The sequence below is a fragment of the Artibeus jamaicensis genome, unplaced genomic scaffold (assembly GCF_021234435.1).
Source record: "Artibeus jamaicensis isolate MK-2021 breed Jamaican fruit bat unplaced genomic scaffold, CSHL_Jam_final contig_2566, whole genome shotgun sequence".
Lineage (NCBI taxonomy): Eukaryota > Metazoa > Chordata > Mammalia > Chiroptera > Phyllostomidae > Artibeus > Artibeus jamaicensis.
In genome coordinates this window covers 493,162-554,109 of record NW_026521552.1, presented here as the reverse complement: position 1 = coordinate 554,109, position 60,948 = coordinate 493,162, and the positions used below count along the sequence as shown (strand labels likewise).

The 60,948-nt window shown below is 39.3% G+C and overlaps 3 protein-coding genes and 1 pseudogene across 3 annotated transcripts in view; all 4 read right to left on the bottom strand.

Moving 5' to 3' along the window:
* Positions 1 to 5,310: 5,310 nt before the first annotated feature.
* Positions 5,311 to 25,655, bottom strand: LOC119041657 (zinc finger protein 420-like). The gene is made up of 6 exons (XM_053662578.1): positions 25,387 to 25,655; positions 23,641 to 23,793; positions 21,216 to 21,342; positions 18,834 to 18,929; positions 10,590 to 10,663; positions 5,311 to 9,742 (listed from the first exon to the last, which is right to left on the bottom strand). Exons 2-6 carry the CDS (start codon positions 23,653 to 23,655, stop codon positions 8,300 to 8,302), a joined length of 1,755 nt encoding a protein of 584 aa, XP_053518553.1. The 5' UTR covers positions 23,656 to 23,793; positions 25,387 to 25,655; the 3' UTR covers positions 5,311 to 8,299.
* On the bottom strand, positions 21,823 to 21,902 carry LOC119041672 (uncharacterized; annotated as a pseudogene).
* Positions 25,656 to 31,532: 5,877 nt separating the features above from the next.
* On the bottom strand, positions 31,533 to 47,463 carry LOC128626970 (zinc finger protein 883-like). The gene is given in 4 exon segments (XM_053662575.1): positions 31,533 to 33,698; positions 33,701 to 35,312; positions 36,162 to 36,235; positions 47,373 to 47,463. Coding segments are annotated over 4 exon segments (2,001 nt in total). The 5' UTR covers positions 47,431 to 47,463; the 3' UTR covers positions 31,533 to 33,441.
* A 12,774-nt stretch (positions 47,464 to 60,237) lies between these two features.
* Positions 60,238 to 60,948, bottom strand: part of LOC119058915 (putative zinc finger protein 66) — a 16,195-nt gene continuing 15,484 nt past the window's right edge. The window contains 3 exon segments of the mRNA XM_053662574.1: positions 60,238 to 60,594; positions 60,596 to 60,816; positions 60,819 to 60,948. The exon segment at positions 60,819 to 60,948 is cut by the window's right edge and continues 1,560 nt beyond it. Of these exon segments, the coding sequence (XP_053518549.1) occupies positions 60,556 to 60,594; positions 60,596 to 60,816; positions 60,819 to 60,948 (390 nt within the window). The 3' untranslated portion in view covers positions 60,238 to 60,555.

Here is a 60,948-nt window from a genome sequence, read left to right as displayed (position 1 = left end):
CCTAGTCAATTAACCTCTGTTTCACAAAAGACTTTTCATTTTTTAAATAAACATTTATTTTACTTATTTTTAAAGAGAAGTGAAGAGAGGAGGAAAGAGGAGAGAAATGTGGATCTGTGTCTGGGTACCTGGACCACACCCAGGCATGTGCCCTGACTGGGAATTGAACTGTGATCCTCTGGTTCGCAGGCCTGTGCTCAATCCACTGAGCTACACCAGTCAGGGCAAAATGTCTTAAATTTTTTTTTAAATTCAAGTCATACAAAATATGTTTATGACCACAGTGAATTTAAAATGAAAATCAATAATAGAAAAATCTCTGGGAAATGCTGAAATATTTGGAAAATAACATGCTTGTCGTTAACAGTGGAGAAAGAAGAAACTGAAGTGAAAATTAAAATATAACTAAATTCAATGAAACAAAAAACCAGAACATATCAACATTTACAATTTGCCCCTATGGCATGAAACACACTCTAAAAACACACACAATTGAAACACTCACTAAAAAACTATAGAAATTAACAAAACACCTATAAGCCTAATGGTTCTTTTCTTTTCATTCTCTTTGCTTTGGTTTTCTGTACATCGTATTGAAGGGTCATGAGTTGGAAACAGCTCACCCAGGTCGAAGGATTCCTGAGTGCAGGCAGCCTGGTGAAAGAGGTCTAGGTGCTTGAGGTTATTTACAAATACTCCATCATGATAAACCAGTTGAAAATGCTGTAAATGGCAATATGTAGTCCACTGAGGAAGGTAGAAAATGAGGCAGTGGATTTCTAGATTAATTAGAAATAAAGAGACTGCTGGCCAAGATGTATAGGTAGACACACTATGCCTCCTTGCACAACCAAAATAGGGACAACAACAATTCAGAAACAAAATAACAACCAGAACTGACAGAAAATGGAACTGTATGGAAGTCGGACAACCAAGGAGATAAAATAGACACATTCATACAGACCGATAAGCCGGGTGGAATTGGGCAGCTGGATGGAGAAGGGTCGCAGCACAAAAAGCGGTGGCACCAGGCACGAAAGACACCTCAGGAGTGCAAGATGGCAGCAGGCAGACCCTGGGCATACAGGCTGCGGCTGGCAAAACCCGGGTGCGGGGTAGCAATGGGCAGACCCAGCAAGGCGGTGATTGTGAAGCAAGACACTGTGCACAAGCTGGCTGACCGGGTGGTTCCACATTTGCATGCAGATAAACCAGGCGAAACTGGGGAGTGGGAAAGACTACGTAACCCAGGGTCCCAATGTGTGGAAATAAAGCCTCAAATCACCAATTGAAAACACCTGTGGGGCTTGAGGCCCAGGGACAGACTTCCAGCCTCACAGGAGAGTTGGCTGGCGAGACCTACTGGATCCCAGGATGTACACAAGACCATCCACATGGGAATCAGCACCAGAAAGGCCGTTTGCTTGGGGGAAGCAGCAGAGTGGAGTGAGATCCGACAGAGAGTGGTGCAAGCACCATTGTTCCCTCTCAGACCTTGCCCCCACACAGAGCATCACAACCCAGTGACAGGGGTTGCACTGCCCTGGTGAACACCTAGGGTTGCGCCCCTCATACATAACAGGTGCGACAAGACAAAAAAAGTGGCCCAAAACAAAAGAACAGATCAAAGCTCCACAGCAAACACAACTAAGCGATGAACATATAGCCAACCTATTACACGCACAGTTCAAAGCACTGGTGGTCAGGATGCTCACAGAACTGGTTGATTCTGGTGACATATTAGATGAAAAAATGAAGGCCATGCTAACTGAAATGAAGGAAAATGCACAGGGAACTAATAGTGATGGAAAGAAAACTGGAACTCAAATCAATGGAGTGGACTAAAAGGAGGAAAAAAATGACCAAACAGAAAAGGATGAAGAAACAAGAATTCAAAAACATGAGGAGAGGCTTAGGAACCTCCAGGACATCTTTAAACATTCCAACATCCTAATTATAGGGTACCAGGAGGGGAAGAGGAAGAGCAACAAGTGGAAAACTTATTTGAACAAATAAGTTTGTTCAAAAAAACCTTATTTAAACAAATAATAAAGGAGAACTCCCCTAATCTGGCAAAGAAAATAGACTTCCAGGAAGTCCAGGAAGCTCAGAGAGTCCCAAAGAAGTTGGACCCAAGAAGGAACGCACCAAGGCACATCATCATTACATTAGCCAAGATTGAAATGAAGGAGAGAATCCTAGAAGCAGCAAGAGGTAAAGAGCAGTCACCTACAAAGGAGTTCCCATCAGACTGTCAGCAGATTTCTCAAAAGAGATCTTGCAAGCAAGTAGGATCTGGAAAGAAGTACTCCAAGTCATGAAAGGCAAGGACCTACATCCAAGATTGCTCTATCCAGCAAAGCTTTCATTTAGAATGGAAGGGCAGAACAAGTGCTTCTCAGATAAGGTCAAATTCATCATCACCAAGCCCTTATTATATGAAATGTTAAAGGGACTTATCTAAGAAAAAGAAAATAAAAAATAAGAACAGTGAAAGGACAGCAAACTCACAGTTATTAACAACCACACCTAAAACAAAAACAAAAACTAAGCAAACAACTAGAACAGGAATAGAACCACAGAAATGGAGATCCCATGGAAGGTTTAGCAACAGGGAGCGGGAGGAGAGAGGGGGAAAAGGTATAGAGAATAAGTAGCATAGATGGTAGGTAGAAAATAGGGGGAAGACAAGAATAGTATGGGAAATGTAGAAGCTAAATAACTTATGACACATGGACATGAACTAAAGGGAGAAATGTGGGTGGGAGGGGGTGTACAGGGTGGAGGGGAATGAAGAGGGGGAAATGGGACAAGTGTAATAGCATAATCAATAAAATATATTTAAAGAGAAATAAAGGGCTATTTTAATGGAATAGAAAGTATGGAATAGAAGAAATGAGGGTAATAATATAGGAAAGGTATTATTGAAATCAAGATTTTGAAGGTGGTACAATTATGAGACATGATGTGCTCCCATCTGTATAACCTTGCCTTTGCGGGGTTTAGGTAGAAAAGAAAAAAAGAAACTGTCATTGAAAAACACAAACAAAGTAATTAAAAAAAAAAACAAACCCCCTTGGCTGGTGGGATCAGTGGATTGAGCACAGCCTTATGAACCAAAGGGTCACCGGTTCAATTCCCAGTCAGGGCACATGCTTGGGTCTCCAGTAGGGGGTGCACAAGAGGCAACCATTGATGTTTCTCTCCCTCTCTCCCTTCCCCTCTCTCTAAAAATAGATAAATAAAATCTTTAAAAAAAAAAACCCTCACTGAAATGATGTCAGTCACATTTCTCAATTCTCTTTGGCTTACCACAACAAACCTCTATTTTTTAAGTGACATTTTAAATAGATTTTATATATTTATTTTTAGAGACAGGGGAAAAAGGGAGAGGGAGAAAAATATCAATGCATGAGAGACACATCTATCAGTTCCATCTCGCACACCACCAACTGAGGACCTGGCCTGAGACTCAGGCTTGTGAAATGAGCAAGAATTGAACTGGCAGCCTTTCAGTTCGCAAGCCCACGCTAAATCCACTAAGCCATACCAACCAGGACACAAACCTCTGTTTTCTCCTCATTTTATTTTCATACATCTCACGACTTATACCTAAGGCAAGCTTAATATCAATAGGCAGAGATATGTAACTTTCCAGGAGAGTGATGACTGGACGTACCAGAAATGATTTGTCCCTCCTTTATTCACAGAAAATAATACTACCCTTCCTAATAAATTTTAACAAGACAAATCTACATGTTTTAAGTCACAAACCAGTATGTTAAAAGCATCTTGAGTTTTTCTGATTCACTGCCTGTGTGCAGTCCTCACTTGACACATTATGGTAGAACACAGAGCTAACACCTTAATAAACCCTGCCATCCTTTCCTTAATTCCAGTTTTCTTGAGAACATACAGCTCTCTGTTTCCTTGTTCCTGACTTCACCTAGTCATATCTAATAAATACCAGAAATAATGCCTTTCTTGTGAAATTAGCACCTTTCCTCATTCAGTTCCTTCTTATACTTACACTCCCAAAGATTATTGTAGGCCTACCAGGTCACAATGATTGTATGGTACAAGTTTGTAGATCTCTCAACAATAGAGCATTGTATTAAAAGAACAGCAATTTATGTGATACACAAGAGCTCCACCCACAACTATTAGCAAGGCATTTTTAGCTCTATAAATTTACTGCAAGGTCTTTATGCTCCCCAAGCTAAATGTGTTTATTCTGTTCTATAAATCTCCTTTTGGAGATTCTGTTTTCTCCAAAAGCAAGAAATTCACAGGACCCACTTAATTCAACTGACAGCTTACTTCAAAGTACATTGGGGCCACGTCTTTCATCTGGACTTTGCCACAGTTTTAACATACTGTTGATCGTAAAAATACTTTTCCTTTTTTTATTTTTATTTTTAGAAAGAGAAGGGAAAGAGAAAAATGTCAATGTGTGACAGATACACCAACCGGCTGCCTCTGATATACACCCAGACAGGGGATCTAACTTGCAACCCAGGTGACCACAAATCGAACCTACAACCCTCTGGCTATGGAACAACACTCCAAGCAAGCCACACCACCCAAGGCTTGAAAAAATATATATATAAATTTATATTTATTATATATATTTATAATATATAGAATAGATAATATCTTTATTATATATAAATATATAAATATATATAAATATAAATTTTTATGTATGTATGTATGTGGGGAAGAGGTAAAAAGGGAGAAAAGCAAGTGTGTGGGGAGAAACATTGACCAGCAGCCTCTTTCTCATCCCCAAATGGGGACCTGGCCTGCAACCCAGGCATGTGCCCTGACCTGGAATCAAACTGGTGACCTTTTGGTTCACTGTCTGATGCTCAACCCACTGAGCAACACCAGCCAGGGCAATTAACTAAAAGTCTGAATATGTCGAATGTGCTAGGCATTACTTTAAATAGTTTACGTTTAACTTCTTATCAACATAATAGCTCACTAGAAACAGAGCTGTTCTCATCTTACAGAGAAGAAAACATGTTACAGACATATAAAATACTTGCCTAAGGTCTAAAGTTGTTAGTTAACTTGCCAAACACCATGGCCTTTAGAATTGAACCTAAAGAATAAAATAGTTATGTAACTGATATAACCCTTAAAGTACAAGGACAAAGAATTCTCTGAAATTGTAAAAAATGTGGTACTTTAACATGGAACTACATAGTTATTAAATTTGTGCTAATCTATATACACAATATGTTACTACCTTCTAATTACAACTATGGAATATACTCAAGATATAATTTTTTTTAAGTTTTATTTATTTATTTTTAGAGAGAGGGGAAGAGGAAGAGAGGGAAACATCAACGTGTGGTTGCCTGTCATGTGCCCCTACTGAGTGAGGGAGACCTGGTCCACAACCCAAGCATATGCCCTGACTGGGAATTACACCAGTGAACCTTTGGTTCACACGCTGGCACTCAGTCCACTGAGCCACACCAACCAGAGCTCAAGATATCATTACAATTATTAAATTAAAAACTTATTTATGAAATGATGACATTTGCAAAAACCATTGATACATTCATGCACACAAATATAAATCAATTCAATCCACTGAGCACACCAGCCAGGGCTACATGAATTTTATTCCAACAAGTTATTACAAAATTAAAAAATTCTTAATATTTTTCTTTTCAAAAAAATTATTGATTTTACAGAGAGGAAGACATAGAGAGAAGCATCCATTTGTTATTCCACTTATTTGTGCATTCATTGATGCTTCTTGTATGTGCTCTAACCAGGGATCAAACGTACATACAATCCTGCTGAATCAGGACAATGGTTTAACAAACTGAGCTACCCGGCTGGGGCTTAATGTTTCTCTTTCTTATGCAAAAATATGCCCTCGTGATGACATGCAAAGTTCAGAGTCAACCACACAGTATCTCCATTCAGATTTTGTTCATATATTGTGGATTACGATGCCCTCAGTCTTCTACGGAAAAGTACATGACTGAAACCCAATTTGTAAGAGTTCACAGACCTTTAAGATTTTCATCTTGTATGAATTCTCATGTGTCAAATAAGCTATTAATGTGCAAAGAAGTCTTAAACATTCTTTTCATTAATATTTTTTCTCTTTAGAATGAATTCTGATGTTGAGTAGGGTCTGAGTACTTGCTAAAGCTTTTCCACATTTTTTCTTTTTGGCTTTTCTCCAGTATGAATAGGTTGTTAAGTAGGTATGAATGAGGATTAAGGACTTGATACATCTATAGCACTTCTCTTCAAAATAAATTCTCTGACGTTGAATGAGGCTTGACCAATGGTGAAAGTTATTTTTAAATTGTTTGTATTTTTATTGTGTCTTTTTAAGGGACACAGGAATTCTCCGATACAGAGTAAGTTTTGAATCATGGTTAAACCTTATCCAAATTCTCTGTATTTGTATGGTTTTTCTTCAGTATGACTTCTATCATGTTAAGAGATCCATGATAATTAACACTTTTGTCACCTACACTACATTTGTAAGGTTTCACTCCAGTATGAATACTCTAATTTCAAGTAATTTTTGAGGAGCAATTAAAGTCATTGCACACAGTCAGGCCATAATTATACAGCTTTCCTTCAGTATATTGCTCATGGTCACTAGAACTTGAGGACTGGATATAAGATTTGCCAAATTATCTATTTATATGTTTTCCTAAACAATATAAATCCTGTGATGGTGCTTACTAATCCAAAGGATTTGTTACATTCTCTATACTTGCAAGAGTTCACCCCAGTATGAATTCATCTATCACATAAAGACATGAATTTCATTTTAAAGCTTTGCCTCATGTTTTACATTTGTAAGCCTTCTCTCCACTGTGATTGGTCTCATTTTGTGTGGGATAGACAACAGTAGTGAGAAAATTTGCCACATTTTCTGTGTTTTTTTGTCAATGTTTTATCTGATGTTTAGTACTGTACAAATTCCAATAAAAATGCTTTCCCATACTTTTTATATCTCCAAGTGTACAGGGTGCAGCCAGGTGGGGGACCCCAAATAGGTATTTGTAATGGATGTAACTGGGAAGCAGCTCCCCTTGGTTGCAGTGCCTGTGTGAGAGCTTGGAGTAAGAGGGGACCATGGAACTTTGGCTTTGGGAACTCCCTTTGCCACACAGCTTAGAAAGCTGGAAAGCAAGATGTAGCAGCAATGCAGAGCTCTCCTTAGTAGTTTGGAAGAATGCAGGAGGCATGCTATGGGAAGAAAAGAGGTGAAAGGACTCTTGCTGGTGGACCATGAGAAGGTACCACATGGTTTTGGATTAACTGGAGATCCTGGCAACACAGCTGATGGTGCTGGGAACCACAGGAGGCCTGCCAGCTGAGTACAGATTACTGAGAAGAATCAGGGGCTACCAGAGCCATTGACTTCTTCTTTTTTCCTGAGATACAGTACCCTGGACTGGACAAAGGGGGAAGGAAGGATTCTGTGTGTTTGTTGGTGTTTTAAGGGGCTTTGGGATTTTAACAAAGACAGTAAGTCACTACTCTAAGTCTATATAACTTTTGAATAAATAATTCATTTCACCAATCTTTGACATTGAGAGTCATAACTCCTTGGAAGGGGGAAAGGTGAACATAAAACAGGGGGAAGAAGGTGGGTCCATTCAGTAATAATATTTTGTCTCCCCACCATGGGTCTATTTGGTAATGCAAGCTCTCTCCATGATCTGATCAGTACGTTTTGAGAAGCAAGTAATGGCTTTGCCATATTATCTACATATTTAACATTTACCTCTTCTGTAAATTCTGATATTTGCTAATTAAGTGGCAGATAATGGATTTTCCACATTTGTAAAACTTCTTGAGAATGAATTATACAAAAATCTAGTAAGAATCCACTGCAAACAAAAGTCTTTACCACATTCCTGGTATCTGTAGGTCTCTTTTTGTATTTCTTGCACTCTACATATTCCTAAGGCTTCTCTCCAGTTTTGTGAATTCTGTGATGCTGAGTGAATTTTGAGAGTTGTTAAAAACTTTACAATTGTTACATTTGAAAAATTTTTGTCCAGTGTAAACTTTCCAAAATCCAATTAAGTTAAAACCCTGGTTAAAGGCCCTGCCACATTTCTTACACATATAAGACTTTAAACCACTATGAATTTTCTAATCTTCAGTAAGGTTTGAGGGCTGGCAAAATGATTTACACATTCTGTACATGAATAAGGGTTTTCTACATCATGACTTCTTTATGTTCACTAACAGTGGTCCACTGCCTAAAGGAATTGCCACATTCTCTTCATTTATAAGACTTCTACAAGGTATGAATTTTCTGATGTTGAATGAGGGTTGAGGACACCCTAAAAGCTTTACCACATTCTCCACATTCATGAGGCTTCTCTCCAGTATGAATTCTTTGATGTTTGGTAAGGGTTGAGGACACCCTAAAAGCTTTGCCACATTCTTTACATTCATGAGGCTTCTCTCCAGTATGAATTCTTTGATGTTTGGTAAGGGTTGAGGACACCCGAAAAGTTTTACCACATTCTCTACATTCATGAGGCTTCTCTCCAGTATGAATTCTCTGATGATTAGTAAGTGTTGAGGACTCCGTAAAGGCTTTACCACATTCTCTACATTTATAAGGCTTCTCACCAGTATGAATTCTCTGATGTTTAGTAAGGATTGAGGACTCTGTAAAGGCTTTACCACATTCTCTACATTGATAAGGCTTCTCTCCAGTATGAACTTTCTGATGGTGAATAAACGCTGAGGGCTGGCGAAAGGATTTATCACATTCTTTACATTTATATGGCTTCTCTCCAGTATGAATTCTGTGATGACATTTAAGTTTTGAGGATTGGTTAAAAGCTTTACCACACACTCTACATTGAAAAAGCTTCTCACCAGTATGAACTCTCTCATGTCGTGTAAGGTTTGACAACCACACAAAGGCTTTATCACATTCTCTACATTTATATGGCCTTTCTCCTGTATGAATTTTCTCATGACGTGTAAGGTATGATGCCTTGCTAAAGACTTTACCACACTCTCTACATTTATAAGGCTTTTCCCCAGTATGAGTTTTCTGATGTTGAATAAGCCCTGAGGACTGGCTAAAGGCTTTACCACATTCTCCACATTTATAAGGCTTTTCTCCTGTATGAATTCTCTCATGCCGTGTAAGGTATGACAACTTGCTAAAGGCTTTACCACATTCTCTGCACTGGTAACGTCTCTCCCCAGTATGAATTCTTTTCTCATGTGAAGTACAGCATGAATGCCCTTTAAACACTTTGCCACATGCTTTACATTTGGAAAACTTCTTTCCAGTATCAATTTTCTCATGTACAGTAAGACCTGAAGTTTGACTGAATGTTTTTCCACATTCTTTATATTCAGAATGGTTTTCTCCAGTCTGGCATTTCTTAAGATGTCTATTTTGATTGAGTATAAGACTGAAGACTTTGCTACACGGTTCACATTTGTAAGTGACTTCACTGGTACCAATATTCCCTTGTTTAATGTGACTGGAGGATTGCTTCAAAGACTGGACACATTCACCTTGTTTGTTTGTTTTCTCCACAATAGGAATAACCTCATGTGTACTGTAACTTGACATTTTCTCAAAGAGTTTCTGGCCTTTATAATGGTTGTCTGGCAGCTGGAGATTCTCATGTTTGTAAGGATTAAACCCACAGTCAAAATTTTTCCAATGTTCATTACCTTGATAACTTCTGCCTTCATTACATGTACTCTGGTAATTAATGAAGACAGAAAGGCCATTAATTACAGCTTTAATTTCATTATACATGTACACGTATTCCCAAATAACTATTCTGTGGCATCTACTAAACAATATGGGTTGTATGTATTTAAAAATGTGCCCAGCTATGTAAGGTGTGACTATTCAGTTGAGCACCGTTTCACGAAGTGAACACTTTCCAGTTCTAGTTCCAATCGGGGAGCTGGCCTGGATTGTAGGATTCGTTTACTGTAATGGTGTGTGCAAATGGCAACCATTTGAGGTTTCCCTCCCAAAACAATGTTTAGCTTTCTTTTTAACCCTCCCTTCCTTCTCTCTAAATATGAATCAAATTTTTCAAAAAATCACTCCCAAGTATACATGATACATACTTAAATATGAAAACAATCCTTATTTCTCAACAAAGAATAATCATTCTTCAAAAAAAAAGATTGTGAAAATGATCATATTTACATTGTCCATGTGTGTTATATATCAGTAAATTTTAGAAAGCACTGACAAAAAATTAATCTAAATCTACAATTTAATCAATTCTAATGATTATTCACACCATGGATTATGTGAGTTCCTAGATGTCCTGACTGCCTTTGCAAGAATATATACACACAGGAAATGAGTTTCTAGTCTTCACATTTAGACATTTATCTGCATTGTCACTAACTTAAAGTAGGATATTTCCCTAATGTGTACTATTTTTGACCTATAGAGATAACAAGAATTTTCTCAAGGAATAATTGTCCTACATTGGTTAAGTTCCTTTTAACATCTCTTTTTCTCATCACACACTTTCTTATCAGGCTCTCATTACATGATCACAGGCACACCTTCCATATCTTACCAGTATTACTGTAGAGAATAAATCTTCCATCCCCAGCTTTCTCAACAAGGCCTGACTGCCTTCAGATGAAACAGCTGAAAGATACAAAATAAATTTTCACAGCTTTGACACTCTGGGGAGCATATATTGAACTTACCAGCAAGTTCTGACTGCATTCCATTTTTGAGTACTCCTAAAGAAAGTTAAAGCAAGAAAAGGTATAATAAGAAAAAGTCACATCAAAAAGTTCATATTTAAGAAAAAAACAATTAATGAAAAATTCAGTTTTCTTTCCTTTCTTTCTTGAAGACTGGTCACCATCATAAATGACACAGTAATTCATGTGTGAATACAAAAATGTGTAGTATTTAAATTAATGAAGTAAATATGTTTATTTTTACAAAGAAACTGGTCTTTGTAGCTTGATTTTCTGCCTGCTAATCACATTGTGGCCTAGATCCCTGTGATTACAGAGAAAGGCCTGTAAAAAAGTGTAAGAATTGTCTGTTTCATTAAGGATGTAGCATGTATTGATACAATTTCCTTTCCTTCCAGGAATATGGAACTGCTGATGAATTACTTCTTAGCTGAAATGTTTTGACTTGGAGCTCTGGTCTCCATTCTTTTCACTGATTTCCTGGCCACTCTATGTCTCTGGATAATGACTCTTGTGGTTTATGTTGCCTTTCATCATAATATATTAGATTGAAATGAAATTCTGATTCTTGATAGATTGCACCATAAAACCAAGAAACCACAAGCAGAGATAGAGGTAATATTTTCATTTATGAAAGGTCATAGTTATATGGTCTACTTTGTGAAATAGTACTTGGTCATAGCATACTTGTTCCTCTTCAATGAATTTAAAAAAAAACAAAAACTAGTCAAAAGGTGTAGGACCAGCCCAGATGTCACCTTTGTATTGGGATTCAAAACCCATTTTAGACGTGGCAAGACAACTGGCTTTGTCTTGATTTATGATCCAATAAATTACACACAAAAAAAAATCCTAAACATACACTTGTACAAAATAGCCTGTATAAGAAGAAGAAAACAGAGATAGGTACACAAGAATAGTACGAAAAAAGTCAGGGGGACTGCCATGGCCAATATAGGTGCTAACAAATGAGAAAAGATTCTTCAGTGACTTTATCGGTGGGAACTATGCAGATTTTTCATAAGAGGATTAATAAACTGAACATTAAAAAAATTTATCCCATGATCATACACTGGAATGATAACAGTGTGAGCCATCAATAGTAACCCAGGTGATCTAAACATTTAAAGCGATACTTATCAAAATCCCAGTGACACTTTTGGCAAAAATAGAATAGTTCATTCTGAAATTAAGTTGGGGCCTTGGCTGGTGTAGCTCAGTGAATTGAGTGTGGGCTGAGAGGGTCACCAAAGAGTCACCAGTTCGATTCCAAGTCAGGGCATATGCCTGCCTTGCAGGTCGGGTCCCTAATGGAGGCCACATGAGAGGCAAGCACACACTGATGTTTCTCTTCTCTTTCTCCTTCCCTTCTCCTCTCTCTAAAAATGCATAAATAAAATATTTAAAAAATTAAGATGGGTGCTGACTGGTGTAACTCATTGGGGTTAGCATCATTTGCCAAAAAAGGTGGCTGGTTCAATTCCAAGTCAGAGCAGATGCCTGGGTTGCAGGTCATCTCCCTTTGGAAGCAGAACAGATGCAACCAACTGATTTGTCTCTCCCATATCAATGTTTCTCTCCGTTTTTTCCTCCCTCAATCCCCTCTCCGTAAAACTACATAAAATATTTTCAAAAACATTTTTCAAAGCTTCTCTTACCAATAAAGTATACAAAAACCATTAAGGCAGACATAAATAATTAAGCACAGTAGATGAAAGAGCCTACATACAACTTCTTCTATATAAGTTCAGAGGAGCTTCAACAAGGAGGCTAAATACAACCAAGTATGGAAAGGATATTCACATAATCAAAGACTGCTGAAAAAGACTGGTGGTCCATGTGTAAAATAATGAGTAAAGTTGGACCCCTACATGAAATATACAAATAGTGAATAAGAGTGGAGGAAAACTTAACATAAAACCAGTAACTGTTAATCTACAAAAAAAAAAAAATTTTTTTTTTTTTTTTTTTTAAAAAAAAAAAAAAAAAAAAAAAAAGGCAAACAAAGTAAAGAGAGACAAATGGCGTTATACCAAATAGAAAAACTTCTGCACATTAAGAATAATCATCAGTGGGTGAAAAATACAACCTGTGGAATGGAAGAAAATTAGTGCAAAGCATATATTTTCTAAATCTTTAGCATTCTGAATATATAAAGTTATCTTTAAAAAATACCATGATAAAATAAGTAACACAATTTTAGAAATTACCAAAGACATATGGTTAACTAATCTATAAGAAAAAAGTTAGGGACACAAAATGAGAACAGACAGATACTTTCTTAAGTTGTGCGAGAGAGGCTGGTCTGATGGTAGTGGGTTTTCAGGACTCAACTCAAGTTAGTGTCAATAAGTTGTGAAAGAGAAACTGAACTAATACACACAGAATAACATAACTAGACCACTTTCTTATGCCATGTACCAAAATGGATTAAAAACCAGAATGGAAGACCTGGAAATATGAAAACACTGGAATAAAGGATAGTCGATGATATGTGCTGTAGATCTTACAAATGTGTTTTTGTACATATGTAGGTATGTATGTACATACAGCAATCAAGAATAAACAAATGACATGACAACAATATAAGTTTTTGCACAGCAAAGGAAACCATCAACAAAACAAAGAAACAAATAACCAATCTACCAAACAGGGAAAGTTATCCACCAATGATGCTAAATATCCAAAATATATAAAGAATTTAAACAACATCGAAAAAAATCAAACAATCTGATTAAAAAATGGTACATGTCCTGAATAGATCTTTCTTCAAACAAGACAGGAAGATGGCCAATACACATATGAAAAGATGTTCAACATCATTCATCATCAGTGAAATGCAACTTGGACCCATGATGAAATACCATCACACATGTAACAGGATGGAAATTACCAATAAATCAACAAATGAGCATCAGCAATGATACAAAGAAATGAGAACTCTCATGCAGCCACTACACAAAACAAGATGAAGGTTCCTCAGAGATTGACAAACAAGTACCACAGGGCACAGCAATTCCATTTCTGGGGAGTTACTTGAAGAATATGAGAATACAAATTCAAAGGAGTATATGCACACCCATATCAACTGCAGCATTCTTTACAACAGTGAAGATACAGAACTGAAAAAAAACCCACCATTGCTCTATTGGTAGTGTACCATTTGGAAGAATTAAAAATGTTATTTGAGTTGACATTTAATGTCAGAAAGTGATGACCTCATCACGTCCCCCTGTAGGATGTGACTCTATATGCTTATATTGTATATTCAAAGAATACAGCTGAAGCCCTGGCTGGTGTAACTCAGTGGATTGAGCGCGGGCCTGCAAACCAAACAACTGTGGTTTGATTACCAGTCAGGGCACATGCATGGTTTGCAGGCCAGTTCCCGGCAGGATACCCACAAGAGGCAACCATAGATTGATATTTCTCTTCCTCTCTCCTTCCCTTCCCATCTAAAGATAATTAAATCTTTTAAAAAATACAACTGCAAACATAATCTGCAAGTTACTGAATATGAAACAATATTAATGGTATACACATCACATTTTTTTTTCTTTTTTTAAAAGCATATATATTTATTTTGAGAGAGGAGAAGGTAAGGAGAAATGGGACAGAGGAAGAGAAACATCAATGCATGGCTGCCTCCCACAGGTACCCTACTGGGGGCCTAGCCCCCAACCCAGGCATGTGCCCTTACTGGTAATCAACCCAGTGACCCTTGGGTTCACAGGCCAGTGCTCAATCCACTGAGCCACACCAGCCAGGGATACATCACACTTTCTCAAGACACATTCTTCATCATATTGTTTTTGACTCTGTATTATTTTTTAATATATATTTTATTGATTATGCTATTACAGTTGTCCCATTTCCCCCCTTCATTCCCCTCCATCCATATAAATACCCCCTACCATGCACATTCCCCTTTAGTTCATGTCAATGTGTCGTAAGTTCTTTACCTTCTACATTTCCCACACTATTCTTGCCCTCCCCTCTATTTTCTACCTACCATCTATGCTACTTATTCTCTGCACCTTCTCCCCCCTTCTCCTCCTCCTCCCACTCCCCTGTTGCTAACCCTCCATATGATCTCCATTTCTATTGTTTACTCCTGATCTAGCTGGTGTTTGTTAATAACTATGAGTTTCCTGTCCTTTCACTGTTCATATTTTGTATCTTCTTTTTCTTAGGTAAGTCCCTTTAACATTTCATATAATAAGGGCTTGGTGATGATGAACTCCTTGAATTTGATCTTATCTGAGAAGCACTTTATCTGTCCTTCCATTCTAAATGAAACTTTTGCTGGATAGAGCAATCTTGGTTGTAGGCCTTTGGATTTCATGACTTGGAGTACTTCTTTCCAGACCCTACTTGCTTGTAAGGTCTCTTTTGAGAAATCAGCTGACAGTCTGATGGGAACTGCTTTGTAGGTGACTGTCCCCTTATCTCTTGCTGCTTCTAGGATTCTCTCCTTCATTTGAATCTTGGCTAATGTAATTATGATGTGCCTTGGTGTGTTCCTTCTTGGGTCTAACTTCTTTGAGACTCTCTGAGCTTCCTGGACTTCCTGGAAGTCTATTTCCTTTGCCAGATTGGGGAAATTCTCTTTTATTATTTGTTCAAATAAGCTTTCCACTTGTTGCTGTTCCTCTTCCCCTTCTGGTACCACTATAATTTGGATATTCAAATGTTTAAAGATGTCCTGGAGGTCCCTAAGCCTTTTCCTCATGTTTTTGAATTCTTGTTTCTTCATTCTCTTCTGTTGGGTTGTTTCTTTCTTCCCGTGGTCCACTCCATTGATTTGAGTCCCAGTTTTTTTTTCTCATTACTATTGGTTCCCTGTGCATTTTCCTTCATTTCACTTAGCATAGTCTTCATTTTTTCATCTAATATGCCACCAAAATCAACCAGTTCTGTGACCATCCTGACCACCAGTGCTTTGAACTGTGCACCTGATAGGTTGGCTATTTCTTGGTTGCTTAAAAGTATTCACTCTGGGGCTGTGATCTGTTCTTCCATTTGAGCCATTTTGGGGGGGGTCTGGTCGCGCCTGTTATGTAATGAGGGGCAGATCTTTAGGTGTGCACCACAGAGGGGCAAACCACATCGCTGAATTGTGACGGTGTAGGTGGGGGTGGGGTCCGAGAGTGAACAATGGGTTCTTGCTCTGCTCTCTCTTGGATTTCACTCCCTTGTGCCACTTTCCACAAGCAAAGTGGAAAACACAACTGTTTCCTGGTGGGTGGCCTTTTGTACATTCTAGGACCCTGTGGGTCTCTCCAATGAACTCTTCTGTGAGGCTGAAAGTCTGTACTAGCACCTCAAACCCCACAAGTGTTTTAAATCAGTGCTTTTAGGTATTATTTCCCAGCACTGGGCCCTGGGTTGCACGGTCTTTCCTGCTCCCCATTTTTGCCTGGTTTATCTGCGCGAAAATATGTGACCTCGGTCAGCCAGTCACCTTTCACACCTCACTGGGTCTGCTTCTTGGCTCCCTGCACCTAGGGTCTGCTAGCTGCCACCTATGTACCTGGGGTCTGCCAACCACACCTTCTCGCCCAGGTCCACCAGTCACCATTTTCCCCTGCCACAACCCCTCTTTGCTAGCCTCCAACTCTGACCCTTTTATCAATCTGGATGAATGGTTGTCAGACTTCTGTACACTTCAGTTTTGTCATTTCTGGTTGTGTTTTTGTTTCTGAATTTTTGTTGTCCTTAATTTTGGTTCGGTAAGGAGGCACAGTGAATCTAACCTACCTATGCTTCCGTCTTGGCCAGCAGTCCTCATTCGGTATTATTAACATTTAAACTCCATTGTACTAACTAAAACATTAAGGAAAAAGAAATATGATCCTCATCATGAGACAAAAAAAAGACAATTCACAAAGTAAGAAAAAATATTTGCTAATGATGACATACACAGGATTACATGTAATATACAAAGATGTTTTTAAACTCAACAACGACAAGAGAACAAACCTGACTAAAAAGGCTCAAACACCTTAAAAGAAAGCATACTAAAAAAGATATATAAGTAGAAAATCAGTATCTGAAAAGAATCTCCACATCTTAAGTCATTAAGAAAATGCTTATGAAAAGTGAACAAGCTGTGCTGACAACAGCAAATGCTGCTATGGATGAGGAGCAACTAGAACTTGCATTCATTGCTGTTGAAAATGTAAAATTGTACAGTCCCAGGGAAGACAGTCTGGAGGTTCTAACAAAACTAAACAAACACTTATTATATGATACAGTAAATGGGCTCCTTAGTATTTCACCAAAGAACATGAACTTTGGTTAATAAGGATGGACCACTTTAACTGCATAAATTTCATGAATGTACTACTCAGGTGAAGGGAACTGAGAAAAAGTGGGGGTTATGCATGTGTGAGTTGTTATTAACTTCTACACAATTTTGCTGCAAAGCCAAAACTGCACTTTAAAAGTCATTGACAGACCTTGTTCTCTGATATATGTTTACTCAAGTCTCTGTGTCTTTCCTATGGTTCTTTAGGCACGTCCAAGAAACATGTTTGCATTCTCTACTAAAACACACACACATACACAGAAACACACACACACTATATGTGTGTGTGTATATATATATATATGCACATATATATATATTCACAATTAAGATGACCAGTATACAAAAAACAAACAATATTAAGTGTTTTCCAAAAAATGTGGAGAAAATGGACCTTATAGATGACTAAATAAAAGATAAATTGGTACCAACAGTATCCATAACAACTGGAATATCAAAAAAATTGAAAATAGAATTGTTTTCTAATTGCACGCTTCTGCTTCTGGGTGTTTGTCAAAAAAAATTCAAAGGAGGACTTGCGAGAGACATTGGCACACCTGTGTTGACCACAGTACAATTCACGAAAGACTATAATAGGTGGAACCCAGATGTCTATGGATAAATACATTAAAAAAAAAGTAGTATATACACACAAAGGAGTTGTCTTCTGTCAGGAAATTGAAGAAGATCTTAACAACACATGACATTTTTGAGGATATTTGTTAAGTGAGGCACATGCACCACGAAGAGACAGATACTATAGGGTACACTGAGGTAAGTAATCTAATGGGGTCCACCTCACAGGAGAAAAACAAAGGTAATTAATTACCTGAGACTTGGTTTTAAGGCAAATGAAGAAATAATTGTTCAATGTACACTGAAACATTTCTGTCAGATGGAACTTGCAGGAGGTCACACGAACAAAAAAGAGAGTACACTTAACGTGAATGGACTATACAGTTATAGACAGTTAGGATGCTAGATTTTGGGGGCTGTCTGGCAAAGATGGAAGCATAGGTAAACGGCTATGCTTCCTCACACAAGCAAAAGAAGGATAACAACCAATATACCACCAAAAATAAGCAAAACTGCCAGAAAATCGAACTGTACAAAAGCCTAAAAACTAATGAGTTAAAGAAGAAGCATTAATCTGGACTGATAGGAGAGGCAGACATGGACAGCCAAAGCAAACAGGACTTGAGGTAAGATTTCATACTAAGCAAAAGGACATTTTAAAGTGAAACAAAAAGTTAGATTGTCTCATTTCGGGTGGTGAAATTCGCTGGGATGAAATCACTGAGTCATTCTAAACTTGGTAAGGTCTTATTTGAAGCCTCCATAGTATTACATTTTATAATCAGAAAACATGACACCTGTCCCTAGGGTTCTTGGGATTTCTGCACCAAATTCCAGGATCTCAACCTTTTCGTTTATAATCACTTTCCATGAGAAAAAAGCAAAGGTTGAAAAGAAAAAAGCTTAACATACATTTCACAGCAACCTACACAGATATTCATGAGTCCCCAAAGCAAAGAAACAGAAGCCAAAGCACAGCAGGTCTTGAAAGTGAAGAAAAAGACTTTGGCCCCAAGTGCTAACAGGATGAGAGAGGTCACCTGACATGTTAGACACAAACTGGCCCTCTACCACAGCAGCAGAAATACACCTAAAATTCTGAAAATCCCATCCACTGACCACACTTAAAGGTCTGGCTTCCCAAACCACACTTGAAGGTCGGGCCTCCTCCGTGACCTTTGGGTCTCTCACCTTTGTCACCTGCTTCCCCAACCCCACCTACCTGGGGAGGCAGATCCTGTCTTTTCTGTATTCACAATCCAGCACTCCTTCATTTGCTCCAAAAAGGTGACCAGAACAGGCTTAGAGACTAAAAGGCCTGTTAATACAAAAAAGAATCATCAGTTTGTTTTTTTAAAATATATTTTATTGATTATGCCACTACACTTGTCCCATTTCTCCCCCTTCATTCCCCTCCACCCTGCACACCCCCTCCACCATTCCCCCCCTTTAGTTTATGTCCATGTGTCACAAGTTCTTTAGACTCTACATTTCCCACACTATTCTTGTCCTCCCCTCTATTTTCTACGTACTGTCTATGCTACTTATTCACTGTACCTTCTCCCCTCTTCTACTCCTCCCACTTCCCTGTTGCTAACCCTCCATGTGATCTCCATTTCTATTGTTCCCTCCTGATCTAGTTGGTGATTGTTAATAACTGTGAGTTTCCTGTCCTTTCATGTTCATATTTTTTATCTTCTTTTTCTTAGATAAGTCCCTTTAACAGTTCATAAAAATAAGGGCTTGGTGATGATGAACTCCTTGAATTTGATCTTATCTGAGAAGCACTTTACCTGTCCTTCCATTCTAAATGAAAGCTTTGATAGAGTAGTCTTGGATGTAGGTCCTTGACTTTCATGATTTGGAATGCTTCTTTCCAGATCCTTCTTGCCTATAAGGTCTCTTTTGAGAAATCCGCTGACAGTCTGATGGGAACTGCTTTGTAGGTGACTGTCCCTGTATCTCTTGCTGCTTCTAGGATTCTCTCCTTCATTTTAATCTTGGCTATTGTAATGATGATGTGCCTTGGTGTGTTCCTTCTTGGGTCCAACTTCTTTGAGACTCTCTGAGCTTCCTGGATTTCCTGGAAGTCTATTTCCTTTGCCAGATTGGGGCAGTTCTCCTTTATTATTTGTTCAAATAAGTTTTCCACTGTTGCTCTTCCTCTTCCCCTTCTGGTACCCCTATAATTCAGATGTTGGAATGTTTAAAGATGTCCTGAACATTCCTAAGCTTCTTCTCATGTTCTTGAATTCTTGTTTCTTCATTTTTTTCTGTTTGGTCATTTTCTTCTTCCTTCTGGTCCACTCCCTTGATCTGAGTCCCAGTTTCCTTTCCATCATTATTGCTTTTTTGTGCATTTCCCTTCATTTCAAGGAAAGCCTAGTTTAGCCTTCATTTGTTCCTCTAACTAGCTCTGTGAGCATCCTGATCAACAATGTTTTGAACTGTGCATCTGATAGGCTGACTATCTCTTGGACACTTAGAAGTATCAGCTCTGGGGCTTTGAGCTGTTCTTCAGCCATAATATTTTGGTCTGTTGGCGCCTGTTATGTATGAGGGGTGGAGCCTTAGGTGTTAACCATGGCGGGGCCACCCAGTCCCTGCGTTGTGACGCTGTATGTGGGGGCAGGGTCAGACAGAAGCAATGGCCTTTGTTCCACACTCTCTCTGGGACCTCTGTCCCCTCTGCTGCTTCCCACAAGCAAACCGGGCCTCCTGGTGCCAGCTGCTGGGTGTGTGGGCGGTTGCACCCTCCAGGACCCTGTGGGTCTCTCCAACAAAGTTTCTGTGAGTCTGAGAGCTTCTCCTGGCACCTCAACCCCGAAAGTTTTTCCAATTGGTGCTTTTAAGGCTTTAAATCCCATTACTGAAGCCCTAGCCTGTGTGGTCTGTCTCACTACTCGCTCTTTCGCCTGGTTAATCTGCGTGCAAATGTGTGACCTCAGTCAGCCAGCCGCCTTGTGCCCTCACTGGGTCCACCTATTGCCACCCCATGCTTGGGATCCACCAACCGCCAGCCTGTGCTCCTGGGTCAGTCCTGCAGCTTTTGCCTGCCCAACCCACTCCACCAGCCGCTGACTCCGCCCTACTACCGGTCAGGCTAAATGGTTTGTTGTTGCTGGACTTCCATACAGTTCAATTTTCAGTGTTTTGGTTGCGTTTTTGTTACTAAAACTTTGTGCTCTTTAAAAATGGTTGTGCGAGGAGGCACATTGTTTCAACCTACGCTTCCATCTTGGCTGGAAGTCCTAAGAGTCATTAGTTTTGAGGAAATTTTCCCATTTTCCATTCCACTTTCTTCTCAGGTAATTAAACTGGTAATATAAAATATTCTAGAAAGTGATTTTCCAAAATACTGTTTTCAGAAGCAACTTAATTATTCTAGACCACATGTAAAGTTTTCAGAAACTAAAAGTTCCTAATTCACATCGTTCACGAAGTCTTTTCTCTCTACACTGGATAACCTCCAATTTCTCCATTGAGAGCTAGAATCTGAAGGGCTCCCATACAAAGCAGAAGTCCCCAAAAGATGTTAAACTAACAAAAGATGTTAAACTCCACAGGTGGAGCAGGAGGTCTGAAAGGAAGTCATCCTCCTCACCCAGGGAGACCAGGTTCCTGTAGTTCTCCAACATCACATCCACGTACAATTTCCGCTGACCTGGGTCCAGGCATTCCCACTCCTCCTGAGAGAAATCTACTGACACGTCCCTGAAGGTCAATGGTCCCTGAAACAGCAGAGTTCAAAATGTCATCCAACAAGCAAACACTGTTAGGAGAAGTGGTTTTGAGCAAAAAGAGTAGCCTGACTTACTTACTAATATCATTTTCAATCAGATATATACTGTATTGTATTTTCAAATACTGAGAAATGATGTTGACTACCACAAACCACAAACAGAGACTTTACTTTTTGGAAAAATAAACTTTAAAATGAAGGCATCTACACAGGCATATGCATGTGAGTGTTGTATTTGTATCATCTGGAATGAGCTGTGAACATTTCTCAGCTACGAAACTCATGGGGAGTTGAAAGTATACGTACTTATCGACATTTAATTCAGACAAAAGACAACTGAAGATTTGCAAAAGTGCAAATTCTGATACAGGAGTCTGGGATGGGGCCTGTGTTTCCACATCTTTAACGAGCTCACTTTTTACTACTGACAGGAATGTCTCTGACCATGTGCCATACTTCTCAAAAGTACATAAAACAATACAGAATTGAAACATATCCTTTTCATCCTTGTCAATGGGAATGCTAACCTTTTCTCCTTTCATAAAACACTAGACATATCTTGGAATTGAAAAAGTTTTATAAAATTTACAATTCTCGAGAAATAATAAACAGCAGCCAAAATACTATTTAAAAATGTTGTAAAATCTTAGAAAAAATTATTCTTCCTATGTTATAAGAGTATTTTGTGAAACACATAGTGAAGGATAGAGCTAAATTTTTCCCCAGTCTTGATGTACAATTTTTCAACAAGCACAGGCAAATACATGTAAAGAGATCTCATGTTATTCTTTGGAGTTTCAGTAACTGAGAAGAATGCAAACATCTGAGGAGTAAAAGCCTAAATAACTGAAATATTAACATTTTATGCATACAGACTGACGTATATATGCAAACTAGGTACAATTGAAAAGTGACAGAAAACAGAATTTTCATGTGAATGAAATTAAGATTTGTGATTCTGTAAATCTCATAAATCTAATTGTGGATGGTACTCTCTGTTTTGTAAACACAATAAGGAGAGCAACATACATAAAGTTAGAGCTATTATTTCAGAGTTTTTTATTTCTCTTAAAATTTTTTGTATCATTAGTGGAGAGGTATTATCTTAGAAATTTAACTGAACTGAAAATAAACTTATATTGATCTTGTAAACTTTATTGAAAATACAAAAACTAACAGGATATGGCTGTAACATGAGTGTGGAATATAATGAAAATTTGCAAGAATAAGGCTTCATTGAGTAAATCTTTCATGTTTGAAACCATTGATCTTGAGGAAATAAATGCAGGGCCTTCATTTTCCAAAGCAAACAAACTAAAATGACAACAAAATTTGCAGATAAAATGTGATAGTTTTATTGCATTTCTCAATAATTGTCTGCTAGAATCTTGTCAATGATAAAGGGAAACTTAACTCCATAGTTAAGATAGCACCTTAGTCAGGTGACTATCAGGTGGTTTGGAGCAATGGAATGCTCTGACTGAGGCATAAGGAAGTACATGTCATCTCAGCTGTGACGTTACTGCTAAAAAATACAGGAATAAAAAAATCATTATGTGAAAATGATCATAAATAAACATTAATTTTTGCAAATGCAAATTCACATGTACCTGTCCCATTTTGTACCCTAATCAGTGCATTTCAGTACCAAGACTTCTGTACAAAACTAGCAAACAAGGCTCTTCTACCTACCCTTCTTTGTCAGAACTTTCTGAGCTATCCTGACCAGTAAATTGTGTGATTGCTCACCCTGATATACAGAGTTGATGCTACAGCCACATGAACCTAAAGTCTATAGTTCTCTTCCCTACCAACATCTGAGCCTCTGAGACTATCCCAACAGGGATGTTGGACACAGGTGCCTTCCCATATTGATCTGTCACAGAGGGGATGTGTTCAATAGTTGAAGGTTATTATTTAAACATGAAAACTCCTGACCTCAGAAAGCTAAAGATAAGGAAGAGAAGGCTGGAGAAAACAACCACCATGATTTGGTCAATGGATGCCTGCAAGTCCCTATTTGCAAAAGTTTTGCTCTAAAAACTTTGCCTCAAACTCTGGATTTCTTAACCGTCCACCTTTCCTTTATTACAAATTATCTAAATTAAGTCATAAATGGAAGAAAAAAGTACATAAACTGTTCATGCTGAAAATCATTGAAAGAAAATATTACAGAACACCATCACTAAGCAAGAACATCAGAAGAAGAGAAAAAAACACTGCAAGATCTAAATCTACTCATGTGAGGAGGAAAAACACAGCCTCTGACCCAGGACACACAGTTTACCTGAGAAGTGGCCATGTCATCCTGCTCAGGCTCTGGGTTGTTTTCTCAGAAGACGATGTGTTGAGGAGTCAAGTGTGCACGTTAAGGATGTGGTTTCAAAGGTGTCCACACAGCCCCTTTATCCTCTTCCACCACACTCACGGGCAGAAGGACCTAGAAATGATGAAAAGGCCACTGTCTCCTGCCCTTTTTCATAGCAGGATCACGAAAAATGAGCTCCAACATGGAGACGACGCTGGGAGTTCTTTCTCCTTTCAGGTGCTCCTTCCTCCCACAGACGTCCACAAACTCCTATAGCAATGAGAGCATGCACTGCTCTCCTGAACCCCAATTCCAGGGCTACACCCTTTTATCTTTCCTGAACAAAGCCTGCTCCTCACACTCACAAATGCATTTGGTGTCCCTCTTGCTAATCCCAGGGACCATCTTAGAATCCATTACAAGACCTCATTAAACAACCAAGCCCTGCGCAGAGCAGTTGACAAACTCTGTGGGGGAGTAGATGCCTACAGCTGATGCCTTTTCTTAAAACTCAAGTGAACTAATAAGAACCAAGGGGGAACCTTTCAGTTTAATGAACATGCTGACCCCTTGGGGATCAGGGCCCCACTCTAGGTTATGAATCTGCAGCTCAGCAGTGAGGACCATGAACTGGCATCTTTATCTAATTCCTTCCTGGTGCCTGCGTTGCTCCCCCAGAGCTCATTTCAGTACCACTGGGCAATAGATAGTAGACCCAGCACACCTCAGACCTCTGGGTACTGAGGCACTGAAGCAAGAACTTCTAGAAGTGCAGCACCCTAGGCAGACTGCCTTCCTCCTTTCTCAGATAACTGCAGAGAACAGAGACCTTCATGCTAAAAGCTTTGGGAAAAGTAAGCTATTGAAATATGCCTGTCAAATCACTTCGCCATGAACAGGCAAAAGGTCGCGCTTGTACATCCTTCAGTAGTTTCAGAGAATGGACAACAGGGATGAAAGGGGAACACTTCCTTTCTGGCTCACAGTCACTAATTCAACCCTCCTTTCCCCTCTTTTCTTTACTCCTGTCCCTACAACTGTTCCGAGAAACTCTTCAAACCTATGGCATTTCAGCTTCACTTGTTTTTTTCCCCCCGATCTTTCTCATTGCTCCCGTCTCCATACAATTCCGGCTCCCGCGCTTCCTCCGGGCCTGTATCCCCTCTGCGGCCCCCGTTACTGTCTTTCCTGTCACCCCACAGCCACCGGACTTGCAGTGCAGTTTCCCGCTCAAACCTGTCTCCCCAAATCGCCTTTCTATCCCTACACTCGCACCTCCAACTCCTCTCCTCCGAACCACTCTCCCTGTCTGAAGAGCCTCTTATTGAAGGACTGACTGGGCGCCGTTTGTCTCTCTGCTCTCTCATCTTCACAGCCTCTAACGGTCCCACTTGTACGCGCTCGCCCAGCCGCTTGCTGGGTGTCATATGGGTGTCCGTGGGGCGGGCGGATGTCCGTAGAGAGGGCTGAAGATCCCACACCAAGGGGCAATTCGGCCTCCGTGGGCCGAGGACGGCGAGGCGCACCAATTATTTGTTCCACCCGCTTCGTCTCCTCAGACCTTAAAGGGCGTGGGGTGGGCCGGCTGCCGAGGGAGCGGCTTTCGCCACGAAAGCCACGCGGCGGTCGGAATTTAACAACTGGAAGGTGAAGAACTCTCTGGCGGGACGACCTCAGGGTTTCCGCTTAAACAGGCCCTCCGGTCGGGGTTTCGGGAAGTCTCACCTGGATATGGGGCTGGGGTTCAGCGCTGCGTGAGGCGCAGCGGCATTTCAAGGCCCACAGCGATAGTGAGGCTTCCCGCGTGCAGGACAGCGGCCAGAGCGCCTCAGGTTTGAAATTGAAGGACCAGACCCGGAAGACTCCCGGGACCTGTACTGCTCTATAACCTCCTCCCAGTGAGACACACACTGCGCGTGCGTGCTGCAGCCACGTTACAGTCCACGCAGACTGCTTCCGGGGAGGAGAGGAATTTCAATTGCAGCCACGTGAAGGCAAACACCTGGACAGGGGACTGGACTTGGCTCAGGGTTAGGGCCTGCAGTCTCTATGTAGCTCTCGTAGGTTATATTCTTTCCTTGATCATTGCATTTGACTTTAGAACCATTTTGTATGATTCGATGTAGTCACAAAAAAAACTAGCAGAGAAGTCTTTTAGGGAATTCTCAAAAACTGGCAAAATAACGTGCGTGTGACTATGAGACAAAAAGAAAATTAATGTGAAACTCAGAATGTATTCTGCATCCAATAAAAATGAAAAGTGAACATATCGACATATATAATTTGCCTCTACATCAAGAACAAATTTTAACATTTATTTTTAGAGGGGAAGGGTGTAAAAACTGATGTGGGAAGTAAATACATGATCAGTTTCCCCTCTCACATCCCCCAACTGGGGACCTGGCCCACAACACTGGCATGTCCCCTTACTGGGAATAAAAACTGACCTTTTGGTTCACAGGCTGGCAATCAATCCACTGAGTTATACAGGGCCATCACGAGAAATTTAAAATAACATTTGTCCAGAAAGGACTGCAATTTAACAAAACACCTATAAGCATAAAGGTTCTTTTATTTGCATTTTGTTTGCTTTGCTTTTCTGTACATCCTTTTGAACTCTCTGCCTGTGAAGGGATTAAGTTTGAAACAGCTCCTCCAGTCCTGAGGCTACCTAATGTTCAGGCAGCATGGAGAAAGAGGCCTAGGTCTTTGAGGGTATTTACAAGTATTTCATCATCATAAACCACTTAAAACTTGAAAACGGGGTAAGTGAGAATACATAGTTCATTCAGAGTGGTCGGACAATGAAAGGCAATGTATTTCTAAATTAATTACATATCAATGGTTATTCTAAAGCCATAATTGAGTAGCTCAGTGAGTGAGAACGTTGTCTCAATACACCAAGGTACTTGTGTTATTCCTGCTCAGGGCACATTCGAGGTCAACCAATGATCCCTGACTGGAGTGTCTCAGTGGATTGAGCTGCAGTTTACAAATTGAAAGGTCACAGGCTCCATTCCAAGTCAGGGCACAGCCTGAATTGCAGGTCAGGTCCCTAGTAAAGGGTGCAGGAGAAGGAACCACACACTGATGTTTTTCTACCTCTCCCTCGAAAAGTAAAAATAGAATCTTAAAAAAAAAAAAAAAGAACCAACCAATGAATGCATAAATGAGTGGAACAACAAATTTATATTTATCTGTCTCCCTTCCTCTTTCTCTTAAAATCACTGAAGAATCAAACAAGAAATGCATAAGTGGAAACAGAAATTGATTTTCGCTCTCCTTTTCCCTATTATTAAAATTTAAAATATGAAAAATAACCAACAATGTGAAAGGATAAAGTATGTTAAATAGTAGGAATGAGGATAATATAAAAGGGGAATTCTTGAAATCAGTATTTCCAAAGAGGTACAATTATTCGAGATAAAATGCTCCTATCTGCAGCCTTGACTTTGGGAGCCTCAGGTAGACCAGCTGAAACAAGAAAATGTTGGAACTGGCTGGTGTAGCTCAGTGAACTGAGCAGCAGCCTATGAACTCAAAGGTTGCTAGTTCAATTGACTGGGTGGCAAGCCAGATTTCCAGTAGGAGGCACTTGAGAGGCAACCACTCCCTGACATTTTCTTCTTTTTCTCCCTCCCATCCACTCTAAAAGTAAATAAAACCTTCAAAGAAAACAATATGTCACTGAAAAAAAGATGCAAGAACAAAAAAATTCTTTCACTGAAAACCCCCAGGGAGCTTCCTGGACGTTTGTTTTCTGGTGGCAAAACATATTCCTAGGTTTTGTTTGGCTTACCACAATAAAGAGTTATTTTTCCCCATGCTATAACTATGTATCTTATATCTTACACCTACATCAAGCTTACTATTAAATGGCACAGATGTGTCATCACAACCACAGGTTGATAATTATAATAGTAATTATATAACAGTGCAACTTCCATCAGAAATTTTTCCTGCCTTTGTTCTCATTATATACATTTACTTTTTTCCAATGCATTTAATTTATTCAGTGCCCTACTTTAGGAGGGTTCATATGAGAAATACAGGGAAGTTATCAGCCTCCTAATCTACATCATTAGTAGAAAAGAGTGGTTTGGAAAATATTTAAGTACAAATCCACAAACTCTTTACATGGGTTTTCATCACACCCAACACATCCATGGCTTACAGGGTGCCCAGGGTAGAACTCCCTGGAAGAATTCCTTCTGTGTACTCTTCTAACTTGAGGAAGAAGTACTGAGCCAGACTTTGAAAAATGCTGATTGGCATCTTGTGTGTTTCAGAACACTGATAACTTTGTCAAGTACTCATTAGAATGGAAGGGTTTTAAAGTATACTCAAAGCAAGGGGCAGACTTTACTCAAAACATCATTCCATCTGTATCCACTGAAGCTACACATGCTTGAGTCACGGTGGGGGTGGGGGGGCGGAGGAGGGCACGGCACGAAACACATTTACTTTTCCCCTCCAAAGAAATTTTAAAAAGTCCTAGGCTTCAATGACAAATAAATATAAGTGTCTAACAAGACTCCTCCTATTCAAAGACCTAGGTAGGGTCCTCCTCACACATTATGGTGGAACACAACAAACACACCTCAATAAAGGTGAACCTCAACCTTCAGAAAAATAAAGAAAAAAAGAAAGGTGGTATTCAGAGGCCTCCAGTCTACAACAAATGTGCAGTTTTGCCGGGCGGAATGTACTTCACAGACCTATTTCTGGGCACCACAGGGGGGAAGGATCTTTTTCTCAACTCCACTTCTCCTGAGAATACAAATCTAGTTCTCTCCTTCCTTTGTTCCTGACTTCACCTAGTCACATCCAAGAGTACCAGAAACACTCCTTTCTTGTGAAATAAGCACTTTCCCTAGCTACCTTCTTCTAATAAATACTAACAGTTTCAAGGATTATTGGAAGTTTATCAAGTCACAGTGACTGTTATACTATAACTTTATAGAACCTAAACTGTACAACAATAATTCTTTAAAGATTTCATTTATTTATTTTAGGGAGGGAAAGGGAAGGAAGGAAACATCGATGTGTGGTTGCCTCTCAGGTGCCCCCCACACCTGCACTGGGTACCTGGCCCACAACCCAGGCATGTGTCCTGACTGGATCCTTTGTCTTGCAGCTTATGCTCAATCCACTGAGCCACATCAGTCAGGGCAATTTTTTTTAAATAGCACTCTACATGGCACACAAGAGTTTCATTTGGTATTATCTACACCCACCATTTTTAGCAACACATCTAGATTTTTAGGTTTATCCCAGGGTCCTTGTGCTTCTCACATGTCCCTACAAGTAGAAATTCCTATCACTAATACATGGTGTCCAGAAGGAGGAACTTCAGGGGAACCATTTAAATCAACTGGAATCTGACTTCAATAAGCATTAGGACCATGTCCTTGATTTGGATTTTGTCAGGGTTTTGAGTTTTAACTTCACATTGACCCTAAAACTATCTTAATGTTAAATTATAAGAGTCAGGGATGAAACAGTTACACCTTTTAGATCTTTCTTGCTAATTAGTTCCTATGCTTTTGATCTCAGGACTTATGAAAATATTTCACATGGAGCCCTGGCTGGTGTAGCTCAGTGGATTGAGTGCAGGCCTGTGTACCAGAGGCTTGCGGTTTGTTTCCCAGTCAGGGCACAGGCCTGGGTTGCAGGCCAGTTCCCAGCAGGGGATGCACGAGAGGCAACCATACATTGATATTTCTCTCCCTCTCTCCTTCCCATCTCTTCTAAAGATAAATAAAATATATTTAAAAAATATTTCACATGGAGTGGGAAAATTAGGATGACTTATAAAAGAACATACAGCCATTGTTTTGGAAAGAAAACAAATTCCCACTGGAGGACAGTTGCCACAGTAACAGGTGCCCAAACACCACTTTCACACCTAGGTGTGCTGGATCTGAATGTGAACATCACTCATGAAGAAATGTCAGAACACCCTGAGGTGAAAGAAGACCATTAGGCACAGCAGTTTTAAGTATGTCATTCCAATAACTTCAATAGTCTGGTGCAAATAACACATCTTTTTTAATTACTAAATCTTTTATTACAAAATCATTAAGTATCTAATGCTGTAACATAATCACATCACATACACCATATATTTTAGATGAAATATTCAAACTGTTCGTCCATCTTATGCGAGACATTCACGTACCCTACCAGCCACACTCAAGCAGCTGTTACTTCTGACGGACTCTGTAAGTTTAATTGTGACTCTGTGAGCTACTGTCTAGAGCAAGAAATTGTGGGAAAATGCAGTGTCGGTTCAAGGCTCCTACTTACAGAAAGTAAATGGCACAGCACTAATATCATAAAGTGCCTTAGCTAAACTTCAAAAAAATCACGTCATCTCTATTGCCTCTACAGCATAATGTTCTAGTAGGTACTATAAAATATATCAACAATGGAGAATTTTCTCACATGAATGTCTCAGTCTCTGAAGAAATGCGTAATGACATAACTGCAGTGCATTACCAAGTATATACTGAAGTATACCTTGTTACTACAAGTTTGAGCAAGGTTAAATATGTGAACCTCGAGGTTGACAAATAAATCAACTTCAGCTGTATTAATGAAAACAGTTCACATCATCTAAATAAATACAGGATGTCAAAATGATTCTGTCACCACACACATTTACAATCACTAACAAGAGTTTCTGTCCTTGTGATACAATGATCTCATAGCAGAACTTTCTTTGGTTTTGAAACTGGAAGCTAATTATTTAGCAAATATAGATGAACAATTTCACATAGTTAGGGGCAAGCTGTCTGTACTTTCTCACATATCCCTGACCACTTTTTTGCTCCAACCACACCAATTAATATTCATTAGTTCTATGACTACCCTGAATATACATCTGGATTTTAATATATTGACATAATTGTTTCTATAAAGGGTATCTTGGTCAAGTACTTAATGTTTCTATTTCTTACATTAATGCAAAAAACGAAAGACACCCTGCTTGGAGACATGCAACACAAGTCTAAGTCAACCACAAAGGGCATCTCCATTTAGATTTTCTTCATACATTGTGCATCCCAATGTCCTCAGTCTTCTGTGGAAAAGTACATGAGTGAAACTCACCTAGTATACAAGAGTTCACAGATATGTTAGGCAGCAACAATGAACCCCATTTCACACACAAATTAGGGGAAAAAAACTAGTAGCATGAAGTGAAATGACATTGGAATCACATGAATATTTCCTTTTCAAAATACCTCAAATTCTGTCAACATATAATAGGATACATATCGAAAGCCCATCTCCTAGATGTTTGGATACACTAAAAGGTAATTATATTTTTCTAGTGCCCATAAATAAAGTTTTATTGAACAGCCACATTGACTTTTTAAAAATTATTGCTCAAGCAGTTTTCTGTCTTTTACAGACATCCCAGCCCACCCACCCCTTCCTGTGGTCCCCACATCTGTACCAGGTAATTGTCTATATTTTTAAACTTTGCATGATTCTCTATAGTAAGAATTCTGATTTAGAGCAATACCGGAAAACTAAGTATCTTTGATTAAGTATTTACTGTCAATTCTTGATATTTTGAAATTTTTTCAATCACATACTTTCCTAAATTTGTATATATCCTGACTGTGGGGGCATCTTTTCTCACAAGTTTGTCTGCCACAGATGCAAGTAAACATGACATGACATGATCTGCTTGGGGAAAAGAGGTGGCTGACCCGTCAAGAGGAAAGAGCCGTGAGCAATGGCCAGTTTCTCAGGGGAAAAAGGGGTCCAGCACCCTCCTTCAGGGGCTCTTATTGGGTTGTAATACACAGGAATACAGGGTGGCAAGGATCAAACAGTAGACATTTCAAAGAAATCTGAGGGCTTATTCTGAGTCAGTGTCTGTCAGGATTGGCAAGGATCAAACAGTAGACAACATTTCAAAGAAATCTGAGGGCTTATTCTGAGTCAGTGTCTGTCAGGATGAGAGTTTTTCAGAAACTTTGGGAGACACTCATTTTCTCTCAGACCCTTATCATATGAATGAAAGCACTCTTAGCAGAGCAGATTTCACAGGTTTTTAAGTAATTCTTTGTGGTAACAGATTTTCCCTCAAACATGCTTTGGCAAGGCAAAAAGCTGCACCCCTCCCAACAGGTATTCAGGCTTAAGGGGATTAGAGCCAGGACCCACTTCTCCCAGAGGACATGGGGACTCTGGCTACCTCACATAGCCAAAGGGCACGGGTCTATTGCTCCCTGTTTGTTGCAGCCCCCCAAGTCCTTCCATGATGGCCTTCCAAGTGATTGAGTCTGACTTAGGTCACTCCCTGTTGTGAGACTTACCTGTCATTGACTTCTGACCAAGTTTTAGGGGAAGGGAGAGGAAGCTGAGGGAGCATTTGCTACCAGAGACCACCTTTGTCTCCTGTGGCTCGAATTCCAGAGGGTGCTCGCTCATCCTTAGCCACGGGGCAGGGGGTTAGGGTAACAATTCCTAAAACCAGGAAGAGCGGTCCAGAACACTAGATAGCAACTTTCAGGCATAAATTCCATGGGTTCTTGTGAACTGCATATTTTGAAGCTGTTCATTCTTTGTGATGAACACATAATTCCATCGCAGTGTACATTCCCTGAGAGACAGTGTGGCTGTGATTTAGCTAAACTGTTTCTAAATCTTCTTTTTAAAGTTTTATCTAGTAGCAATTCTTCTTAACTTTTTAAAAAAGGTTTTACAGGCTGGAAAGCAGTTGTGCTGGAAGCATTAGATGGCTGGGGAAGGGCTTGGAACACAGGTGTGTACTGCAATCTGTACTAAAAGTTTTCTATTACAGTAATCCTGTTTTACATTTTGGTTCACTCTAGTCAACACTGAATGTGTTAGATGATATGTATTAATCTTCTTCCATCTGAAAATCCCATAATTCCCACCCCTTTCTTACTTAAACATTGTTATCATGATTTTGAAGAAAGTTTTTGTCAGTTAATCTTCATATTTGTACTAATCCTTCTTCAAGTTGGAGTGGGGGATGATGACACAATTTAGTATATGCTAAGATAAACTTAGTGCAAAATAAATAAATATGCTTTAGTTTAAAAAACAAGATTTTGCCCTGGCTGGTATAGCTCAGGGGATTGAGTACAGGCCTACAGACCAGAGTCCCATGTTCCATTCCCAGTCCGGGGTGCATGCCTGGGTTGCTGGTCTCCAGTAGGGGGCAGGCAAGAGGCAACCACACAATGAGTTTCTCTCCTTCTCTCTGAAAATAAATAACTAAATTCTTAAGCAAAACAAACAGCCAAGATTTCATTTAATTTTAGAGAGAAGGGAATGAAATATTAACATGGGAGAGATGTGTCAATCAGTTGCTCACCCCCCATGCCCCCAGCTGGGGACTGGACCCCAAACCAGGCAGGGGCACTGACTGCAGCTGAATAATGATAAAAGGTATTGTCAAGTTTTTCAAATTTTATTCTTTCTCTGTAGCATCAATTCTCCAATGTTGAGGAAGTACTGAGCACAGGTGAAAAGCTTTGACACATTTCCTACACTTGTAGTTCTTATCCTCCATGAAGTCTGTCATGTTAGTAAGGTAAGAGGACAGCCTAATGGCTTTACCACATAATATACATTATTTCCAGTATGAATATTCTGATGTTCAGAAAGGTGAGAGGACTGGCTAAGCCCCTTGCCAGATTCTCTACCTTTAGAAGGCTTCTCTCCACTATAAATTTGCTGATGTCTATTAAGATTTCAGGAACACCTAAAGGCTTTGCTACATTTACTGCATTTTCAAGTCTTCTCTCCCATTTTAAATCTCTGATGCCGATTAAGTTTTGAGGATGGGCTAAAAGCTTTATTACATTCTCTATATTTATAAGGCTTCTCTCCAGTATGAATTTTCTGACGTTGAGTAGGATTTAAGGATTTGCTAAAGGATTCACCACACTCTGTACGTATGATAGGCTTTCTTTCAGGATGACTTCTTTGATGTTGAATAAGGGTTGAGGAACACCCAAATGTTTTATTACATTCTCTACATTCATAAGGTTCTCTCCAGCATGAATTCTCTGGTGTTGATTAAGTTTTGAGGACTGGGAAAAGCCTTTACCACATTCTCTACATTTATAAGGCTTCTCTCCTGAATGAATTCTCTGATGTAGATAAAGTGATGAGTACCAGGCAAACTCTTTACCACATTCTGCACATTTATAAGGCTTCTCCCCAGTATGAACTCTCTGATGTTTATTAAGGATTGAGGACTCCGTAAAGGCTTTACCACATTCTGCACATTTATAAGGCTTCTCCCCCGAATGAATTCTCTGATGTTGATTAAGTTTTGAGGACCAGGCAAAGTGTTTACCACATTCACTACATTCATAAGGCTTTTCTCCTGAGTGACTTCTGTGATGTTGATAAAGTGATGAGCACCGGGCAAAGTTCTTACCACACTCTCTACATTTATAAGGCTTTTCCCCAGTATGAATTCTCTGATGTTGAATGAGTCCTGAGAACTGGCTAAAGGCTTTACCACATTCCCTACATTGATAAGGCTTCTCTCCAGTATGAATTTTCTGATGGTAAAAAAGGGCTGAGGACCGGCGAAAGGCTTTACCACATTCTTTACATTTATATGGCTTCTCTCCAGTATGAATTCTGTGATGGCATTTAAGTTTTGAAGACTGGTTAAAAGCTTTACCACACACTCTACATTGATAAAGCTTCTCACCAGTATGAATGCTCTCATGTCGTGTAAGGTCTGACAACCACATAAAGGCTTTATCACATTCTATACATTTATAGGGTCCTTCTCCTGTATGAATTTTCTCATGTCGTGTAAGGTATGATAACTTGCTAAAGGCTTTACCACATTCTCTACATTTATAAGGCTTTTCACCAGTATGAGTTTTCTGATGTTGAATAAGCCCTGAGGACTGGGTAAATGCTTTACCACATTCCCTACATTTATAAGGCCTTTCTCCCGTATGAATTTTCTCATGCCGCGTAAGGTATGATAATTTCCTAAAGACTTTACCACATTCTCTACATTTATAAGGCTTTTCCCCAGAATGAGTTTTCTGATGTTGAATAAGTCCTGAGGGCTGGCTAAAGGCTTTTCCACATTCTCTGCACTGGTAAGGTCTCTCCCCAGTATGAATTCTTTTCTCATGTGAAGTACAGCATGAATGCCCTTTAAACACTTTGCCACATGCTTTACATTTGGAAAACTTCTTTCCAGTATCAATTTTCTCATGTACAGTAAGACCTGAAGTTTGACTGAATGTTTTTCCACATTCTTTATATTCAGAATGGTTTTCTCCAGTCTGGCATTTCTCAAGATGTCTATTTTGATTGAGTATAAGACTGAAGACTTTGCTACACGGTTCACATTTGTAAGTGACTTCGCTGCTACCAACATTCCCTTGTTTAATGTGACTGCAGGACTGCTTCAAAGACTGGACACCATTACGCTGTTTGTTTGTTTTCTCCACGATAGGAATAACCTCATGTGTACTGTAATTTGATATTTTCTCAAAGAGTTTCTGGCCATTACAATGGTTGTGTGGCAGCTGAAGATTCTCCAGTTTGTAAGGATTAAACCCATGGTCAAATTTTTTCCAGTGTTCTTTACCTTGGTAACTTCTACCTTCATTACATGTACTCTGGTAATTAATGAGGACAGAAAGGCCATTAGTAACAGATTTAATTTCATTACACATGTACACTTATTCCCAAATAACTATTCTGTGGTATCTACTAAACAATGTTGGTTGTATGTACTGAAAAATGTGAGAGGTGTGACTACTCAGTTGAGCACTGTTTCACAAAGTGAAGCCTTTCCAGTCCTAGTCCCAATCAGGGAGCTGGCCTGGATCGTAGGTTCCATCTACTGAAAGGGTGTGTGCAAATCTCACCCATTTGAGGCTTCTCTCACAAAACAATGTTTAGCTTTCTCTTTTCCCCTCCCTTCTTTGCTCTCTAAAAATGAATCAAATTTTTTAAAAAAATCACTCACTCCCAAGTTTACAACATGATATATACTTAAACATGAAAACAACCCTTATTTCTCAAAAAAGATAATCATTCTTTAATAAAAAGACTGTGAAACTGATATTTAAATTGTCCATGTGCATTATATATCACTAAATTTTAGAACACACTAACTGTAAATTTAATCTAAATCTACAATTTAATCAATCAATTCAAATGATTATTCGTATCATGCATTATGTGAGTTCCTAAATGTCCTGACTGCCTTTGCAAGAATATATACACACAAGAAATTGGTTCTAGTCTTCCCTTTTGGACACACAATTACCTGTACTGTCACTGACTTAAAGTAGAATATTTCCCTAATGTGTACTATTTTTGACCCATAGAGGTAACAAGGATTTTCTCAAGGAATAATTGTGCTACGGTAGTTACGTTCCTTTTAACACCCCTTTTTCCCACCACACATGTTCCTATCAGGCTATCATTACATTATAAAAGGCACGCCTTCCGTTTCTTACCAGTATTACTTCAGAGAATAAATCTTCCATCCCCGGCTTTCTCAACAAGGCCTGATTGTCTTCAGATGAGACAACTGAAAGACACAAAATAAAAGTTTCACAGGTTTGACACTCTGGGGAGCATATAATGAACTTACCAGCAAGTTTAGACTGCATTCCTTTTCTGAGTACTACTAAAGAAAGTTAAATGTTCCAAGCAAGAAAAGGTATAATGAGAAATAGTCACATTAAAAAGTTTGTATTCTAGAAAAAAAATAAATTAATAAAAAATTCAGTATCTTCCTTGGTTGCTTGAAGACTGGTCACCATGATAAATGACACAGTAATTTATATGTGAATAAAGGTGTGAATACAAAAATGCGCAGTATTTAAATTAATGAAGGAAATACCTTTGCTTTCATTAAGAAACTGGTCTTGACTTCCGCCAAGATGGAGGCGTAGGTGGATACAGTGTGCCTTCTCACACAACCAAGTTTAAAGACAAGAAAGTTTTAGTAACAAAAAAAGGCAGCCAAAACACAGAATACTGAACTATACAGAAGTCCAACGACAACGAACCATTCTGCCAAACCGGTAAGAGGGGCAGAGCCAGCAGCAGAGCGGTCAGTAGTGGGGCAGGAAAGATCCCCCCACCCAGGTGTGCAGGCAGCCATGGGCGGATCCCAGGTGTGGGGTAGCAATGGGTGGAACCAGTGAGGGCACAAGGCAGCAGGCTGACAGCAGTCACACATTCGCACGCAGATAAATCAGCGAAGGAACGAGCAGTGAGACAGACAGCACAGGCCTCATCAGCGGGAAGCAGCAGAGGGGACCGCGATTGCCCTTCTTTGACCCTGCCCCCAAATACAGCATCACAAATCAGTGACCTGGGTGGACCTGCCCTGGTGAATACCTAAGGCTGTGCTCCTCATATGTAACAGGCGCCAACAGACCAAAATATGGCTCAAGAAGAACTCAAAGTCCCAGAGCCGATAACTCCAAGCGACCAAGAAATAGCCACATTTTTAGATGCACAGTTCAAAACACTGGTGATCAGAACGCTCACAGAACTCATTGATTTTAGTCACAAACTAGAGGAACAAATGAAGGCTAAACTAATTGAAATGAAGAGAAATGCATAGAAAACCAATAGTGATGGAAAAGAAACTGGCACTCAAATCAAGGGAGTGCACCAGAAGAAAGAAAAAATGACCAAACAGAAAAATATAAAAAAATGAGAATTCAAAAAAATGAGGAGAGGCTTAGAAACCTCCAGGACATCTTTAAACATTCCAACATCTGAATTATAGGGGTACCAGAAGGGGAAGAGGAAGAGCCATGAGTGGAAAACTTATTTGAACAAATAATAAAGGAGACCTTCCCCAATCTGGCAAAGAAAATAGACTTCCAGGAAATCCAGGAACCTCAGAGTCTCAAAGAAGTTGGACCCAAGAAGGAACACACCAAGGCACATCATAATTACATTACCCAAGATTACAATGAAGGAGAGAATCCTAGAAGCAGCAAGAGCTAAGGGGACAGTCACCTACAAAGCAGTTCCCATCAGACTGTCAGCAGATTTCTCAAAAGAGACCTTACAGGCAAGAAGGGGCTGGAAAGAAGTATTCCAAATCATGAAATCCAAAGACCTACATCCAAGACTGCTCTATCAAAGCTTTCATTTAGAATGGAAGAACAGATAAAGTGCTTCTCAGATAAGATCAAATTCAAGGAGTTCATCATCACCAAGTCCTTATTATATGAAATGTTAAAGGGACTTATCTAAGAAAAAGATAAAAAAGACGAACAGTGAAAGGACAGCAAACTCACAGCTATTAACAACCACACCTTAAATAAAAGCAAACTAAGAGGACAGCTAGATCAGGAGCAGAACCATAGAAATGAAGATCACATGGAGGGTTAGCAACAGGGAAAGTGGGAGGAGGAGAAGGGGGGAGAGGATACAGAAAATAATTAGCATAGACAGTAGGTAGAAAATAGATAGGGGGAGGGCAAGAACTGTAGGGGAAATATAGAATCTAAAGAACTTGGGACACGTGGTCATAAACTAAAAGGGGGAATGGTGGGGGAGGGGTGTGCAGGGTGGAGGGGAATGAACTGGGGAAATAGAACAACTGTAATGGCATAATCAATAAAATATATTAAAAAAAGAAAAAGAAAAAAAAAGAAACTGGTCTTAATAGTATGATTTTGTGCCTGATCACATGGAGACCTACATCCCTGTGATTACAGAGAAAGGCATGTAAAAAAAAGTAAGAATTGTCTGTTTCATTAAGGATGTAGCATGTCTTGACATAATTTCCTTTCCTTCCAGCAATATGAAACTGCTGATGAATTACTTCTTAGCTGAAATGTTTAGACTTGGAGCTCTGGTCTCCATTCTTTTCACTGATTTCCTGGCAACTCTATGTCTCCAGGTAATGACTCGCGTGGTTTATGTTACCTTTCATCATAATATATTAGATTGAAATGGAATTCTGACTCTTGATTGATTGCACCAGAACAGGAAGAAACCACAACCAGAGCTAGAGGTAATATTTTCAATTATGAAAGGTCATAGTTATATGGTCTATTTTGTGAAATAGTACTTGGTCATGCCATACTTGATCCTCTTCAACCAATTAAAAAAAGGAAAAACTAGTCAAAAGGTATAGGACCAGCCCAGATGTCAGCTTTGTGTTGGGATTCGGAACCCATTTTGGACGTGGCAAGACAACTGGCTTTGTCTTCATTTATGATACAATAAATTACATACAAACAAATATCCAAAACATAAAGTTATAAAAATGGCCTGTATGAGAAGAAAACAGAGATAGGTACACAAGAACACAACAAAAAAAGCCAGGGGGACTGCAATGGCTAACAAAATGAGGAAAGATTCTTCAGTGACTTTATCAGTAAGGACTATGCAAATTTGTCACAAGAGAATTAATAAACTAAACTTTTAAAAAACTTATCCCATGATCATACATTGGAATGATTAGTGTAAGCCATCAGTAATACCCCAGCTTATCCTAACATTTAAAGCATTACTTATCAAAATCCCAATGACACTTTTCCCAGAAATAGAATAGTCCATTCTGAAATGAAGATGGGGGCTGACTGGTGTAACTCAGTGGGTTGAGCATCATTCCTCAAAAAAGGTCGCCGATTCAATTCCAAGTCAGAGCAGATGCCTGGGTTGCAGGTCATCTCCCCTTTGGAAGCAGGACAGATGCAACCAACTGATGTGTCTCTCCCATATCCATATTTCTCTCCCTTTTCTCCTCCCTCAATCCCTTCTCCATAAAACTACATAAATAAAATATTTTTAGAAACATTTCAAGCTCTCTTATCAATAAAGTATATAAAAACCATTAAGGCAGACATCAATAATTAAGCACGGTGGATAAAAGAGCCTACATACAACTTCTCCTGTAAAAGCTCAGAGGAGCCTCAACACGGAGGCTGAATACAACCAAATAAGAAAAGGATATTCACATAATCAAAGACTGCTGAAAAAACTGGTGGTCCATGTGTGAAATAATGAGTGAAGTTGGACCCCTACATGAAATAATATACAAATAGTGAATAAGAATGGAGGAAAAATTTAGCATAAAACCAGTAACTGTTAATCTACTAAATGAAAAGGTATAAAAAACATTTTGACCTATTTGTTTCACTGTAACACCAAAAAAAAGGCAAACAAAGTAAACAGAGACAAAATGGCATTATACCAAATAGAAAAACTTCTGCACATTAAGGTTAATCATCAGTGGGTGAAAAATACAACCTGTGGAATGGAAGAAAATTAATGCAAAGCATTTATTTTCCAAATCTTTAGCATTCTGAATATATACAGTTGTCTTTAAAAAACATCATGATAAAAAAAGTAACACAATTTTAGAAATGACCCAAGGCATATGGTTAACTAATCTATAAGTTAGGTACAGATACTTTAAGTTGTGAGAGAGAGGCTGGTCCAATGGTAGTGGGTTTTCAGAACTCAACTCAAGTTAGTGTCAATAAGTTGTGAAAGAGAAACTGAACTAATACACACAGAATAACATAACTAGACCACTTTCTTATGCGATGTACCAAAACAGACTCAAAATGGATTAAAAATCAGAATGGAAGACCTGAAACTATGAAAACACTGGAATAAAGGATAGTCAATGATATGTGTTGTAGATCTTACCAATGTGTTTTTGTACACATTTAGGTATATATGTACATATAGCAATTAAGCAAAAATAAACAAATGACACTACAACTTGCTGTACAAGTTTTTGCACAGCAAAGGAAATCACCAACAAAACAAAGAAACAAATAACAAATCTACTAAAGCGGGAAAGTAATTCACCAATGATGCTAAATATCCAAAATATATAAAGAATTTACACAACATCGAAAAAAAATCAAACAATCTGATTAAAAAATGGTACATATCCTGAATAGATCTTTCTTCAAACAAGACAGAAAGATGGCCAGCCAGTACACATATGAAAGATGTTCAACATCATTCATCGTCAGAGAAATGCGACTTGGACCCACGATGAAATACCATCACACATGTAACAGGATGGCAATTACCAATAAATCAACAAATGAGCATCAGCAATGATACAAAGAAATGAGAAATCTCATGTAGCCACTACACAAAACAAGATGAAGGTTCCTCAGAGACTGACAAACAAGTACCACAAGGCACAGCAATTCCATTTCTGGGGAGTTACTCGAAGAATATGAGAATACAAATTCAAAGGAGTATATGCACACCCATACCAACTGCAGCATTCTTTACCATAGTGAAGATATACAACTGAAAAAAATCACCACTGCTATATTGGTAGTGTACAATTTGGAAGAAATTAAAACTGTTATTTTAGTTGACATGTAACATCAGAAAGTGATTATCTGATCACGTCCCCCTAACATGATGTGACTCCATATGCTTATATTCTATATTCAAAAAATACAACAGCAAACATAATGTGCAAGTTATTGAATATGAAGCAATCTTCCTGGTATATACATAACATTTTTCTTTCTTTTTTTAAATGCATATGTATTTATTTTTACAGAGAGGAGAAGGGAATAAGAAAGGGGAGAGAGGGAGAGAAACATTAATGCATAGCTGCCTCCCACACACACCCTGGGGACCCAGCCCCCAACCCAGGTATGTGCCCTGACTGGTAATCAAACCAGTGACCCTTGGGTTCACAGGCCAGTGCTCAATCCACTGAGCCACACCAGCTAGGGCCACATCACACTTTTTTAAGATACAGTCTTAAACATCGTGGTTTTCATTCTGTATTATTAAGACTGGAACTCCCATGTCTTAACTAAAACATTAAGGAAAAAAAATATGATACTCATCTGAGGGAAAAAGAGAATCCACAAGCTAAGAAAAAAATATTTGCTAAAGATGACATACACAGGAGTACGTGTAACATACAAAGATGTTTTTAAACTCACCAGTGACAAGAGAACAAACCTGACTAAAAAGGCTCAAACACCTTAAAAGAAAACACACTAAAACAGGTATATAGATAGAAAATTAGTACCTGAAAAGAATCTCCACTTCTTTGTCAGAAAAGAAATGCATATGAAAACTAAACAAGCAGTGCTGACAACAGCAAATGCTGCTATGGATGAGGAGCAACTAGAACTCTCATTCACTGATGGTGAAAATGTAAAATTGTATATTCCCTAGGGAAGAGAGTTTGGTGGTTGTAAGAAAACTAAACAAATACTTATTATATGATCCAGTAACTGTGCTCCTTACTATTTCACCAAAGAAAATGAACTTTGCTTGATAAGGATGGAACAATGTAAATTCATAAATATCACAAATGTACTATTCAGGTGGGGGGCACTGAGAAAGTGTGGGGGTTATGCATGTGTGAGTTCTTATTAACTTCTACACAATTTTGCTGCAAAGCCAAAACTGCTCTTTGAAAAAGTCATTCACAGACCTTCTTCTCTGATACATGTTTACTCAAGTCTCTGCGTCTTTCCTATGGTTCTTTAAGCATGTCCAAGAAACATATGTTTGCATTCTCTACTAAAACACACACACACTGTATGTATGTACATGTGTATATAAATATAAATACAAATATAAACATATATACATATCAATTCACAATTAAAATGACCAGTATAAAAAAAACCCAACAACTGAGAAACAACATTAAGTGTTTTCCAAAAATGTGGAGAAAATGGACCTTGTACATGACTGAATGAAAGATAAATTGGTACAAACAGTACCAGCAACAACTGGAATATCAAAAAATTGAAAATAGAATTGTTCTCTAACTGCACACTTCTGCTTCTGAGTATTTATTTCTCCAAAAAGAATTCAAACAAGGACTTGCAAGAGACACTGGCATACCTGTGTTGACCACAGTACAATTCACAAAATCCTATAATAGGTGGAAGCAACCCGATGTCTATAGAAAAATAAATAGATTAAAAAACGTAGTTTATACACACAAAGGAGTTGTATTCTGTCAAAAAATTGAAGAAGATCTTAACAGCACATGACGTTTTTGAGGACATTTTTTAAGTGAACCACCTGCGTCACGAAGAGACAGATACTATAGGATGCGTTGAGGTAAATAATCTAATGGGGTCTACCTCACAGGAAAAAAACAAAGGTAATTACTTGAGCATTGGTTTTAAGACAAATTAGAAAATGGTTGTTCCATGTACACTGAGACATTTCTGTCAGCTGGAAGCTGCAGGAGGTCAAATGGACAACAAAGGAAGTATACTTAATGTGAATGGACTATCCAGTAATAGATGGTTCGGATGCTAGATTTGAGGGGGCTTCTGGCAAACATGGAAGCATGGGTAAACAGCTTTGCTTCCTCACACAAGCAAAAGAAGGATAACAACCAATATACAACCAAAAAACAAAGAAAACTGCCAAAAAAATCGAACTGTACAAAAGCCTCACAACCAATGAGTTAAAGAAGAAGCATTAATCTGGACTGGTAGGAGTAGTGATGGACAGCCAGAGCTAAAACGACTTGTGGTAAGTTGGTGGCAGCACAGGGTGGGTGAGGTGGTGGCTGCCATAAGGGCACTCCCACATTCAAGTGCACATACACCAGGAAGAACAACTGGGGAGCCAGACACACCCTGAAATCTAGGGTCTAAGGCTGAAAAAGTAAGCTTGAATAACTCTGGCTGTCAAAACCTGTGGGGGCTTGCTGAGTCAGGAAAAACTGCCAGTCTTACAGTAGATTCTGTTGGAGGGGACAATGGGGTTCTAGAATGTACACAAACCCACACACCAGGGAATCAGCACCAGAAGGGCACACTCACTGTGTGGATAGCAGGGGAAGTGACTGAAAATGGGGAGACCCGACCAAGCATCATTGTTCCCTCTCTGACAGCTCCCCTGCACACAGTGCCACAATGCAATGAAGAGGGTTCCCCAAGCTACCTAATACCTCAGGCTCCACCGCTTAAATGTGACAGGTGCACAGACACAAAGTAATACGCCCAAATGAAGGAACAGATCCAAAATCCAGAAAAATAACTAAGCAACGAACAGACAGCCAACCTATCCCATGCAGACTACCAAACACAGCTAATCAGGATGTTCACAGAGATGAATGGGTATGGGTACAAAATAAAGGAGGAAGTGAAGCCTATACAAAGTGAAATAAGTAAAAAATACAGGGAACCAATGGTAAAGGGAAGCAAACTGGGCCCAATTCAACAATTTGGAACAAAAGGAAAGAAGAGATATTCAACCAGAACAGAAGAAAGAAACAAGCATTAAAAAAAAAATAAGGAGAGTCTCTGGAACCTGTGGGACAATTTAACCATTCCAATATCCAAATCATAGGGGTGCCAGAAAGACAAGAGGAAGAGCAAGAAATTGAAAACTTATTTGAAAAAATCATAAAAGAAAACTTTCCCAATCTAGAGAAGGAAATATACCTATAAGTCCATGAAGCTCACAGAGTCCCAAACAAGTTGGATCCAAAGAGGAGCACACCAAGAAACATCAAAATTAAGCTACCCAAGATGAACAATAACCAGAGAATCTTAAAAGCAGAAAGAGAAGAAAAGACAGTTACCTCCAAGGCATAAGCCTCGTGGCTGACTTCTCGAAAGAAACCTTAGAGGCAAGAAGGGGCTGGAAAGAAGTATTCAAAATTATGAAAACACAAAAATATATCCAAGATTAGTCAGTCCAGCAAAGCTATCATTTAGAATGGAAGGGCAGATACAGGACTTCTCAGATAACATCAAGTTCAAGGAGTTCATCATTACCAAGCCCTTAGGCTATGAAATGTTACAGGGATTTATCTAAGGAAAAGAAGATGATCAAAAATATGAACACTAGAGAGGGCAAGAATAGTATGGAAAATATAGAATCTAAAGAACTTGAGACATGTGGACATAAACTACAGGGGGGGAATGGTGGGGGGGATGTGCAGGGTGGAGGGTAATGAAGGGGAGGAAATAGGACAACTATAATAGCATAATCAAAACAATATATTTAAAAAAATATGCACAGTAAAATGACAACAAGCACAACTATCAACAACTAAGCCTAAAGAAAAACAAAAAGAAAAATGAACTAAGAAAACATCTAGAACAGGAGCACAATCACAGAAATGGAGTTCACTGGGAGGGTTATGAGTGGGGAAAGGGTGCGGGTACAATGGGGGAACAGGTACAGGAAATAAGAAGCATAAATGTTGGGTACAACACAGATTGAAAAAGCCAAAGAACTTATATGTATGACTAATGGACATGAACTAAGTGGAGAAATGATGGAGGGAAGTGGGGTACAGGTTGGAAGGAAGTAAAGGGAGCAGAAAAACAGTACAACTGTAATAGCATAATCAATAAAATATACTGAAAAATAGATGCTAGATTTGTGCTCACATGATTTTTCACAAAATTTAACAGAAAAGACTTCTAAAAGAAATATTATAAAACTTTTCAAAATTTATATTTAATTTAGGAATATTTTTATCTCACAGAAAGAGAATATAAATTCAGCCATGAACCGATATAACATTAACCCTATTACTGAAACTACACTGGACAAAACAAACGTTGACAATTAACGAAGCACACAAAGAAACAAGATATCATATTTTGCAATGTACATTGTGCCCTACTGTGCCTAAATTTTTGAGAGAAAACTAAAGATGTACATTATATCTGGGTAGCACCTCCAATAACTGATATTTCAGACTCTTGTGTTTTGTAATTAGTTGTTACATAAAATTTCCTATACCATAATATGTGAAGAAAAGGCTAAAATTTCTTTATAAAACAAAAAAAAACAAATAACTTAATATAAATAAATACAGAGCTGAATTTAACAATTAAAATAAAAGATACTCTTTTCCTCAAAGTTTGGGCAGAATATGTGGGTGCCCATTATACACAGGAGCTTGTTATACATGGCAAAATATGGTCAGTCATAAAAAACATAAGGTAAAAACCACACAAACAAGCACATAATTTTCATGGCAAATGACATATGGTGGATTCATATTTTCATTAAGTCCCACAATGTATTATGTGTACTGAGTGGAAAACTATCATTCACTTCTCTAATATATGGATAAAAACAAAAACATAACTCAATTTGGGAAATCTATCCTTGACAAGGGAACACCATGGAAAACCAGTGAGGATGGCAGCTGAATGAGATGGAGAGATGGACTTTTAAGAAAAACTCCAAGTCTTTTTCTTAAAGGGCTTGACACAGACTTATTGGGACTCACTCTCTCTGATCTCTAGCCTTGGGACAGCAGATTGAAAGGTGCTAGGGATTTTAGGGAGGGACTCAACTGTCTGCCTTCAGGGCTAAGGCTGGAGGAGCAGCTTGCCGCCACACAGAAGTCCTATCTCAGGCCATTATTCCCTTGCTGAGCCCTCCCCACCACAGAGATAGAAGGAAGATGCCATATCTGAGTCTCTGCCTACCTGCCTGGTGCTATAGCCCTGTCCTGGGGATTCCCTGAGACCTTGCCCCATTCAACTTGACAACCCACACAAGCCATGTCCAGTGCCTTTCCCACTCAAATGGCCCCTCTTGCATCATGGTGCAGACTCTCCCAAATCTTTCAAACACGCTGGATCTGGTCTCTGCATGCCCTGTAACTCTCACTCAGCAACCACATGCCAGAACGAGCCACAGTTGGCCTTGAATCACATCTTGCCCTCTCTGGGGACCCTACAAACCCAGCTAAATCAGGAGCCCTCTGCACATCACTCTGTAATGTGTGCCAGGTGATTGATCCAGGGCAAATCACAGGTGGTGGCAGACCTTGAACCTCCAGGGAGGACCCAGAGCCAGTAGACAGCTTAAGACCATGTTACACTCCAACCCTACCACTTCTATAAGCAACACACTCAAGGGCCAGAAGCAGTGAGCACCAAAGCACCACCAAACGATTTTAAAAATATGAACTGATATTATGCAACTCACTTCTTACCAAAGAATAGTGATGAAGAAATCAGGTAACAATAGAAACTGTCCTACATGGTGGGCAGTGTTGTCAAGTCGGCTATGGCAGTAACTTACTGAAGAACTTAAACAGGTAAATAAACACAGTAAAGTATTCTAACAGGAAGGAATTAAAACATACACTATAAACTTCTTATGTTATTTCATACTATGCAAGAGAACATTTTTAAAGTAAAACAAAAAATTAGATTGTCTCATTTTGGGTGGTGCATTTCGCTGAGATAAAATCACTGAGTAAGTCTAAGCTTGAAGCCTCCATAGTATTAGATTTTATAAACCAAAAACCATGACACCTGTCCCCAATGTTCTTGGGATTTCAGTACCAAATTCCAGAATTCAACCATTTCCTTTATAATCACCTTCCATGAGAGAAAAGCAAAAGTTAAAAAAGAAAAGTTTAACATACATTTCATAGCAATGTACACAGATATTCGTGAGTCCCAAAAGCAAAGTAACAGAAGCCAGAGCACAGCAGGTCTCACAAGTGAAGGAAAAGACTTTGCACCCAAGAGCTAACAGGATGAGAGAGGTCACCTGACATGTTGGAGACAAACTGGCCCTCTATGACAACAGCAGCGGTAAGCCTGGGCTTCTCAACATCCCGTCAACTGACCACACTTAAAGGTCTGGCTCCCCAAACCACACCTGAAAGTCTGGCTTCCTCTGTGACACTTGGGCATCTCACCTGTGTCACCTGCTTCCCCATCCCCACCTACCTGTGGGAATACTGTCAGATACTGTCTTCTCCGTGTTCGCAATCCAGCACTCCTTCATTTGCTCCAAAAAGGTGACCAGAACAGGCTTAGAGACAAACACACCTGTTTATACGAAAAAGAATTATTTTAGTCTTGAGGAAATTTTCCCATTCCACTTTCTTCTCAGGTAATTAAACTGGTAATATAAAATATTCTAAAGTGATTTTCCAAATAACGTTTTCAGTAGCAAGTTAATCATTCTAGGTCACATGTAAAGTTTTCAGACACTAAAAGTTCCTAATTCACATGGTTCATGAAGTCTTTTCTCTCTACACTGGATAACCTCCAATTTCTCCATTGAGAGCCAGAATCTGAAGGGCTCCCATACAAAGCAGAAGTCCCCCCAAAAATGTTAAACTAACAAAATGAAACTCCACAGGTGGAGCAGGAGGTCTGAAAGGAAGTCATCCTCACCCAGGGAGACCAGGTTGCTGTAGTTCTCCAACATCACATCCACGTACAATTCCCGCTGACCTGGGTCCAGGCATTCCCACTCCTCCTGAGAGAAATCTACTGACACGTCCCTGAAGGTCAATGGTCCCTGAAACAGCAGAGTTCGAAATGTCATCCAACAAGCAAACACTGTCGGGAGAAATGGTTTTGAGCTAAAAGAGTATCCTGAGTTACTTACTAATATCATTTTCAATCAGATATATACTGTATTGTATTTTCAAACACTGAGACATGACGTTGACTACCACAAACCACAAACAGAGACTTTACTTTTGGGGAAAATAAACTTTAAAACGAAGGCATCAACACAGGCATAAGTATGTGAGCGTTGTATTTGTATCATCTGAAATGAGCTGTGCACATTTCTCTGCTACAAAACTCATGGGGAGTTAAAGGTGTAAGTACTTATTCAGACTTAATTCAGACAACAGACAACTGAAGATTTGCGAAAGTGCAAATTCTGATACAGGAGTCTGGGATGGGGCCTGTGTTTCCACATCTTTAACGAGCTCACATTTTTACTACTGACAGCAAAGTCTCTGGTCCATGTGCCACACTTCTGAACAGCACACAAAACAATACAGAATTCAGACATTATCTTTGAGCTGGAAATGGTTTATAAAATTTACAGTTTTCAGGAAATAAGAAATAGCAGCCAAAATACTATTTGAAAATGTTGTATAAGTAATCTTAGAACAAAATTATTCTTCCTATACTGTAAGTGTATTTTGTGAAACATATAGTAAAGGTTAGAGCTAAATTTTTCCCCAAACTTGATGTCCAATTTTTCAACAAATACAGGCAAATACATGTAAAGAGAACCTCATGACTATTCATTGGAGTTTCGGTAACTGAGAAGAATGCAAACATCTGAAGAGAGTCAGAAGCCTAAATAATTGAAAAGTTAATATTTTATGCACACAGACTGACAAATATATGGAAACTAGGTACAACTGAAAAGTGACAGAAAACAGAATTTTCATGTCTCCCATCCAAGTACTAACCAGGCCCGACCCTGCTTAGCTTCCGAGATCAGACGATATCGGGTGCGTTCAGGGTGGTATGGCCGTAGACAGAATTTTCATGTCAATAAAATTAAAATTTGTCTGTAAATCTCATAAATCTAATTGTGGATGGTGCTCTTTATCTTTTGTAAACACAATATGGAGAGGAACATACATAAAGTTAGAGCAATTATTTCTTAGTTTTTCATTTCTCTTAAAATTTTGAGCATCATGAGTGGAAAGCTATTATCTTACAAATTTAACTGAACTGAAAATAAACTTATATTGCTCTTGTAAACTTTATTGAAAATATAAAAACTAACAAATAGGATATGTCTGTAACACGAGTGTGGAATATAATGAAAATTTGCAAGAAGAGGCCTCATTGAGTAAATCCTTCATGTTTGAAACCACTGATCTTGAGGAAATAAATGCAGGGCCTTCATTTTCCAAAGCAAACAAACTAAAATGACAACAAAAATTGCAGATAAAATGTGATAATTTTATCGCATTTCTCAGTAATTCCCTGCCAGATCCTTGTCAATGATAAAGGGAAACTTAACTCCATAGTTAAGATAGCACCTTAGTCAGCTGACAATCAGGTGGGTCTGGAGCAATGGATATGCTCTGACTGAGGCTTACAGAGGAATATGTCATCACTGCTCTGACATTACTGGTAAAAATACAGGAATAAGAAAATCATTATGTGAAAATGATCATAAATAAACATCAATTTTTGCAAATGCAAATTCACATGTACCTGTCCCATTTTGTACCCTAATCAGTGCATTTCAGTACCAAGACTTCTGTACAAAACTAGCAAACAAGGCTCTTCTACCTACCCTTCTTTGTCAGAACTTTCTGAGCTATCCTGACCAGTAAATTGTGTGTTTTCCCACCCCTAATATACAGAGCTGATGCTGCAGCCACATGAACCTAAAGTCTGTAGTTCTCTTCCCTACCAATACCTGAGCCTCTGAGACTATCCCAACAGGGATGTTGGACATGGGTGCCTTCCCATATTGATCTGTCACAGAGGGGATGTGTTCAGTAGTTGAAGGTCATTAATTAAACATGGAAATTCTTGACCTCAGGGAGCTACAGATAATGAAGAGAAGGCTATGAAACAAAAGATAAAAGTACATAAAATGGAGACAACAACCATGATTTGGTCAATGGATGCCTGCAAGTCCCTATTTGCAAAAGTTTTGCTCTAAAAACTTTGCCTCAAACTCTGGATTTCTTAACCGCCCACCTTTCCTTTATTACAAATTATCTAAATGAAGTCATGAATGGAAGAAAAAAGAAAGTACATAAACTGCTGACACTGAAAATAATTGAAAGAAAAAATTAGAGAACAACCTCACTAAGCAAGAACATCAGAAGAAGAGAAAAAAACACTGCAAGATCTAAATCTACTCATGTGAGGAGGAAAAATACAGCCTCTGACCCAGGACACACAGTTTACCTGAAGCAGCCATGTCATCCTGCTCAAGCTCTGGGTTGTTTTCTCAGAAGACGATGTGCTGAGGAGTCAAGTGTGCACGTTGAGGATGTGGCTTCAAAGGTGTCCACACAGCCCCTTTATCCTCTTCCACCACACTCACGGGCAGAAGGACCTAGAAATGATGAAAAGGCCACTGTCTCCTGCCCTTTGTCATAGCAAGATCACAAACAATGAGCTCCAACATGGAGACCACACTGGGAGTTTTTTCTTTCTCCCTTCAGGTGCTCCTTCCTCCCACAGACATCTCCAAACTCCTATGAGAGTATGCACTGCTCTCCTGAACCCCAATCCCAGCACAGCACGCTTTTATTGTTCCTGAAAAGTCTGCTCCTCACACTCACAAATGCATTTGATGTCCCTCTTGCTAACCCTGGTCATCACCTTAGAATCCATTACAAGACCTCATTAAACAACCATGCCCCACCCAAGGCAGTTGACCAACTCTGTGGGGGAATAGATGCCTATAGCTGATGCCTTTTCTTAAAACTCCTCAAGTGAAAGCCCTGGCTGGTGTAGCTCAGTGGATTGAGCATGGGCCTGTGAACCAGACAATCGAGGTTCGATTCCCAGTCAGGGCACATGCCTGGGTTGCAGGCGGGTTCCCTGCAGGCCACTTACCAGCAGGGGAAGCACAAAAGGCAATCATACATTGATGTTTCTCTCCCTCTCTCCTTCCCTTCCCCTCTAAAGATAAATAAATAAAATCTTAAAAACAACAACAACAACAAAAAACCTCCTCAAGTGAGCTAATAAGAACCAATGGGGAACCTTTTGGTTTAATGAGCATGCAGATCCCTTGGGGATCAGGGCCCCACTCTAGGTTATGAATCTGCAGCTCAGCGGTGAGGACCATGAACTGGCATCTTTATCTAATTCCTTCCTGGTGCCTGAGTTGCTCCCCCAGAGCTCATTTCAGTACCACTGGGCAACAGATAGTAGACCCAGCACACCTCAGACCTCTGGGTACTGCGAGGCACTGAAACAAGAACTTCTACAAGTGCAGCACCCTAGGCAGACTGCCTCCCTCTTTTCTCAGATAACTACAGAGAACAGAGACCTTCATGCTAAAAGCTTTGGGAAAAGTTAGCTATTGACATATGCCTGTCAAATCACTTCGCCATGAACAGGCAGGAAGTCGCTCCAGTACATCCTTGAGTCGTTTCAAAAAATGGACAACAGGGACGAAAGGGGAACACTTCCTTTGTGGCTCATAGTCAATAATTCAACAAATCACATCAAGGCAAGGAAAAAGCTGCTGAATATTGGACAAAGTCATGAAACTAGGTTCTGACTGCCAAGATCACTCGCATCCTTACCAAGGATGGTGCACACTGGAATTATTGGTATCCTTACCAAGTGCACATGGGTATTATCAACTACCAGTCGATGTTTTTGCATATGATAAAGAATAGAAAGGATGCGAAGCTCAGGAATTAAACTAGATACAAATAATTCAAAAGGAAAATGCGTTGGGTTTTTTTTTTTAAGTGTAATCACTTCTAAGTTTCAAAAAGGGTAAGACTTTAATGACTAAAATGTTCTTTTACTTAGAAAATAATGATAAGAGCTGGTCATGATATGTCACCAATGCTTACTTCAAAGTTCATGATTATTTACAGAAAAGCAAATATTTAATAGACTAGAATTTCTCTCAGTATGTTTTTTACATGAATTTAATGTGAGAGAAAAAAGTAAATTCACAGGAGAGAAAAAAAGGCCCAAAGTTTTGAATATTTTTTGGAAAACGTTTAGGTGGTGACAGACTCAGTCAGTTCTTCTCTCAGATCCCTTTCCCCATCCCGGGAAATGAGAAGGGAATGACTGATAGACAAGTCACCCCCTTTGAGTGAGAAAGAGCTGCATTTGGAAGCTAAGAACCATCAAACCTTTAATCCGGAGATTTAACATTCGTATTCAAATCTGTAATTCAGCAAACGTTAAGGAACATATATCAAGTACAAGCGGATATCTCACAGCTTCATCAGCCACATTCCATCAGCTCACGACTCATGGAGATCCCGGTTCCCCTACTCCTCCCGCTACTTCATATTTCTGCTTCTGAATGTTTCCGTCTCTCCCCCGTTTCCTTTGCACTCTTGTCCTTTTCTGTTTCCTCTCCCCCACCCCCTCCTTTTCCTCTTTTCTCTATGCCTGTCTCTACACCTGTTCCGAAAAACTCTTCAGACCTACGGTATTTCAGCTTCACTTGCTCTTTCTCCCCCCGATCTCTCATTGCTCCCGTTTCCATATACTTCCGGGTTCCGCGCTTCCCCCGGGCCTGTGTCCCGCCCCCGCCCGCTGCCCTGGTTACTGGCTTTCCTGTCACCCCACAGCCACCGGACTTGCAGTGCAGTTTCTCGCTCAAACCCGTCTCCCCAAACCGCCTTTCTGTCCCTGCAGTCGCTCCTCCAACTCCTCTCCTCCGAACCACTCTCCCTTTCTTAAGAGCCTCTTCTTAAAGGGTTGACTGGGCGCCGTTTGTCTCTGCTCTCTCATCTTCACAACCTCTAACGGTCCCACCTGCACGCACTTGCTCAGCTCTTCCCCGACCGCTCGCTCGGTGCCCAGTGGGTGTCCCTGGGGCGGGCGGATGTCTGTAGAGAGGGCTGAAGGTCCCAAACCGAGGGGCGATTCAGCCTCTGTGGCCCGATAACAGAAGAGCGAGGCGCACCAACTGTTTGCTCCATACGCATTGTTTCCTGAGACCTTAAAGGGCACAGGGTGGGCCCGCTGCCCAGGGAACGTCTTTCCGTACCAGGGCCACGCGGCGGTCGGAATTTAACAACCGGAAGGTGGAGAACTCTCTGGCGGGACGACCTCAGGGTTTCCGCGTAAACCCGCCCTCCGCAGGAAAATGGTCGGGGTTTCGGGAAGTCTCACCTGGATGTGCGGTTCAGCCCTGCGGGAGGCGCAGCAGCGAGTATTTCAAGGCCCACAGCGATAGTGAGGCTTCTGGCGTACCGGACAGCCGCCAGAGCGCCTCAGGTTTGAAACTGATAGACCAGACCAGGACTGTCAGTGCTCAACAACGGCCGCCCAGTGAGGCACAAACTGCGCGTGCGTGCTGCAAACACGTTACAGTCCACGCAGACTGCTTCCGGGGAGGAGAGGAATTTCAACACCTGTACAGGGGACTGGACTTGGCTCAGGGTTAGGGCCTGCAGCCCTCTATGTAGTTCTCATAGGTTATATTCTTTCCTTGATCATTGCATTTGACTTTAGAACCATTTTGTATGATTCGATGCAATCACAAAGAAAGTAGCAGAGAAGTCTTTTAGGGAATTCTCAAAAACTGGCAAAATAACGTGCGTGTGACTATGAGACAAAGAAAAAATGTGAAACTCAGAATGTATTCTGCATCCAATAAAAATGAAAAGTGAACATATCCACATATGTAATTTGCCTCTACATCAAGAACAAATTTTAACATTTATTTTTAGAGGGGAAGGGTGTAAAAACTGATGTGGGAAGTAAATACATGATCAGTTTCCCCTCTCACATTCCCCAACTGGGGACCTTGGCCCACAACACTGGCATGTCCCCTTACTGGGAATAAAAACCGACCTTTTGGTTCACAGGCTGGCAATCAATCCACTGAGTTATACAGGGCCATCACGAGAAATTTAAAATAACATTTGTCCAGAAAGGATGGCAATTTAACAAAACACCTATAAGCATAAAGGTTCTTTTATTTTCATTTTGTTTGCTTTGCTTTTCTGTACATCCTTTTGAACTCTCTGCCTGTGAAGGGATTAAGTTTGAAACAGCTCCTCCAGTCCTGAGGCTACCTAATGTTCAGGCAGCATGGAGAAAGAGGCCTAGGTCTTTGAGGGTATTTACAAGTATTTCATCATCATAAACCACTTAAAACTTGAAAACGGGGTAAGTGAGAATACATAGTTCATTCAGAGTGGTCAGACAATTAAAGGCAATGTATTTCTAAATGAATTACGTATCAATGGTTATTCTAAAACCATAGTTGAGTAGCTCAGTGAATGAGAACATTGTCTCGATACACCAAGGTAGTTGTTTTATTCCTGCTCAGGGCACATTCGAGAATCAACCAATGATCCCTGACTGGAGTGTCTCAGTGGATTGAGCTCCAGCTTACAAATTGAAAGGTCACAGCCTCCAATCCCAGTCAGGGCACATGCCTGGGTTGCAGGTCAGGTCCCTAGTAAAGGGTGCATGAGAAGGAACCACACACCGATGTTTTTCTACCTCTCCCCGAAAAGTAAAAATAAAATCTTTAAAAAAAAAAGAACCAACCAATGAATGCATAAATAAGTGGAACAACAAATTTATATTTATCTAACTCTATCTCCCTTCCTCTTTCTCTTAAAATCACAGAAGAATCAAACAAGAAATGCATAAGTGGAAACAGAAATTGTTTTTCTCTCTCCTCTTTCCTATTTATAAAAATTAAAAATTAAAAAAATATGAAAACAGTTAAAAATAAGAAATGTTAAATAGAAAAATGGGGATAATATAAAAAATCAGTATTTGAAATTGATTACCTCTTTTGGTAATCAACTTCAGTTTTTTAAATTTTACCTTTTGAAATCAATATTTCAAAAGAGGTAAAACTATTCGAGATAAAATGTTCCTATCTGTAGCCTTGACTTTGGGAGCCTCAGGTAGACCAGCTGAAACAAGAAAATGTTGGAACTGGCTGCTGTGGCTCAGTGAACTGAGCGCCAGCCTATGAACCCAAAGGTTGAAAGTTCAATTCCCAGTCAGGGCACATGACTGGGTTGCAAGCCAGATTCCCAGTAGGAGTCTCTTGAGAGGCAACCACTCCCTGACACTTTCTTCTCTTTCCCCCTCCCATCCTCTCTAAAAGTAAATAACACCTTAAAAGAAGACAATATGTCACTGAAAAAAAGATGCAAGAACAAAAAAAACTTTCACTGAAATCCCCCTAGAAAGCTTCCTGAATGTTTATTTTTTGGTTGCAAAACATATTTCTAGGTTTTATTTGGCTTACCGCAATAAAGAGTTATTTGTCCCAATGTTATAACTATGTATCTTGTATCTTACACCTACATCAAGCTTACTATTAAACGGCACAGATGTGTCATCACAAGCACAGGCTGATAATTATAATAGTAATTCTGTAACAGTGCAGCTTCCATCAGAAATTTTTCCTGCCTTTGTTCTCACTATATACATTTACTTTTTTCCGAGGCAATTATTTAAATTATTCAATGCCCTACTTTAGGAAGGTTCATATGAGAAATACAGGGAAGTTATCAGCCTCCTCATCTACATCATTAGTAGAAAAGAGTGGTTTGGAAAATATTTAAGTACAAATCCACAAACTCTTTACATGGGTTTTCTTTCTATCACTGCCCAACCCATCCATGGCTTACAGAGTGCCCAGGGTAGAACTCCCTGGAAGAATTCCTTCTGTGTACTCTTACAATTTGAGGAAGAAGTACTGAGCCAGACCTTGAAAAATGCTGACTGGCATCTTGTGTGTTTCAGAACATTGATAACTTTGTCAAGTACTCATTAGAATGGAAGAGTTTTAAAGTATACTCAAAGCAAGGGGCAGACTTTACTCAAAACATCATTCCATCTGTATCCTCTGAAGCGGTCCATCCTTGAGTCACCGGGTAAAGGGGGGGGGGGGGAGAAATACATTTACTTTTCCCCTCCAAAGAAATTTTAAAAAGTCCTAGGTTTCAATGACAAATAAATACAAGTATCTAATAAGACTCCTCCTATTCAAAGACCTAGGTAGGGTCCTCCTCACACATTATGGTGGAACACAACAAACACACCTCAATAAACTTCCACCTTCAGAAAAATAAAGAAAAAAAGAAAGGTGGTACTCAGAGGCCTCCAGTCCACAGCAAATGTGCAGTTTTGCCGGGCAGAATGTACTTCACAGACCTATTTCTGGGCACCACAGGGGGGAAGGATCTTTTTCTCAACTCCACTTCTCCCGAGAATACAAATCTAGTTCTCTCCTTCCTTTGTTCCTGACTTTACCTAGTCACATCCAAGAGTACCAGAAACACTCCTTTCTTGTGAAATAAGCACTTTCCCTAGCTACCTCCTTCTAATAAATACTAACAGTTTCAAGGATTATTGGAAGTTTATCAAGTCACAGTGACTTTTATACTATAACTTTATAGAACCTAAACTGTACAACAGTAATTTTTTAAAGATTTCATTTATTTATTTTAGGGAGGGGAAGGGAAGGAGAGAGGGAAAGATCAATGTGTGGTTGCCTCTCAGGTGCCCCCACACCTGCACTGGGTACCTGGCCCACAACCCAGGCATGTGTCCTGACTGGACCCTTTGTCTTGCAGCCCATGCTCAATCCACTGAGCCACATCAGTCAGGGCAATTTTTTTTTAAATAGCACTCTACATGGCACACAAGAGTTTCATTTGGTATTATCTACACCCACCATTTTTAGCAACACATGTCTAGCTTTTTAGGTTTATCCCAGGGTCCCTGTGCTTCTCACATGTCCCTACAAGTAGAAATTCCTATCACCAATACATGGTGTCCAGAAGGAGGAACTTCAGGGGAACCATCTAAATCAACTGGAATCTGACTTCAATAGGCATTAGGACAATGTCCTTGATTTGGATTTTGTCAGGGTTTCGAGTTTTAACTTCATATTGACCCTAAAACTATCTTAATGTTAAATTATAAGAGTCAGGGATGAAACAGTTATACCTTTTAGATCTCTCTTGCAAATCAGTTCCTATGCTTTTGATCTCAGGACTTATGAAAATATTTCACATGGAGTAGAAAAATTAAGACGACTTATAAGAGAACATACAGCCACTGTTTTGGAAAGAAAATTCCCACTGGAGGACGCTGGGGGTCCGTTGCCACAGTAACAGGACCACAAACACCACTTTCACACCTAGGTGTGCTGGATCTGAATGTGAACATCACTCATGAAGAAATGTCAGAACACCCTGAGGTGAAAGAAGACCATTAGTCACAGCAGTTTTAAGTATGTCATTCCAGTAATTTCAATAGTCTGGTGCAAATAACACATCTTTTTTAATTACTAAATCTTTTATTACAAAATTGTTAAGTATCTAATGCTGTAACATAATCACATTCACATACACCATATATTTTAGATGAAATATTCAAACTGTTCGCCCATCTATGTGAGACATTCACGTACCCTACCAACCACACTCAAGCAGCTGTTACTTCTGACGGACCCTGTAAGTTTAATTGTGACTCTGTGAGCTACTATCTAGAGCAAGAAATTGTGGGAAAATGCAGTGTCGGTTCAAGGCTCCTACTTACAGGAAGTAAATGGCAGAGCAGCAATATCCTAAAGTGCCTCAGCTGAACTTCCAAAAAATCACGTCATCTCTATTGCCTCTACAGCATAATGTTCTAGTAGGTACTATAAAATATATCAACAATGGAGAATTTTCTCACATGAATGTCTCAACTCTCTGAAGAAATTCCTAATGACATAACGTCAGTGCATTACCAAGTATATACTGAAGTATACCTTGTTACTACAAGTTTGAGCAAGGTTAAATATATGAACCTTGAGGTTGATAAACATATCAACTTCATTCAGCTGTATTAATGAAAAGTTCACATAATCTAAATACAGCATGTCAAAATGATTCTGTCACCATCTGTCAACATACGCATTATAAGCATTAAGCAAGAGTTTTTGTCCTTGTGATACAATGATCCCATAGCATAGTTTTCTTTGGTTTTGAAACTGGAAGCTAATTATTTAGCAAATATAGATGAACAACTTCACATAGTTAGGGGCAAGCTGTCTGTACTTTCTCACATATCCCTGACCACTTTTTTGTTCCAACCACATCAACTGATATTCATCAATTCTATCTATGACTACCCTGAATATACATTAGATTTTATTTTTTTAATCTTTCTAAATATTTTTAATTTATTTATTTTTAAAATTATTTTTCAACCTGTACAGTATTTTTACCCCCTCCCAGCCCACACTCCTACATTAGGATTTTAATATATTGACGTAATTGTTTTTTAAGGGTATCTTGGTCAAGTACTTAATGTTTCTATTTCTTATATTAATGCAAAAAACAAGACACCCTGCTTGGAGACATGCAACACAAGTCTAAGTCAACCACAAAGGGCATCTCCATTTAGATTTTCTTCATACATTGTGCATCCCAATGTCCTCAGTCTTCTGTGGAAAAGTACATGAGTGAAACTCACCTAGTATACAAGAGTTCACAGATATGTTAGGCAGCAACAATGAACCCCATTATTTCACACACACATTAGGAATCAAAACATAGTAGCATGAGTGATATGAGATTGGAATCACATGAATATTTCCTTCTCAAAATATCTCAAATGCTGTCAACATATAATAGGATACATATCCAAAACCCATCTCCTAGATGTTTGGATATACACTAAAAGGTAATTGTCTATGTTTTTAAACTTTGGATGATTCTCTATAGTAAGAATTCTGATTTAGAGCAATACTGGACAACTAAGTCTCTAAGTTTTTATTGTCAATTCTAATATTTTGAAATTTTTTCAATTACATACTTTCCTAAATTTTTTATATCCTGACAGCAACTTTCAGGCATAAATTCTATGGGTTCTTGTGAACTGAATATTTTGAAGCTGTTCATTCTTTGTGATGAACACATAATTTCATCGCAGAGTACATTCCCTGAGAAACAATGTAGCTGTGATTTAGCTAAACTGTTTCTAAATCTTTTTAAAGTTTTATCTAGTAGGAATTCTTAACTTTTTAAAAAAGGTTTTACAGGCTGGAAAGTAGTTGTGCTGGAAGCATTAGATGGTTGGGGAAGGGCTTGAAACACAGGTGTGTATTGCAATCTGTACTAAAAGTTTTCTATTACAGTAATCCTGTTTTACATTTTGGTTCACTCTAGTCAGCACTGAATGTGTTAGATGATATGTATGAATCTTCTTCAATCTGAAAATCCCATAACTCCCACCCCTTTCTTACTTAAACATTGTTATCATGATTTTGAAGGAAGTTTTTGTCAGTTAATTTTCATATCTGTACTAATCCTTCTTCAAGTTGGGGTGGGGGATGATGACACAATTTAGTATATGCTAAGATAAACTCTTAGTGCAAAATAAACAAATACACTTTAGTTTAAAAAACAAGATCTTATCCTGGCTGGAATAGCTCAGGGGATTGAGTACAGGCCTGCAGACCAAAGAGTCCCTGGTTCCATTCCCAGTCCAGGGCACATGCCTGGGTTGCTGGTCTCCAGTAGGGGGCGCGCAAGAGGCATCCACACAATGAGTTTCTCTCCCTCTCCCTTCTCTCTGAAAATAAATAACTAAATTCTTAAACAAAACAAACAACCAAGATTTCACTTACTTTTAGAAAGAAGAGAAGGGAAGGAAATATTAACATGGGAGACATGTGTCAATCGGTTGCCATTCCCATGCCCCCAGCTGGGGACTGGACCCCAAACCAGGCAGGGGCACTGACTGCAAATGGACCAGCAACTTTTCAGTTTGCAGACCAGTGCTCAATCAACTTCAGCCACACCAGCCAGGGCTCTAGTATGAATTCTTATATATCAAATAAGCTGTGAATACTGAAGAACTGTATTCAACATGCTTTTCATTTGTATTGTTTGTATTTACAATGAACTCTGATGTTGACTAGACTTCGAATATTGGTTACAGCTTTGCAACATTTTAAATAGATTTGTTATGCTTCTCTCCTCTATGAATTATCAGATGTGGATTAAGGTATGAAGGAGGATTAAGAACTTTGCCAAATTCATGGCATTTTTAAGTATTCTCTGGTGGTGAATGACAGCTGAACAAGGATAAAAGGTATTGTCAAGTTTTTCAAATTTTATTCTTTCTCTGTAGCATCAATTCTCCAATGTTGAGGAAGTACTGAGCACAGGTGAAAAGCTTTGACACATTTCCTACACTTGTAGTTCTTATCCTCCATGAAATCTGTCATGTTAGTAAGGTAAGAGGACAGCCTAATGGCTTTACCACATAATATACAATATTTCCAATATGAATATTCTGATGTTCAGAAAGGTGAGAGGACTGGCTAAGCCCCTTGTCACATTTCTACCTTTAGAAGGCTTCTCTCCACTATAAATTCACTGATGTTGATTAAGATTTCAGGAACTTTACTAAAGGCTTTGCTACATTCACTGCATTTTCAAGTCTTCTCTCCCATTTTAGATCTCTGATGCCAATTAAAGTTTTGAGGATGGGCTAAAAGCTTTATTACATTCTCTATATTTATAAGGCTTCTCTCCAGTATGAATTTTCTGATGTTGAATAAGATTTAAGGATTTGCTAAAGGATTTACCACATTCTGTACGTATGATAGGCTTTCTTTCAGGATGACTTCTTTGATGTTGAATAAGGGTTGAGGAACACCCAAATGTTTTATTACATTCTCTGCATTTATGAGGTTCTCTCCAGTATGAATTCTGTGGTGCTCATTAAGAGATGAGGAACACGTAAAGGGTTTAGCAGGTTCTCCACATTTATAAGGCTTCTCTCCAACATGAATTCTCTGGTGTTGATTAAGTTTTGAGGACTGGGA

Bases quoted from the DNA above. Each gene is read 5' to 3' on its own strand.
- LOC119041657 (XM_053662578.1), bottom strand. The intron at 18,930-21,215 runs GTGAGGAGGATG...TTGTATTAACAG, and splicing joins CAGGAACCTGGTCTCCCTGG to GCCTTTTAGTCTCTAAGCCT. The intron at 9,743-10,589 runs GTAAGATATGGA...ATTAATTACCAG, and splicing joins TATTCTCTACAGTAATACTG to AGTACATGTAATGAAGGCAG.